We start from the raw sequence: 72089 nt of genomic DNA on the forward strand, positions 1-72089 counted from the left end.
GAACAACGCTTCATGCTCCTCCTATTTTTCGACCGTTTCATGCTCCTCATATTTTGACACATTTTTAAGCTCTTCATATTTTTCACACCTTTTCAGGCTCTTCATGTTTTTGAACACCGCTTCATGCTCCTCCTATTCTTCAGACTGTTTCATGCTCCGCATATTTTTACCACCTTTTGAAGCTTTTCATATTTTTCACACATTTTCTGGCTGTTCAAGTTTTTCAACACCACTGCATGCTCCTCCTTTTTTGCAGACCGTTTCATACTCCCCATATTTTTTACACCTTTTGAAGCTCTTCATGTTTTTCAAGACCGCTTCATGCTCCTCCTATTTTTCAGACCCTTTCATGCTCCTCATATTTTTACACTTTTTGAAGCTCTTCATATTTTTCACACCTTTTCAGGCTCTTCATGTTTTTGAACACCACTACATGCTCCTCCTATTTGTCAGAGAGTTTCATGCTCTTCATGTATTTCACACCTTTTGAAGCTCTTCATATTTTTCACACCTTTTCAGGCTCTTCATGTTTTCACCACCACTTCATGCTTCTCCTATTTTTCAGACCGTTTCATGATCCTCATGAATTTCATGCCTTTGAAGCTCTTCATATTTTTCACACCTTTTCAGGCTCTTCATGTTTCTGATCACCGTTTCATGCTCCTCCTATTTTTCAGACCATTTCATGCTCATCTCATTTTTGACACCTTTTGAAGCTCTTCATATATTTCACACCTTTTGAAGCTCTTCATATTTTTCAACACCGTTTCATGCTGCTTCTGTTTTTCAGACGGTTTCATGCTCCTCATATTTTTCACAGCTTTTAAAGCTCTTCATTTTTTTCACATCTTTTCAGGCTCTTCATGTTTTTAACACAGCTTCATGCTCCTCCTCTTTTTCAGAGAGTTTCATGCTCCTCATGTATTTCACACCTTTTGAAGCTCTTCATATTTTTCACACCTTTTCAGTCTCTTCATGTTTTTCCACACCACTTCATGCTCCTCCTTTTTTTCAGACCGTTTCATGCTCCTCATATTTTTGACACTTTTTGAAGCTCTTCATATTTTCACACCTTTTCAGGCTTTTCATGTTTTTGAACACCGCTTCATGATCCTCCTATTTTTCAGACCGTTTCATGCTCCTCATATTTTTGACACCTTTAGAAGCTCTTCATATTTCTCACACCTTTTCAGGCTCTTCATATTTTTCACACGTTTTCAGGCTTTTCATGTTTTTCAACAACGCTTCATGCTCCTCCTATTTTTCAGACCCTTTCATGCTCCTCATATTTTTGACACTTTTTGAAGCTCTTCATATTTTTCACAACTTTTTAGGCTCTTCATGTTTTTCAACACCGATTCATGCTCCTCCTCTTTTTCAGACCGTTTCATGCTCCTCATATTTTGACACATTTTGAAGCTCTTCATATTTCTCACACCTTTTCAGTCTCTTCATGTTTTTGAACAACGGTTCATGCTCCTCCGATTTTTCAGACCGTTTCATGCTCCGCATATTTTTACCACCTTTTGAAGCTTTTCATATTTTTCACACATTTTCTGGCTGTTCAAGTTTTTCAACACCACTTCATGCTCCTCCTTTTTTGCAGACCGTTTCATGCTCCCCATATTTTTTACACCTTTTAAAGCTCTTCATATTTTTCACACGTTTTCAGGCACTTCATGTTTTTCAAGACCGCTTCATGCTCCTCCTATTTTTCAGACCGTTTCCTGCTCCTCATATTTTTGACACTTTTTGAAGCTCTTCATATATTTCACACCTTTTTAGACTCTTCATGTTTTTGAAAACCGCTTCATGCCCCTCCTATTTTTCAGACCGTTTAATGCTCCTCATGTATTTCACACCTTTTGAAGCTCTTCATATTTTTCACACCTTTTCAGGCTCTTGATGATTTTCAACACCACTTCATTCTCCTCCTGTTTTTCAGACCGTTTCATGCTCATCTCATTTTGACACCATTTTAAGCTCTTCATATTTTTCACACCTTTTGAAGCACTTCATATTTTTCACACCTTTTGAAGCTCTTCATATTTTTCATATTTTTGAAGCTCTTCATATTTTTCACACCTTTTCAGGCTCTTCATGTTTTTGAACACCACTTCATGCTCCTCCTCTTTTTCAGACCGTTTCATGCTCCTCCTATTTTTCAGACCGTTTCATGCTCCTCATATTTTTGACAACTTTTGAAGCTCTTCATATTTTTCACACTTTTTCAGGCTCTTCGTGTTTTTCAACAGCACTTCATGCTCCTCCTATTTTTCAGACCGTTTCATGCTCCTCATAATTTTGACACCTTTTGAAGCTTTTCATGTTTTTCACACCTTTTCAGGCTCTTCATTTTTTTCCACACCACTTCATGCTTCTCCTATTTTTTCAGCCCGTTTCATGCTCCTCATGTATTTCACACCTTTTGAAGCTCTTCATATTTTTCACACCTTTTCAGGCTCTTCATGTTTTTGATCACAGTTTCATGTTCCTCCTATTTTTCAGACCGTTTCATGCTCCTCATATTTTTTACACCTTTTCAGGCTCTTCATGTTTTTGATCACCGTTTCATGTTCCTCCTATTTTTCAGACCGTTTCATGCTCCTCATATTTTTGACACCTTTTCATGCTCCTCATATTTTTCACACCTTTTGATGATCCTCATATTTTTCACACCTTTTCAGTCTCTTCTTTTTTTTCAACACCACTTCATGCTCCTCCTATTTTTCAAACCGTTTCATGCTCATCTCATTTTTGACACCTTTTGAAGTTTTTCATATTTTTCACAACTTTTCAGGCTCTTCATGTTTTTGAACACCGTTTCATGCTCCTCCTATTTTTGAGACCGTTTCATTCTCCTCATATTTTTGACACCTTTTGATGCTCTTCATATTTTTCACACCTTTTCAGACTTTTCTTTTTTTTCAACACCACTTCATTCTCCTCCTATTTTTCAGACCGTTTCATGCTCCTCATATTTTTGACACTTTTTGAAGCTGTTCATATTTTTCACACCTTTTCAGGCTCTTCATGTTTTTCAACACCGTTTCATGCTCCTCATATTTTTGACACCTTTTGAATCTCTTCATATTTTTCACACCTTTTCAGGCTCTTCATGTTTTTCAACACCGCTTCATGCTCCTCATATTTTTCAGACCGTTTTATACTCCTCATATTTTTGACACCTTTTGAAGGTCTTCATATATTTCACACCTTTTCAGGCTCTTCTTTTTTTTAAACTCCACTTCATGATCCTCTTATTTTTCAGACCGTTTCATGCTCATCTCATTTTTGACACATTTGAAGGTCTTCATATTTTTACCACCTTTTGAAGCTTTTCATATTTTTCACACATTTTCTGGCTGTTCAAGTTTTTCAACACCACTTCATGCTCCTCCTTTTTTGCAGACCGTTTCATGCTCCCCATATTTTTTACACCTTTTGAAGCTCTTCATATTTTTCACACGTTTTCAGGCTCTTCATGTTTTTCAAGACCGCTTCATGCTCCTCCTATTTTTCAGACCGTTTCATGCTCCTCATATTTTTGACACTTTTTGAAGCTCTTCATTTTTTTCACACCTTTTCCGACACTTCGTGTTTTTGAACACCACTACATGCTCCTCCTATTTGTCAGAGAGTTTCATGCTCTTCATGTATTTCACACCTTTTGAAGCTCTTCATATTTTTCACACCTTTTCAGGCTCTTCATGTTTTTCCACACCACTTCATGCTCCTCCTTTTTTTCAGACCGTTTCATGCTCCTCATATTTTTGACACTTTTTGAAGCTCTTCATATTTTCACACCTTTTCAGGCTTTTCATGTTTTTGAACACCGCTCATGATCCTCCTATTTTTCAGACCGTTTCATGCTCCTCATATTTTTGACACCTTTTGAAGCTCTTCATATTTCTCACACCTTTTCAGTCTCTTAATATTTTTCAACACCACTTCATGTTCCTCCAATTTTTGAGTCCGTTTCATGCACATCTCATTTTTGACACCTTTTGAAGCTCTTCATATATTTCACACCTTTTCAGGGTCTTCATTTTTTTCAACTCCGCTTCATGCTCCTCCTATTATTCAGACCGTTTCATGCTCATCTCATTTTTGACACCTTTTGAAGCTCTTCATATTTTTCACACCTTTTCAGGCTCTTCATGTTTTTGAAACCGCTTCATGGTTCTCCTATTTTTCAGAACTTTTCATGCTCCTCATATAATTCACACCTTTTGAAGTTCTTGATATTTTTCACACCTTTTCAGGCTCTTCATGTTTTTCAACACCACTTCATGCTCCTCCTATTTTTCACACCCTTTCATGCTAATCTAATTTTTGACACCTTTTGAAGCTCTTCATATTTTTCACACCTTTTGAAGGTCTTCATATTTTTCACACCTTTTCAGGCTGTTCATGTTTTTGAACACCACTTATGCTCGTCCTATTTTTCAGACCGTTTCATGCTCCTCATATTTTTGACACCTTTTGAAGCTCTTCATATTTTTCACAGCTTTTCAGGCTCTTCATGTTTTTCAACACCGCTTCATGATCCTCCTATTTTTCGGACCGTTTCATGCTCCTCATATTTTTGACACCTTTGGAAGCTCTGCATTTTTTTCACACGTTTTCAGCTCTTCATGTTTTTCAACACCGCTTCATGATCCTCCTATTTTTCAGACCGTTTCAAGCTCATCTCATATTTGACAACTTTTGAAGCTTTTCATATTTTCACAACATTTCAGGCTATTCATGTTTTTGAACACCGCTTCATGCTCCTCCTATTTTTCAGAGAGTTTCATGCTCCTCATGTATTTCACACCTTTTGAAGCTCTTCATATTTTTCACACCTTTTCAGGCTCTTCATGTTTTTCCACACCACTTCATGCTTCTCCTATTTTTCAGCCCGTTTCATGCTCCTCATGTATTTCACACCTTTTGAAGCTCTTCATATTTTTCACACCTTTTCAGGCTCTTCATGTTTTCAACACCGCTTCATGCCTTTCCTATTTTTCAGACCGTTTCATGCTCCTCATATTTTTGACAGATTTTGAAGCTTTTCATATTTTTCACACCTTTTCAGGCTCTTCAAGTTTTTCACCATCACTTCATGCTCCTCCTTTTTGCAGACCTTTTCATGCTCCTCATATTTTTCACAACTTTTAATGATCCTCATATTATTCACACCTTTTCAGTCTCTTCTTTTTTTCATCACCACTTCATGCTCCTCCTATTTTTCAAACCGTTTCATGCTCATCTCATTTTTGACACCTTTTGAAGTTTTTCATATTTTTCACAACTTTTCAAGCTCTTCATGTTTTTGAACACCGTTTCATGCTCCTCCTATTTTTGAGACCGTTTCATTCTCCTCATATTTTTGACACCTTTTGATGCTCTTCATATTTTTCACACCTTTTCAGTCTCTTCTTTTTTTTCAACACCACTTCATGCTCCTCCTATTTTTCAGACCGTTTCATGCTCATCTCATTTTTGACACATTTGAAGCTCTTCATATTTTTCACACCTTTTGAAGCTCTTCATATTTTTCACACGTTTTCAGGCTCTTCATGTTTTTCAACACCGCTTCATGCTCCTCCTATTTTTCAGACCGTTTCATGCTCCTCATATTTTTGACACTTTTTGAAGCTGTTCATATTTTTCACACCTTTTCAGGCTCTTCATGTTTTTCAACACCGTTTCATGCTCCTCATATTTTTGACACCTTTTGAATCTCTTCATATTTTTCACACCTTTTCAGGCTCTTCATGTTTTTCAACACCTCTTCATGCTCCTCCTATTTTTCAGCCCGTTTCATACTCCTCATATTTGACACCTTTTGAAGGTCTTCATATATTTCACACCTTTTCAGGCTCTTCTTTTTTTTAAACTCCACTTCATGCTCCTCTTATTTTTCAGACCGTTTCATGCTCATCTCATTTTTGACACATTTGAAGCTCTTCATATTTTTCACACCTTTTGAACCTCTTCATATTTTTCACAACTTTTCAGGCTCTTCATGTTTTTCAACATCGCTTCATGCTCCTCCTATTTTTCAGACCGTTTCATGCTCCTCATATTTTGACACATTTTTAAGCTCTTCATATTTTTCACACCTTTTCAGGCTCTTCATGTTTTTGAACACCGGTTCATGCTCTTTCGATTTTTCAGACTGTTTCATGCTCCGCATATTTTTACCACCTTTTGAAGCTTTTCATATTTTTCACACATTTTTTGGCTGTTCAAGTTTTTCAACACCACTTCATGCTCCTCCTTTTTTGCAGACCGTTTCATGCTCCCCATATTTTTTACACCTTTTGAAGCTCTTCATATTTTTCACACGTTTTCAGGCTCTTCATGTTTTTCAAGACCGCTTCATGCTCCTCCTATTTTTCAGACCGTTTCATGCTCCTCATATTTTTCACAGCTTTTAAAGCTCTTCATTTTTTTCACACCTTTTCAGGCTCTTCATGTTTTTAACACAGCTTCATGATCCTCCTATTTTTCAGAGAGTTTCATGCTCCTCATGTATTTCACACCTTTTGAAGCTCTTCATATTTTTCACACCTTTTCAGTCTCTTCATGTTTTTCCACACCACTTCATGCTCCTCCTTTTTATCAGACCGTTTCATGCTCCTCATATTTTTGACACTTTTTGAAGCTCTTCATATTTTCACACCTTTTCAGGCTTTTCATGTTTTTGAACACCGCTTCATGATCCTCCTATTTTTCAGACCGTTTCTTGCTCCTCATATTTTTGACACCTTTAGAAGCTCTTCATATTTTTCACACCTTTTCAGGCTCTTCATGATTTTCACCACCACTTCATGCTCCTCTTATTTTTCAGACAGTTTCATGCTCTTCTCATTTTTGAAACCTTTAGAATCTCTCCATATTTTTCACACCTTTTCAGCCTCTTCATATTTTTCAACACCGCTTCATGCTCCTCCTATTATTCAGACCGTTTCATTCTCCTCATATTTTTGACACCTTTTGAAGGTCTTCATATATTCACATCTTTTCAGGCTCTTCTTTTTTTTTCAACTCCACTTCATGCTCCTCTTATTTTTCAGACCGTTTCATCCTCATCTCATTTTTGACACATTTGAAGCTCTTCATATTTTTCACACCTTTTGAAGCTCTTCATATTTTTCACACGTTTGCAGGCTCTTCATGTTTTTCAACACCGTTTCATGCTGCTTCTGTTTTTCAGACAGTTTCATGCTCCTCATATTTTTCACAGCTTTTAAAGCTCTTCATATTTTCACACCTTTTCAGGCTCTTCATGTTTTTAACACAGCTTCATGCTCCTCCTATTTTTCAGAGAGTTTCATGCTAATCATGTATTTCACACCTTTTGAAGCTCTTCATATTTTTCACAAGTTTTCAGGCTCTTCATGTTTTTGAACACTGCTTCTTGCTCCTCCTAATTTTCAGAGAGTTTCATGCGCCTCATGTATTTCACACCTTTCGAAGCTCTTCATATTTTTCACAAGTTTTCAGGCTCTTCATGTTTTTGAACACTGCTTCTTGCTCTTCCTAATTTTCAGAGAGTTTCATGCGCCTCATGTATTTCACACCTTTTGAAGACTTTCGTATTTTTCACACCTTTTCAGGCTCTTCATGTTTTTCCACACCACTTCATGGTTCTCCTATTTTTCAGCCCGTTACATGCTCCTCATGTGTTTCACTCCTTTTGAAACTCTTCATATTTTTCACACCTTTTCAGGCTCTTCATGTTTTTGATCACAATTTCATGCTTCTCCTATTTTTCAGACCGTTTCATGCTCCTCATATTTTTGACACCTTTTAAAGCTCCTCATATTTTTCACACCTTTTCAGGCTCTTCATGTTTTTCAACACCGCCTCATGCTGCTCCTATTTTTCAGACCGTTTCATGCTCCTCATATTTTTGACACCTTTAGAAGCTCTTCTTATTTTTCACACCTTTTCAGGCTCTTCATGTTTTCAACACAGCTTCATGCTCCTCCTATTTTTCAGACCGTTTCATTCTCCTCATATTTTTGACACCTTTTGAAGCTCTTCATATTTTTCACACCTTTTCAGGCTAGTCATGTTTTTGAACACCGCTTCATGCGCCTCCTATTTTTCAGACCGTTTCATGCTCCTCATATTTTTGACAGATTTTGAAGCTTTTCATATTTTTCACACCTTTTCAGGCTCTTCAAGTTTTTCACCATCACTTCATGCTCCTCCTTTTTGCAGACCTTTTCATGCTCCTCATATTTTTCACACCTTTTGATGATCCTCATATTTTTCACACCTTTTCAGTCTCTTCTTTTGTTTCAACAGCACTTCATGCTCCTCTTATTTTTCAAACCGTTTCATGCTCATCTCATTTTTGAAACCTTTTGAAGTTTTTCATATTTTTAACAACTTTTCAGGCTCTTCATGTTTTTGAACACCGTTTCATGCTCCTTCTATTTTTGAGACCGTTTCATTCTCCTCATATTTTTGACACCTTTTGATGCTCTTCATATTTTTCACAACTTTTCAGTCTCTTCTTTTTTTTCAACACCACTTCATGCTCCTCCTATTTTTCAGACCGTTTCATGCTCATCTCATTTTTGACTCATTTGAAGCTCTTCATATTTTTCACACCTTTTGAAGCTCTTTATATTTTTCACACGTTTTCAGGCTCTTCATGTTTTTCAACACCGCTTCATGCTCCTCCTATTTTTCAGACCGTTTCATGCTCCTCATATTTTTGACACCTTTTGAAGGTCTTCATATATTTCACACCTTTTCAGGCTCTTCTTTTTTTTAAACTCCACTTCATGCTCCTCTTATTTTTCAGACCGTTTCATGCTCATCTCATGTTTGACACATTTGAAGCTCTTCATATTTTTCACACTTTTTGAAGCTCTTCATATTTTTCACACGTTTTCAGGCTCTTCATGTTTTTCAACACCGCTTCATGCTCCTCCTATTATTCAGAACGTTTCATTCTCCTCATATTTTTGACACCTTTTGAAGGTCTTCATATATTTCACACCTTTTCAGCCTCTTCTTTTTTTCAACACCACTTCATGCTCCTCTTATTTTTCAGACCGTTTCATGCTCATCTCATTTTTGACACATTTGAAGCTCTTCATATTTTTCACACCTTTTGAAGCTCTTCATATTTTTCACAACTTTTCAGTCTCTTCATGTTTTTCAACAACGCTTCATGCTCCTCCTATTTTTCAGACCGTTTCATTCTCCTCATATTTTGACACATTTTTAAGCTCTTCATATTTTTCACACCTTTTCAGGCTCTTCATGTTTTTGAACACCGCTTCATGCTCCTCCTATTTTTCAGACCGTTTCATGCTCTGCATATTTTTACCACCTTTTGAAGCTTTTCATATTTTTCACACATTTTCTGGCTGTTCAAGTTTTTCAACACCACTTCATGCTCCTCCTTTTTTGCAGACCGTTTCATGCTCCCCATATATTTTACACCTTTTGAAGCTCTTCATATTTTTCACACGTTTTCAGGCTCTTCATGTTTTTCAAGACCGCTTCATGCTCCTCCTATTTTTCAGACCGTTTCATGCTCCTCATATTTTTGACACTTTTTGAAACTCTTCATATTTTTCACACCTTTTCAGACTCTTCATGTTTTTGAACACCACTACATGCTCCTCCTATTTGTCAGAGAGTTTCATGCTCCTCATGTATTTCACACCTTTTGAAGCTCTTCATATTTTTCACACCTTTTCAGGCTCTTCATGTTTCCGATCACCGTTTCATGCTCCTCCTATTTTTCAGACCGTTTCATGCTCATCTCATTTTTGACACCTTTTGAAGCTCTTCATATATTTCACACCTTTGAAACTCTTCATATTTTTCACACGTTTGCAGGCTCTTCATGTTTTTCAACACCGTTTCATGCTGCTTCTGTTTTTCAGACGGTTTCATGCTCCTCATATTTTTCACAGCTTTTAAAGCTCTTCATATTTTTCACACCTTTTCAGGCTCTTCATGTTTTTAACACAGCTTCATGCTCCTCCTATTTTTCAGAGAGTTTCATGCTCCTCATGTATTTCATACCTTTTGAAGCTCTTCATATTTTTCACACCTTTTCAGTCTCTTCATGTTTTTCCACACCACTTCATGCTCCTCCTTTTTTTCAGACCGTTTCATGCTCCTCATATTTTTGACACTTTTTGAAGCTCTTCATATTTTCACACCTTTTCAGGCTTTTCATGTTTTTGAACACCGCTTCATGATCCTCCTATTTTTCAGACCGTTTCATGCTCCTCATATTTTTGACACCTTTAGAAGCTCTTCATATTTTTCACACCTTTTCAGGCTCTTCATGATTTTCACCACCACTTCATGATCCTCCTATTTTTCAGACCGTTTCATGCTCCTCATATTTTTGTCACTTTTTGAAGCTCTTCATATTTTTCACAACTTTTTAGGCTCTTCATGTTTTTCAACACCGATTCATGCTCCTCCTCTTTTTCAGACCGTTTCATGCTCCTCATATTTTGACACATTTTGAAACTCTTCATATTTCTCACACCTTTTCAGTCTCTTCATGTTTTTGAACACTGGTTCATGCTCCTCCGATTTTTCAGACCGTTTCATGCTCCGCATATTTTTACCACCTTTTGAAGCTTTTCATATTTTCACACATTTTCTGGCTGTTCAAGTTTTTCAACACCACTTCATGCTTCTCCTTTTTTGCAGACCGTTTCATGCTCCCCATATTTTTTACACCTTTTGAAGCTCTTCATATTTTTCACACGTTTTCAGGCTCTTCATGTTTTTCAAGACCGCTTCATGCTCCTCCTATTTTTCAGACCGTTTCATGCTCCTCATATTTTTGACACTTTTTGAAGCTCTTCATATTTTTCACACCTTTTCAGACTCTTCATGTTTTTGAAAACCGCTTCATGCTCCTCCTATTTTTCAGACCGTTTAATGCTCCTCATGTATTTCACACCTTTTGAAGCTCTTCATATTTTTCACACCTTTTCAGGCTCTTGATGATTTTCAACACCGCTTCATTCTCCTCCTGTTTTTCAGACCGTTTCATGCTCATCTCATTTTGACACCATTTTAAGCTCTTCATATTTTTCACACCTTTTGAAGCACTTCATATTTTTCACACCTTTTGAAGCTCTTCATATTTTTCATATTTTTGAAGCTCTTCATATTTTTCACACCTTTTCAGGCTCTTCATGTTTTTGAACACCACTTCATTCTCCTCCTCTTTTTCAGACCGTTTCATGCTCCTCCTATTTTTCAGACCGTTTCATGCTCCTCATATTTTTGACAACTTTTGAAGCTCTTCATATTTTTCACACTTTTTCAGGCTCTTCGTGTTTTTCAACAGCACATCATGCTCCTCCTATTTTTCAGACCGTTTCATGCTCCTCATAATTTTGACACCTTTTGAAGCTTTTCATGTTTTTCACACCTTTTCAGGCTCTTCATGTTTTTCCACACCACTTCATGCTTCTCCTATTTTTTCATCCCGTTTCATACTCCTCATGTATTTCACACCTTTTGAAGCTCTTCATATTTTTCACACCTTTTCAGGCTCTTCATGTTTTTGATCACCGTTTCATGTTCCTCCTATTTTTCAGACCGTTTCATGCTCCTCATATTTTTGACACCTTTTCAGGCTCTTCATATTTTTCACACCTTTTCAGGCTCTTCATGTTTTTGATTACCGTTTCATGTTCCTCCTATTTTTCAGACCGTTTCATGCTCCTCATATTTTTGACACCTTTTCATGCTCCTCATATTTTTCACACCTTTTGATGATCCTCATATTTTTCACACCTTTTCAGTCTCTTCTTTTTTTTCAACACCACTTCATGCTCCTCCTATTTTTCAAACCGTTTCATGCTCATCTCATTTTTGACACCTTTTGAAGTTTTTCATATTTTTCACAACTTTTCAGGCTCTTCATGTTTTTGAACACCGTTTCATGCTCCTCCTATTTTTGAGACCGTTTCATTCTCCTCATATTTTTGAAACTTTTTGAAGCTGTTCATATTTTTCACACCTTTTCAGGCTCTTCATGTTTTTCAACACCGCTTCATGCTCCTCATATTTTTGACACCTTTTGAATCTCTTCATATTTTTCACACCTTTTCAGGCTCTTCATGTTTTTCAACACCGCTTCATGCTCCTCCTATTTTTCAGACCGTTTCATACTCCTCATATTTTTGACACCTTTTGAAGGTCTTCATATATTTCACACCTTTTCAGGCTCTTCTTTTTTTTAAACTCCACTTCATGATCCTCTTATTTTCCAGACCGTTTCATGCTCATCTCATTTTTGACACATTTGAAGCTCTTCATATTTTTACCACCTTTTGAAGCTTTTCATATTTTTCACACATTTTCTGGCTGTTCAAGTTTTTCAACACCACTTCATGCTCCTCCTTTTTTGCAGACTGTTTCATGCTCCCCATATTTTTACACCTTTTGAAGCTCTTCATATTTTTCACACGTTTTCAGGCTCTTCATGTTTTTCAAGACCGCTTCATGCTCCTCCTATTTTTCAGACCGTTTCATGCTCCTCATATTTTTGACACTTTTTGAAGCTCTTCATTTTTTTCACACCTTTTCGGACTCTTCGTGTTTTTGAACACCACTACATGCTCCTCCTATTTGTCAGAGAGTTTCATGCTCTTCATATATTTCACACCTTTTGAAACTCTTCATATTTTTCACACCTTTTCAGGCTCTTCATGTTTTTCCACACCACTTCATCTTCTCCTATTTTTCAGACGGTTTCATGCTCCTCATGAATTTCATGCCTTTGAAGCTCTTCATATTTTTCACACCTTTTCAGGCTCTTCATGTTTCTGATCACCGTTTCATTCTCCTCCTATTTTTCAGACCGTTTCATGCTCATCTCATTTTTGACACCTTTTGAAGCTCTTCATATATTTCACACCTTTTGAAGCTCTTCATATTTTTCACACGTTTGCAGGCTCTTCATGTTTTTCAACACCGTTTCATGCTGCTTCTGTTTTTCAGACGGTTTCATGCTCCTCATATTTTTCACAGCTTTTAAAGCTTCGTATTTTTCACACCTTTTCAGGCTCTTCATGTTTTTAACACAGCTTCATGCTCCTCCTATTTTTCAGAGAGTTTCATGCTCCTCATGTATTTCACACCTTTTGAAGCTCTTCATATTTTTCACACCTCTTCAGTCTCTTCATATTTTTCCACACCACTTCATGCTCCTCCTTTTTTTCAGACCGTTTCATGCTCCTCATATTTTTGACACTTTTTGAAGCTCTTCATATTTTCACACCTTTTCAGGCTTTTCATGTTTTTGAACACCGCTTCATGATCCTCCTATTTTTCAGACCGTTTCATGCTCTTCATATTTTTGACACCTTTAGAAGCTCTTCATATTTTTCACACCTTTTCAGTCTCTTCATGATTTTCACCACCACTTCATGCTCCTCTTATTTTTCAGACTGTTTCATGCTCTTCTAATTTTTGAAAGCTTTAGAATCTCTCCATATTTTTCACACCTTTTCAGGCTCTTCATGTTTTTCAACACCGTTTCATGCTCCTCCTATTATTCAGACCGTTTCATTCTCCTCATATTTTTGACACCTTTTGAAGGTCTTCATATATTCACATCTTTTCAGGCTCTTCTTTTTTTTTCAACTCCACTTCATGCTCCTCTTATTTTTCAGACCGTTTCATGCTCATCTCATTTTTGACACATTTGAAGCTCTTCATATTTTTCACACCTTTTGAAGCTCTTCATATTTTTCACACGTTTTCAGGCTCTTCATGTTTTTCAACACCGCTTCATGCTCCTCCTATTATTCAAAACGTTTCATTCTCCTCATATTTTTGACACCTTTTGAAGTTCTTCATATATTTCACAACTTTTCAGCCTCTTCTTTTTTTTCAACACCACTTCATGCTCCTCTTATTTTTCAAACATTTTCATGCTCATCTCATTTTTGACACATTTGAAGCTCTTCATATTTTTCACACCTTTTGAAGCTCTTCATATTTTTCACAACTTTTCAGGCTCTTCATGTTTTTCAACAACGCTTCATGCTCCTCCTATTTTTCAGACCGTTTCATGCTCCTCATATTTTTGACACTTTTTGAAGCTCTTCATATTTTTCACAACTTTTTAGGCTCTTCATGTTTTTCAACACCGATTCATGCTCCTCCGATTTTTCAGACCGTTTCATGCTCCGCATATTTTTACCACCGTTTGAAGCTTTTCATATTTTTCACACATTTTCTGGCTGTTCAAGTTTTTCAGCACCACTTCATGCTCCTCCTTTTTTGCAGACCGTTTCATGCTCCCCATATTTTTACACCTTTTGAAGCTCTTCATATTTTTCACACGTTTTCAGGCTCCTCATGTTTTTCAAGACCGCTTCATGCTCTTCCTATTTTTCAGACCGTTTCATGCTCCTCATATTTTTGACACTTTTTGAAGCTCTTCATATTTTTCACACCTTTTCAGACTCTTCATATTTTTGAAAACCGCTTCATGCTCCTCCTTTTTTTCAGACCGTTTAATGCTCCTCATGTATTTCACACCTTTTGAAGCTCTTCATATTTTTCACACCTTTTCAGGCTCTTGATGATTTTCAACACCGCTTCTTTCTCCTCCTGTTTTTCATACCGTTTCATGCTCATCTCATTTTGACACCATTTTAAGCTCTTCATATTTTTCACACCTTTTGAAGCTCTTCATATTTTTCACACCTTTTGAAGATCTTCATATTTTTCATATTTTTGAAGCTCTTCATATTTTTCACACCTTTTCAGGCTCTTCATGTTTTTGAACACCACTTCATGCTCCTCATCTTTTTCAGAACGTTTCATGCTCCTACTATTTTTCAGACCGTTTCATGCTCCTCATATTTTTGACAACTTTTGAAGCTCTTCATATTTTTTACACTTTTTCAGGCTCTTCGTGTTTTTCAACAGCACTTCATGCTCCTCCTATTTTTCAGACCGTTTCATGCTCCTCATAATTTTGACACATTTTGAAGCTTTTCATATTTTTCACACCTTTTCAGGCTCTTCATGTTTTTCCACACCACTTCATGCTTCTCCTATTTTTCAGCCCATTTCATGCTCCTCATGTATTTCACACCTTTTGAAGCTCTTCATATTTTTCACACCTTTTCAGGCTCTTCATGTTTTTGATCACCGTTTCATGTTCCTCCTATTTTTCAGACCGTTTCATGCTCCTCATAATTTTGACACCTTTTGAAGCTTTTTATATGTTTCACACCTTTTCAGGCTCTTCATGTTTTTGAACACCACTTCATGCTCCTCCTTTTTTTCAGACCATTTCATGCTCCTCATATTTTTCACACATTTTGAAGCTCTTCATATTTTTCACACCTTTTCAGGATCTTCATGTTTTCAACACCAGTTCATGCTCCTCATATTTTTCAGATCGTTTCATGCTCCTCATATTTTTGACACCTTTAGAAACTCTTCATATTTTTCACACCTTTTGAAGCTCTTCATATTTGTCACACCTTTTGATGCTCTTCATATTTTTCATATTTTTGAATCTCTTCATATTTTCAAAGCTTTTCAGGCTCTTCATGTTTTTCAACACCGCTTCATGATCCTCCTATTTTTCGGACCGTTTCATGCTCCTCATATTTTTGACACCTTTTGAAGCTCTGCATTTTTTTCACACGTTTTCAGCTCTTCATGTTTTTCAACACCGCTTCATGATCCTCCTATTTTTCAGACCGTTTCAAGCTCATCTCATTTTTGACAACTTTTGAAGCTTTTCATATTTTTCACAACATTTCAGGCTCTTCATGTTTTTGAACACCGCTTCATGCTCCTCCTATTTTTCAGAGAGTTTCATGCTCCTCATGTATTTCACACCTTTTGAAGCTCTTCATATTTTTCACACCTTTTCAGGCTCTTCATGTTTTTCCACACCACTTCATGCTCCTCCTATTTTTCAGACCGTTTCATGCTCCTCATATTTGACACCTTTTGAAGCTCTTCATATTTTTCACACCTTCTCAGGCTCTTCATGTTTTTCAACACCGCTTAATGCTCCTCCTATTTTTCAGATAGCTTCATTCTCCTCATATTTTGACACCTTTTGAAGTTCTTCATATATTTCACACCTTTACAGGCTCTTCTTTTTTTTCAACACCACTTCATCCTCTTCCTATTTTTCAGACCATTTCATGCTCATCTCATTTTTGACACCTTTTGAAGCTCTTCATATTTTTCACAACTTGGAGCTCCTCATATTTTTCACACGTTTTCAGGCTCTTCATGTTTTTCAACAACGATTCATGCGGCTTCTATTTTTCAGACCGTTTCATGCTCCTCGTATTTTTGACACGTTTTGAAGCTATTCATATTTTTCACACCTTTTGAGGCTCTTCACGTTTTTGAACAACGCTTCATGCTCCTCCTATTTTTCAGACCGTTTCTTGCTCCTTATATTTTTGACACCTTTTGAAGCTCCTCATATTTTTCACATCTTTTCAGGCTCTTCATGTTTTTGAACACCACTTCATGCTCCTCCTATTTTTTAGACAGTTTCATGCTCCTCCTGTTTTTCACACCTTTTGAAGCTCTTCATTTTATTCGCACATTTTCAGGCTCTTCATGTATTTGAACACCCTTTCATGCTCCTCCTATTTTTCAGACCGTTTCATGCTCTTCATATATTTCACACTTTTTGAAGCTCTTCATATTTTTCACACCTTTTGAACCTCTTCATATTTTTCACACTTTTGCAGGCTCTTCACGTTTTTGAACACTGTTTCATGCTGCTTCTGTTTTTCAGACGGTTTCATGCTCCTCATATTTTTCACAGCTTTTAAAGCTCTTCATATTTTTCACACCTTTTCAGGCTCTTCATGTTTTTAACACAGCTTCATGCTCCTCCTATTTTTCAGAGAGTTTCATGCTCCTCATGTATTTCACACCTTTTGAAGCTCTTCATATTTTTCACAAGTTTTCAGGCTCTTCATGTTTTTGAACACTGCTTCTTGCCCCTCCTAATTTTCAGAGAGTTTCATGCGCCTCATGTATTTCACACCTTTCGAAGCTCTTCATATTTTTCACACGTTTTCAGGCTCTTCATGTTTTTGAACACTGCTTCTTGCTCCTCCTAATTTTCAGAGAGTTTCATGCGCCTCATGTATTTCACACTTTTCGAAGCTCTTCATATTTTTCACAAGTTTTCAGGCTCTTCATGTTTTTGAACACTGCTTCTTGCTCTTCCTAATTTTCAGAGAGTTTCATGCGCCTCATGTATTTCACACCTTTTGAAGACTTTCGTATTTTTCACACCTTTTCAGGCTCTTCATGTTTTTCCACACCACTTCATGGTTCTCCTATTTTTCAGCCCGTTACATGCTCCTCATGTGTTTCACTCCTTTTGAAACTCTTCATATTTTTCACACCTTTTCAGGCTCTTCATGTTTTTGATCACAATTTCATGCTTCTCCTATTTTTCAGACCGTTTCATGCTCCTCATATTTTTGACACCTTTTAAAGCTCCTCATATTTTTCACACCTTTTCAGGCTCTTCATGTTTTTCAACACCGCCTCATGCTGCTCCTATTTTTCAGACCGTTTCATGCTCCTCATATTTTTGACACCTTTAGAAGCTCTTCATATTTTTCACACCTTTTCAGGCTCTTCATGTTTCCGATCACCGTTTCATGCTCCTCCTATTTTTCAGACCGTTTCATGCTCATCTCATTTTTGACACCTTTTGAAGCTCTTCATATATTTCACACCTTTTGAACCTCTTCATATTTTTCACACGTTTGCAGGCTCTTCATGTTTTTCAACACCGTTTCATGCTGCTTCTGTTTTTCAGACGGTTTCATGCTCCTTATATTTTTCACAGCTTTTAAAGCTCTTCATATTTTTCACACCTTTTCAGGCTCTTCATGTTTTTAACACAGCTTCATGCTCCTCCTATTTTTCAGAGAGTTTCATGCTCCTCATGTATTTCACACCTTTTGAAGCTCTTCATATTTTTCACACCTTTTCAGTCTCTTCATGTTTTTCCACACCACTTCATGCTCCTCCTTTTTTTCAGACCGTTTCATGCTCCTCATATTTTTGACACTTTTTGAAGCTCTTCATATTTTCACACCTTTTCAGGCTTTTCATGTTTTTGAACACCGCTTCATGATCCTCCTATTTTTCAGACCGTTTCATGCTCCTCATATTTTTGACACCTTTAGAAGCTCTTCATATTTTTCACACCTTTTCAGGCTCTTCATGATTTTCACCACCACTTCATGATCCTCCTATTTTTCAGACCGTTTCATGCTCCTCATATTTTTGTCACTTTTTGAAGCTCTTCATATTTTTCACAACTTTTTAGGCTCTTCATGTTTTTCAACACCGATTCATGCTCCTCCTCTTTTTCAGACCGTTTCATGCTCCTCATATTTTGACACATTTTGAAACTCTTCATATTTCTCACACCTTTTCAGTCTCTTCATGTTTTTGAACACTGGTTCATGCTCCTCCGATTTTTCAGACCGTTTCATGCTCCGCATATTTTTACCACCTTTTGAAGCTTTTCATATTTTCACACATTTTCTGGCTGTTCAAGTTTTTCAACACCACTTCATGCTTCTCCTTTTTTGCAGACCGTTTCATGCTCCCCATATTTTTTACACCTTTTGAAGCTCTTCATATTTTTCACACGTTTTCAGGCTCTTCATGTTTTTCAAGACCGCTTCATGCTCCTCCTATTTTTCAGACCGTTTCATGCTCCTCATATTTTTGACACTTTTTGAAGCTCTTCATATTTTTCACACCTTTTCAGACTCTTCATGTTTTTGAAAACCGCTTCATGCTCCTCCTATTTTTCAGACCGTTTAATGCTCCTCATGTATTTCACACCTTTTGAAGCTCTTCATATTTTTCACACCTTTTCAGGCTCTTGATGATTTTCAACACCGCTTCATTCTCCTCCTGTTTTTCAGACCGTTTCATGCTCATCTCATTTTGACACCATTTTAAGCTCTTCATATTTTTCACACCTTTTGAAGCACTTCATATTTTTCACACCTTTTGAAGCTCTTCATATTTTTCATATTTTTGAAGCTCTTCATATTTTTCACACCTTTTCAGGCTCTTCATGTTTTTGAACACCACTTCATTCTCCTCCTCTTTTTCAGACCGTTTCATGCTCCTCCTATTTTTCTGACCGTTTCATGCTTTTCATATTTTTGACAACTTTTGAAGCTCTTCATATTTTTCACACTTTTTCAGGCTCTTCGTGTTTTTCAACAGCACATCATGCTCCTCCTATTTTTCAGACCGTTTCATGCTCCTCATAATTTTGACACCTTTTGAAGCTTTTCATGTTTTTCACACCTTTTCAGGCTCTTCATGTTTTTCCACACCACTTCATGCTTCTCCTATTTTTTCATCCCGTTTCATGCTCCTCATGTATTTCACACCTTTTGAAGCTCTTCATATTTTTCACACCTTTTCAGGCTCTTCATGTTTTTGATCACCGTTTCATGTTCCTCCTATTTTTCAGACCGTTTCATGCTCCTCATATTTTTGACACCTTTTCAGGCTCTTCATATTTTTCACACCTTTTCAGGCTCTTCATGTTTTTGATTACCGTTTCATGTTCCTCCTATTTTTCAGACCGTTTCATGCTCCTCATATTTTTGACACCTTTTCATGCTCCTCATATTTTTCACACCTTTTGATGATCCTCATATTTTTCACACCTTTTCAGTCTCTTCTTTTTTTTCAACACCACTTCATGCTCCTCCTATTTTTCAAACCGTTTCATGCTCATCTCATTTTTGACACCTTTTGAAGTTTTTCATATTTTTCACAACTTTTCAGGCTCTTCATGTTTTTGAACACCGTTTCATGCTCCTCCTATTTTTGAGACCGTTTCATTCTCCTCATATTTTTGAAACTTTTTGAAGCTGTTCATATTTTTCACACCTTTTCAGGCTCTTCATGTTTTTCAACACCGCTTCATGCTCCTCATATTTTTGACACCTTTTGAATCTCTTCATATTTTTCACACCTTTTCAGGCTCTTCATGTTTTTCAACACCGCTTCATGCTCCTCCTATTTTTCAGACCGTTTCATACTCCTCATATTTTTGACACCTTTTGAAGGTCTTCATATATTTCACACCTTTTCAGGCTCTTCTTTTTTTTAAACTCCACTTCATGATCCTCTTATTTTCCAGACCGTTTCATGCTCATCTCATTTTTGACACATTTGAAGCTCTTCATATTTTTACCACCTTTTGAAGCTTTTCATATTTTTCACACATTTTCTGGCTGTTCAAGTTTTTCAACACCACTTCATGCTCCTCCTTTTTTGCAGACTGTTTCATGCTCCCCATATTTTTACACCTTTTGAAGCTCTTCATATTTTTCACACGTTTTCAGGCTCTTCATGTTTTTCAAGACCGCTTCATGCTCCTCCTATTTTTCAGACCGTTTCATGCTCCTCATATTTTTGACACTTTTTGAAGCTCTTCATTTTTTTCACACCTTTTCGGACTCTTCGTGTTTTTGAACACCACTACATGCTCCTCCTATTTGTCAGAGAGTTTCATGCTCTTCATATATTTCACACCTTTTGAAACTCTTCATATTTTTCACACCTTTTCAGGCTCTTCATGTTTTTCCACACCACTTCATCTTCTCCTATTTTTCAGACGGTTTCATGCTCCTCATGAATTTCATGCCTTTGAAGCTCTTCATATTTTTCACACCTTTTCAGGCTCTTCATGTTTCTGATCACCGTTTCATTCTCCTCCTATTTTTCAGACCGTTTCATGCTCATCTCATTTTTGACACCTTTTGAAGCTCTTCATATATTTCACACCTTTTGAAGCTCTTCATATTTTTCACACGTTTGCAGGCTCTTCATGTTTTTCAACACCGTTTCATGCTGCTTCTGTTTTTCAGACGGTTTCATGCTCCTCATATTTTTCACAGCTTTTAAAGCTCTTCGTATTTTTCACACATTTTCAGGCTCTTCATGTTTTTAACACAGCTTCATGCTCCTCCTATTTTTCAGAGAGTTTCATGCTCCTCATGTATTTCACACCTTTTGAAGCTCTTCATATTTTTCACACCTCTTCAGTCTCTTCATGTTTTTCCACACCACTTCATGCTCCTCCTTTTTTTCAGACCGTTTCATGCTCCTCATATTTTTGACACTTTTTGAAGCTCTTCATATTTTCACACCTTTTCAGGCTTTTAATGTTTTTGAACACCGCTTCATGATCCTCCTATTTTTCAGACCGTTTCATGCTCTTCATATTTTTGACACCTTTAGAAGCTCTTCATATTTTTCACACCTTTTCAGTCTCTTCATGATTTTCACCACCACTTCATGCTCCTCTTATTTTTCAGACCGTTTCATGCTCTTCTAATTTTTGAAAGCTTTAGAATCTCTCCATATTTTTCACACCTTTTCAGGCTCTTCATGTTTTTCAACACCGCTTCATGCTCCTCCTATTATTCAAAACGTTTCATTCTCCTCATATTTTTGACACCTTTTGAAGTTCTTCATATATTTCACAACTTTTCAGCCTCTTCTTTTTTTTCAACACCACTTCATGCTCCTCTTATTTTTCAAACATTTTCATGCTCATCTCATTTTTGACACATTTGAAGCTCTTCATATTTTTCACACCTTTTGAAGCTCTTCATATTTTTCACAACTTTTCAGGCTCTTCATGTTTTTCAACAACGCTTCATGCTCCTCCTATTTTTCAGACCGTTTCATGCTCCTCATATTTTTGACACTTTTTGAAGCTCTTCATATTTTTCACAACTTTTTAGGCTCTTCATGTTTTTCAACACCGATTCATGCTCCTCCGATTTTTCAGACCGTTTCATGCTCCTCATATTTTTGACACTTTTTGAAGCTCTTCATATTTTTCACACCTTTTCAGACTCTTCATATTTTTGAAAACCGCTTCATGCTCCTCCTTTTTTTCAGACCGTTTAATGCTCCTCATGTATTTCACACCTTTTGAAGCTCTTCATATTTTTCACACCTTTTCAGGCTCTTGATGATTTTCAACACCGCTTCTTTCTCCTCCTGTTTTTCATACCGTTTCATGCTCATCTCATTTTGACACCATTTTAAGCTCTTCATATTTTTCACACCTTTTGAAGCTCTTCATATTTTTCACACCTTTTGAAGATCTTCATATTTTTCATATTTTTGAAGCTCTTCATATTTTTCACACCTTTTCAGGCTCTTCATGTTTTTGAACACCACTTCATGCTCCTCATCTTTTTCAGAACGTTTCATGCTCCTACTATTTTTCAGACCGTTTCATGCTCCTCATATTTTTGACAACTTTTGAAGCTCTTCATATTTTTTACACTTTTTCAGGCTCTTCGTGTTTTTCAACAGCACTTCATGCTCCTCCTATTTTTCAGACCGTTTCATGCTCCTCATAATTTTGACACATTTGGAAGCTTTTCATATTTTTCACACCTTTTCAGGCTCTTCATGTTTTTGATCACCGTTTCATGTTCCTCCTATTTTTCAGACCGTTTCATGCTCCTCATAATTTTGACACCTTTTGAAGCTTTTTATATGTTTCACACCTTTTCAGGCTCTTCATGTTTTTGAACACCACTTCATGCTCCTCCTTTTTTTCAGACCATTTCATGCTCCTCATATTTTTCACACATTTTGAAGCTCTTCATATTTTTCACACCTTTTCAGGATCTTCATGTTTTCAACACCAGTTCATGCTCCTCATATTTTTCAGATTGTTTCATGCTCCTCATATTTTTGACACCTTTAGAAACTCTTCATATTTTTCACACCTTTTGAAGCTCTTCATATTTGTCACACCTTTTGATGCTCTTCATATTTTTCATATTTTTGAATCTCTTCATATTTTCAAAGCTTTTCAGGCTCTTCATGTTTTTCAACACCGCTTCATGATCCTCCTATTTTTCGGACCGTTTCATGCTCCTCATATTTTTGACACCTTTTGAAGCTCTGCTTTTTTTTCACACGTTTTCAGCTCTTCATGTTTTTCAACACCGCTTCATGATCCTCCTATTTTTCAGACCGTTTCAAGCTCATCTCATTTTTGACAACTTTTGAAGCTTTTCATATTTTTCACAACATTTCAGGCTCTTCATGTTTTTGAACACCGCTTCATGCTCCTCCTATTTTTCAGAGAGTTTCATGCTCCTCATGTATTTCACACCTTTTGAAGCTCTTCATATTTTTCACACCTTTTCAGGCTCTTCATGTTTTTCCACACCACTTCATGCTCCTCCTATTTTTCAGACCGTTTCATGCTCCTCATATTTGACACCTTTTGAAGCTCTTCATATTTTTCACACCTTCTCAGGCTCTTCATGTTTTTCAACACCGCTTAATGCTCCTCCTATTTTTCAGATAGCTTCATTCTCCTCATATTTTGACACCTTTTGAAGTTCTTCATATATTTCACACCTTTACAGGCTCTTCTTTTTTTTCAACACCACTTCATCCTCTTCCTATTTTTCAGACCATTTCATGCTCATCTCATTTTTGACACCTTTTGAAGCTCTTCATATTTTTCACAACTTGGAGCTCCTCATATTTTTCACACGTTTTCAGGCTCTTCATGTTTTTCAACAACGATTCATGCGGCTTCTATTTTTCAGACCGTTTCATGCTCCTCGTATTTTTGACACGTTTTGAAGCTATTCATATTTTTCACACCTTTTGAGGCTCTTCACGTTTTTGAACAACGCTTCATGCTCCTCCTATTTTTCAGACCGTTTCATGCTCCTTATATTTTTGACACCTTTTCAAGCTCCTCATATTTTTCACATCTTTTCAGGCTCTTCATGTTTTTGAACACCACTTCATGCTCCTCCTATTTTTTAGACAGTTTCATGCTCCTCCTGTTTTTCACACCTTTTGAAGCTCTTCATTTTATTCGCACATTTTCAGGCTCTTCATGTATTTGAACACCCTTTCATGCTCCTCCTATTTTTCAGACCGTTTCATGCTCTTCATATATTTCACACTTTTTGAAGCTCTTCATATTTTTCACACCTTTTGAACCTCTTCATATTTTTCACACTTTTGCAGGCTCTTCACGTTTTTGAACACTGTTTCATGCTGCTTCTGTTTTTCAGACGGTTTCATGCTCCTCATATTTTTCACAGCTTTTAAAGCTCTTCATATTTTTCACACCTTTTCAGGCTCTTCATGTTTTTAACACAGCTTCATGCTCCTCCTATTTTTCAGAGAGTTTCATGCTCCTCATGTATTTCACACCTTTTGAAGCTCTTCATATTTTTCACAAGTTTTCAGGCTCTTCATGTTTTTGAACACTGCTTCTTGCCCCTCCTAATTTTCAGAGAGTTTCATGCGCCTCATGTATTTCACACCTTTCGAAGCTCTTCATATTTTTCACACGTTTTCAGGCTCTTCATGTTTTTGAACACTGCTTCTTGCTCCTCCTAATTTTCAGAGAGTTTCATGCGCCTCATGTATTTCACACCTTTTGAAGCCTTTCATATTTTTCACACCTTTTCAGGCTCTTCATGTTTTTCCACACCGCTTCATCCTCCTCCTATTTTTCAGACCGTTTCATGCTCCTCATATTTTTGACACCTTTTAAAGCTCCTCATATTTTTCACACCTTTTCAGGCTCTTCATATTTTCCAACACTGCCTCATGCTGCTCCTATTTTTCAGACCGTTTCATGCTCCTCATATTTTTGACACCTTTAGAAGCTCTTCTTATTTTTCACACATTTTCAGGCTCTTCATGTATTCAACACAGCTTCATGCTTCTCCTATTTTTCAGACCGTTTCATTCTCCTCATATTTTTGACACCTTTTGAAGCTCTTCATATTTTTCACACCTTTTCAGGCTCGTCATGTTTTTGAACACCGTGTCATGCTCCTCCTATTTTTCAGGCCCTTTCATGCTCCTCATATTTTTGACCCCTTTTGAAGCTCTTCGTATAATTCCCACCTTTTCAGGCTCTTCATTTTTTTCAACACCACTTCATGCTCCTCCTATTTTTCAGACCGTTTCATGCAGATCTCATTTTTGACACCTTTTGAAGCTCTTCATATTTTTCACACGTTTTCAGGCTCCATGTTTTTCAACACCGCTTCATGCTCCTCCTATTTTTCAGACCGTTTCATGCTCCTCATGTATTTCACACCTTTTGAAGCTGTTCATATTTTTCACACCTTTTCAGGCTCTTCATGTTTTTGAAACCCGGTTCAGGCTCCTCATATTTTTCTGAAAGTTTCATGCTCCTCATATTTTTCACAGCTTTTGAAGCTCTTCATATTTTTCACATCTTTTCAGGCTCTTCATGTTTTTGAACACCGCTTCATGCTCCTCCTATTTTTCAGAATATTTCATGAACCTCATATTTTTGACACCTTTTAAAGCTCTTCATATTTTTCACACCTTTTCAGGCTCTTCATGTTTTTCAACACCGCTTCATGGTCCTCATATGTTTCAGAACGTTTCATGCTCCTCATGTATTTCACACCTTTTGAAACTCTTCATATTTTTTACACCTTTTCAAGCTCTTCATGATTTGAACACCGTTTCATGCTCCTATTTTTCAGACCGTTTCATGCTCCTCATATTTTTGACACCTTTTAAAGCTCTTCATATTTTGAACACCTTTTCAGTCTCTTAATATTTTTCAACACCACTTCATGCTCCTCCAATTTTTCAGTCCGTTTCATGCACATCTCATTTTTGACACCTTTTGAAGCTCTTCATATATTTCACACCTTTTCAGGCTCTTCATTTTTTTCAACACCGCTTCATGCTCCTCCTATTATTCAGACCGTTTCATGCTTATCTCATTTTTGACACCTTTTGAAGCTCTTCATATTTTTCACACCTTTTCAGGCTCTTCATGTTTTTGAACACCGCTTCATGGTTCTCCTATTTTTCAGAACTTTTCATGCTCCTCATATAATTCACACGTTTTGAAACTCTTCATATTTTTCACACCTTTTCAGGCTCTTCATGTTTTTCAACACCGTTTCATGCTCCTCCTATTTTTCAGACCGTTTCATTCTCCTCATATTTTTGACACCTTTTGAAGCTCTTCATATTTTTCACACATTTTCAGGCTCGTCATGTTTTCAACACCGCTTCATGCGTTTCCTATTTTTCAGACCGTTTCATGCTCCTCATATTTTTGACAGATTTTGAAGCTTTTCATATTTTTCACACGTTTTCAGGCTCTTCAAGTTTTTCACCATCACTTCATGCTCCTCCTTTTTGCAGACCTTTTCATGCTCCTCATATTTTTCACAACTTTTGATGATCCTCATATTATTCACACCTTTTCAGTCTCTTCTTTTTTTTCAACACCACTTCATGCTCCTCCTATTTTTCAAACCGTTTCATGCTCATCTCATTTTTGACACCTTTTGAAGTTTTTCATATTTTTCACAAATTTTCAGGCTCTTCATGTTTTTGAACACCGTTTCATGCTCCTCCTATTTTTGAGACCGTTTCATTCTCCTCATATTTTTGACACCTTTTGATGCTCTTCATATTTTTCACACCTTTTCAGTCTCTTCTTTTTTTTCAACACCACTTCATGCTCCTCCTATTTTTCAGACCGTTTCATGCTCATCTCATTTTTGACACATTTGAAGCTCTTCATATTTTTCACACCTTTTGAAGCTCTTCATATTTTTCACACGTTTTCAGGCTCTTCATGTTTTTCAACACCGCTTCATGCTCCTCCTATTTTTCAGACCGTTTCATGCTCCTCATATTTTTGACACTTTTTGAAGCTGTTCATATTTTTCACACCTTTTCAGGCTCTTCATGTTTTTCAACACCGTTTCATGCTCCTCATATTTTTGACACCTTTTGAATCTCTTCATATTTTTCACACCTTTTCAGGCTCTTCATGTTTTTCAACACCTCTTCATGCTCCTCCTATTTTTCAGCCCGTTTCGTACTCCTCATATTTGACACCTTTTGAAGGTCTTCATATATTTCACACCTTTTCAGGCTCTTCTTTTTTTTAAACTCCACTTCATGCTCCTCTTATTTTTCAGACCGTTTCGTGCTCATCTCATTTTTGACACATTTGAAGCTCTTCATATTTTTCACACCTTTTGAAGCTCTTCATATTTTTCACAACTTTTCAGGCTCTTCATGTTTTTCAAGACCGCTTCATGCTCCTCCTATTTTTCAGACCGTTTCATGCTCCTCATATTTTTGACACTTTTTGAAGCTCTTCATATTTTTCACACCTTTTCAGACTCTTCATGTTTTTGAACACCACTACATGCTCCTCCTATTTGTCAGAGAGTTTCATGCTCTTCATGTATTTCACACTTTTTGAAGCTCTTCATATTTTTCACACCTTTTCAGGCTCTTCATGTTTTCCACACCACTTCATGCTTCTCCTATTTTTCAGACCGTTTCATGATCCTCATGAATTTCATGCCTTTGAAGCTCTTCATATTTTTCACACCTTTTCAGGCTCTTCATGTTTCTGATCACCGTTTCATGCTCCTCCTATTTTTCAGACCGTTTCATGCTCATCTCATTTTTGACACCTTTTGAAGCTCTTCATATATTTCACACCTTTTGAAGCTCTTCATATTTTTCACACGTTTGCAGGCTCTTCATGTTTTTCAACACCGTTTCATGCTGCTTCTGTTTTTCAGACAGTTTCATGCTCCTCATATTTTTCACAGCTTTTAAAGCTCTTCATATTTTTCACACCTTTTCAGGCTCTTCATGTTTTTAACACAGCTCATGCTCCTCCTATTTTTCAGACCGTTTCATGCTCCTCATGTATTTCACACCTTTTGAAGCTCTTCATATTTTTCACACCTTTTCAGGCTCTTCATGTTTTTGAACACCGGTTCATGCTCTTCCGATTTTTCAGACCGTTTCATGCTCCGCATATTTTTACCACCTTTTGAAGCTTTTCATATTTTTCACACATTTTTTGGCTGTTCAAGTTTTTCAACACCACTTCATGCTCCTCCTTTTTTGCAGACCGTTTCATGCTCCCCATATTTTTTACACCTTTTGAAGCTCTTCATATTTTTCACACGTTTTCAGGCTCTTCATGTTTTTCAAGACCGCTTCATGCTCCTCCTATTTTTCAGACCGTTTCATGCTCCTCATATTTTTGACACTTTTTGAAGCTCTTCATATTTTTCACACCTTTTCAGACTCTTCATGTTTTTGAAAACCGCTTCATGCTCCTCCTTTTTTTCAGACCGTTTAATGCTCCTCATGTATTTCACACCTTTTGAAGCTCTTCATATTTTTCACACCTTTTCAGGCTCTTGATGATTTTCAGCACCGCTTCATTCTCCTCCTGTTCCTCAGACCGTTTCATGCTCATCTCATTTTGACACCATTTTAAGCTCTTCATATTTTTCACACCTTTTGAAGCTCTTCATATTTTTCACACCTTTTGAAGCTCTTCATATTTTTCATATTTTTGAAGCTCTTCATATTTTTCACACCTTTTCAGGCTCTTCATGTTTTTGAACACCACTTCATGCTCCTCCTCTTTTTCTGACCATTTCATGCTCCTCCTATTTTTCAGACCATTTCATGCTCCTCATATTTTTGACAACTTTTGAAGCTTTTCATATTTTTCACACCTTTTCAGGCTCTTCATGTTTTTCCACACCACTTCATGCTTCTCCTATTTTTCAGCCCGTTTCATGCTCCTCATGTATTTCACACCTTTTGAGGCTCTTCATATTTTTCACACCTTTTCCGGCTCTTCATGTTTTTGATCACCGTTTCATGTTCCTCCTATTTTTCAGACCGTTTCATGCTCCTCATAATTTTGACACATTTTGAAGCTTTTTATATTTTTCACACCTTTTCAGGCTATTCATGTTTTTGAACACCGCTTCATGCTCCTCCTATTTTTCAGACCGTTTCATGCTCCTCTTATTTTTCACACATTTTGAAGCTCTTCATATTTTTCACACCTTTTCAGGCTCTTCATGTTTTTCAACACCAGTTCATGCTCCTCATATTTTTCAGACCGTTTCATGCTCCTCATATTTTTGACACCTTTTGAAGCTCTTCATATTTTTCACACCTTTTGAAGCTGTTCATATATTTCACACCTTTTCAGGCTCTTCCTGTTTTTCAACACCGCTTCATGATCCTCCTATTTTTGGACCGTTTCATGCTCCTCATATTTTTGACACCTTTTGAAGCTCTTCATATTTTTCACACCTTTTCAGGCTCTTCATGTTTTTCAACAACACTTCATGCTCCTCGTATTTTTCAGACGGTTTCATTCTCCTCATATTTTTGACGCTTTTTGAAGCTCTGCATATATTTCCCACCTTTTCAGGCTCTTCATGATTTTCAACACCACTTCATGCTCCTCCTATTTTTCAGACCGTTTCATGCTCATCTCATTTTTGACATCTTTTGAAGCTCTTCATATTTTTCACAACTTTTCAGGCTCTTCATGTTTTTGAACACCGTTTCATGCTCCTCCTATTTTTCAGGCTGTTTCATGCTCTTCTCATTTTTGACACCTTTTGAAGCTCTTCATATATTTCTCACCTTTTCATGATTTTCATGTTTTTTAACACCACTTCATTCTCCTTGTATTTTTCAGACCGTTACATACTCCTCATATTTTTGACACCTTTTGACGCTCTTCATAATTCTCACACCTTTTCAGGTTCTTCATGTTTTTCAACACCGCTTCATGCTCCTCCTATTTTTCAGACGGTTTCATGCTCATCTCATTTTTATAATTTTTGAAGCTCTTCATATTTTTCACATCTTTTGAAGCCATTCATATTTTTCACACTTTTTCACGCTCTTCATGTTTTTCAACAACCTTTTTTGCTCCTCCTATTTTTCAGACCGTTTCATGCTCCTCATATTTTTGACACCTTTTGATGCTCTTCATATTTTTCACATCTTTTCAGGCTCTTCATGTTTTTGAACACCGTTTCATAATCCTCCTATTTTTCAAACCGTTTCATGCTCCTCATATTTTTGAAACCTTTTGAAGGTATTCATTTTTTTAACAACTTTTCAGGCTCTTCCTGTTTTTGAACAGTGCTTCATGCTACTCCTATTTTTCAGAGCGTTTAATGCTCCTCATATTTTTGACACCTTTTGAAGCTCTTCATATTTTTCACACCTTTTCAGCCTTTTCATTTTTTTCAACACTACTTCATGTTCCTCCTATTTTTCAGACCGTTTCATGCTCATCTCTTTTTGACACCTTTTGAAGCTCTTCATGTTTTTCACACCTTTTGAAGCTCTTCATATTTCTCACACCTTTTCAGGCTCTTCATGTTTTTCAACAACGCTTCATGCTCCTCCGATTTTTCAGACCGTTTCATGCTCCTCATATTTTTGACAACTTTTGAAGCTCTTCATATTTTTCACACCTTTTCAGGCTCTTCATGGTTTTGAACACCGCTTCATGGTCCTCCTATTTTTCAGACCGTTTCATGCTCATCTCATTTTTGACACCTTTTGAAGCTTTTCATATTTTTCACATATTTTCAGGCTCTTCATGTTTTTGAACACCGTGTCATGCTCCTCCTATTTTTCAGGCCCTTTCATGCTCCTCATATTTTTGACCCTTTTTGAAGCTCTTCGTATAATTCCCACCTTTTCAGGCTCTTCATTTTTTTCAACACCACTTCATGCTTCTCCAATTTTTCAGACCTTTTCATGCAGATCTCATTTTTGACACCTTTTGAAGCTCTTCATATTTTTCACATGTTTTCAGGCTCCATGTTTTTCAACACCGCTTCATGCTCCTCCTATTTTTCAGACCGTTTCATGCTCCTCATGTGTTTCACACCTTTTGAAGCTCTTCATATTTTTCACACCTTTTCAGGCTTTTCATGTTTTTGAACACCGCTTCATGGTCCTCCTATTTTTCAGACCTTTTCATGCTCCTCATATTTTTGACACCTTTTGAAGCTCTTCATATTTTTCACACCTTTTCAGGCTCTTCTTGTTTTTCAACACCGCTTCATGCACCTCCTATTTTTCAGAACGTTTTATGCTCATCTCATTTTTGACACCTTTTGAAGCTTTTCATATTTTTCACAACTTTTCAGGCTCTTCATGTTTTGAACACCGCTTCATTGTAATCCTATTTTTGAAACCTTATCATGCTCCTCATATTTTTCACACATTTTGAAGCTCTTCATATTTTTCACACCTTTTCAGGCTCTTCATGTTTTTGAACACCACTTCATGCTCCTTCTATATTTCAGAGAGTTTCATGCTCCTCATGTATTTCACACCTTTTGAAGTCTTCATATTTTTCACACCTTTTCAGGCTCTTCATGTTTTTGAACACCGTTTCATGGTCCTCCTATTTTTCCGACGGTTTCATGCTCCTCATATTTTGACACCTTTTGTAGCTCTTCATATTTTTCACACTTTTTCAAGATCTTCATGTTTTTCAACATCACTTCATGCTCCTCCTATTTTTCAGACCGTTTCATGTTCCTCATATTTTTGACACATTTAGAAACTTTTCATATTTTTCATACGTGTTCAGGCTCTTCATGTTTTACAACACCGCTTCATGCTCCTCCTATTTTTCAGACCGTTTCATTTTCCTCATAAATTTGACACATTTTAAAGCTCTTCATATATTTCACACCTTTTCAGGCTCTTCATGTTTTTCAACACCGCTTCATGCTCCTCCTATTTTTCAGACCGTTTCATACTCATCTCATTTTGACACCTTTTGAAGCTCTTCATGTTTTTCACATCTTTTGAAGCTCTTCATATTTTTCACACCTTTTCAGACTCTTCATGTTCTTCAACACCGCTTCATGCTCCCCCTATTTTTCAAACCTTATCATGCTCCTCATATTTTTCACACCTTTTGAAGCTCTTCATATTTTTCAAACCTTTTCAGGCTCTTCATGTTTTTGAACACTACTTCATGCTCCTTCTATTTTTCAGAGAGTTTCATGCTCCTCATGTATTTCACAACTTTTGACGCTCTTCATGTTTTTGAACACCGTTTCATGCTCCTTCTATTTTTCAGACGGTTTCATGCTCCTCATATTTTGACACCTTTTGAATCTCTTCTTATTTTTCACACCTTTTCAGCCTCTTCATGTTTTTGAACACCGTTTCATGCTCCTCCTATTTTTCAGGCCGTTTCATGCTCTTCTCATTTTTGACACCTTTTGAAGCTCTTCATATATTTCTCACCTTTTCAGACTCTTCATGTTTTTCAACACTGCTTCATGCTCCTCCTATTTTTCAGACCGTTTCATGCTCCTCCTATTTTTCAGACCGTTTCATGCTTCTCATATTTTGACACCTTTTGAAGCTCTTTATATTTTTCAAAGCTTTTCAGGCTCTTCATGTTTTTGAACACCGTTTCATGCTCCCCCTATTTTTCAGACCGTTTCATGCTCTTCATATTTTTGACACTTTTTGAAGCTCTTCATATTTTTGACACCTTTTGAAGCTCTTCATATATTTCACACCTTTTCAGGCTCTTCATGTTTTTCAACACCTCTTCATGCTCCTCCTATTTTTCAGACCGTTTCATGCTCATCTAATTTTTGACACATTTTGAAGCTCTTCATATATTTCACACCTTTTGAAGCTCTTCATATTTTCCACATTTTTGAAACTCTTCATATTTTTCACACTTTTTCAGGCTCTTCATGTTTTTGAACACCGCTTCATGCTCCTGCTATTTTTCACACCGTTTCATACTCCTCATATTTTTGAAACGTTTTGATGCTCTTCATATATTTCACACCTTTTGAAGCTCTTCATATTTTTCACACCTTTTCAGGCTCTTCATGTTTTTGAACACCGCTGCATGCTCCTCCTATTTTTCAGACCCTTTCATGCTAATCTAATTTTTGACACCTTTTGAAGTTCTTCATATTTTTCACACCTTTTGAAGCTCTTCATATTTTTCACACCTTTTCAGGCTCTTCATGTTTTTGAACACCGCTTCATGCTCCTCCTATTTTTCAGACCGTTCCATGCTCCTCATATTTTTGACACCTTTTGAAGCTTTTCATATTTTTCACAACTTTTCAGGCTCTTCATGTTTTTAAACACCGCTTCATGCTCCTCGTATTTTTCAGACCGTATCATGCTCCTCATAGGTTTCACACCTTTTGAACCTCCTCAAATTTTTCACACGTTTTCAGCCTCTTCATGTTTTTCAACACCACTTCATGCTCCTCCTATATTTCAGAGAGGTTCATGCTCCTCATGTATTTCACACCTTTTGAAGCTCTTCATATTTTTCACACCTTTTCAGGCTCTTCATGTTTTTCAACACAACTTCATGCTCCTCCTATTTTTCTGACCGTTTCATGCTCATCTCATTTTTGATACCTTTTGAAGCACTTCATATTTTTCACAGCTTTTGAAGCTCTTCATATTTCTCACACGTTTTCAGGCTGTTCTAGTTTTTCAACACCACTTCTTGCCCCTCCTAATTTTCAGACCGTTTCATGCTCCTCATATTTTTGACACGTTTTGAAGCTCTTCATATTTTTCACACCTTTTCAGGATCTTCATGTTTTTGAACACCGTTTCATGCTACTCCTATTTTTCAGACCGTTTAATGCTCCTCATATTTTTGACATTTTTTGAAGCTCTTCATATTTTTCACACCTTTTCAGGCTCTTCATGTTTTTGAACACTGCTTCATGTTCCTCCTATTTTTCAGACCGTTTCATGCTCCTCATGTATTTCACACGTTTTGAAGCTCTTCATATTTTTCACACCTTTTCAGCCTCTTCATGATTTTGAACACCGCTTCATGATCCTCCTATTTTTCAGAATGTTTCATGCTCCTCATATTGTTGACAACTTTTGAAGTTTTTCATATTTTTCACAACTTTTCAGGCTCTTCATGTTTTTGAACAGAGCTTCATGCTCCTCTTATTTTTCAGACCGTATCATACTCGTCATATTTTTCACACCTTTTGAACCTCTTCATATTTTTCACTCCTTTTCAGTCTCTTCATGTATTTCAACTCAACTTCATGCTCATCCTATTTTCCAGACCGTTTCATGTTCCTCATGTATTTTAGACCTTTTGAAGCTCTTCATATTTTTCACACCTTTTCAGGCTCTTCATGCATTTGAACACATTTTCATGCTCCTCCTATTTTTCAGACCGTTTCATGCTCCTCATAGATTTGACACCTTTTGAAGCTCTTCATATTTTTCACACCTTTTCAGGCTCTTCATGTTTTGAACACCGCTTCATGGTCCTCCTATTTTTCAGAACTTTACATGCTCCTCATATAATTCACACCTTTTGAAGCTCTTCATATTTTTCACACCTTTTCAGGCTCTTCATGTTTTTCAACACCGTTTCATGCTCCTCCTATTTTACAGACCGTTTCATGCTCCTCATATTTTTGACACCTTTTGAAGCTCTTCATATTTCTCACACCTTTTCAGGCTCTTCATGTTCTTCAACACCGCTTCATGCTCCTCCTATTTTTCAGACCGTTTCATGCTCATCTCTTTGTTCACACCTTTTGAAGCTCTTCATATTTTTCACACGATTTCAGACTCTTCATGTTTTACAACACCGGTTCATGCTCCTGCTATTTATCATACCGTTTCATACTTCTCATATTTTTGACACGTTTTGAGGCTCTTCATATTTTTCACACCTTTTCAGGCTCTTCATGTTTTTGAACAGAGCTTCATGCTCCTCTTATTTTTCAGACCGTTTCATGCTCCTCATAGATTTGACACCTTTTGAAGCTCTTCATATTTTTCACACCTTTTCAGGTTCTTAATGTTTTTCAAAACCGCTTCATGCTCCTCCTATTTTTCAGACCGTTTCATGCTCCTCATATTTTTGACACCTTTGAAGCTCTTAATATATTTCACACCTTTTCAGACTCTTCATGATTTCCAACACCGCTTCATGCTCCTCATATTTTTCAGACCGTTTCATGCTCATCTCATTTTTATCACCTTTTGAAGCTCTTCATATTTTTCACACCTTTTGAAGCTCTTCATATTTTTCACACCTTTTCAGGCTCTTCATGTTTTTCAACACCGCTTCATGCTCCTCCTCTTTTTCAGACCGTTTCATGCTCCTCATATTTTTGACACCTTTTGATGCTCTTCATATTTTTCACACCTTTACAGACTCTTCATGATTTTCAAAACGGCTTCATGCTCCTCATATTTTCACTCCATTTCATGCTCATCTCATTTTTGACACCTTTTGAAGCTCCTCTACTTTTGACCCCTTTAGAAGCTCTTCATATTTTTGACAACTTTTCAGGCTCTTCATGTTTTTCAACACCGCTTCATGCTCCCCCTAATTTTCAGACCGTTTCATGACACTCATATTTTTGACACCTTTTGAAGCTCCTCGTATATTTCATACCTTTTCAGACTCTTCATGATTTCCAACACCGCTTCATGCTCCTCATTTATTTCACACCGTTTAATGCTCATCTCATTTTTGACACCTTTTGAAGCTCTTCATATTTTTGACACCTTTAGAAGCTCTTCATATTTTTTACACCTTTTCAGGCTCTTCATATTTTTCAACACCGCTTATTGCTCCTCCTATTTTTCAGACCGTTTCATGCTCCTCATATTTTTGACACCTTTGAAGCTCTTCATATTTTTCACACCTTTTCAGACTCTTCATGTTTTTCAACACTGCTTCATGCTCCTCCTATTTTTCAGACCGTTTCATGCTCCTCCTATTTTTCAGACCATTTCATGCTTCTCATATTTTGACACCTTTTGAAGCTCTTCATATTTTTCACAACTTTTCAGGCTCTTCATGTTTTTCAACACCGCTTCATGCTCCTCTACTTTGTCAGACCGTTTCATGCTCCTCATATTTTTGGCACCTTTTGAAGCTCTTCATATTTTTCACACCTTTTCAGGTCTTCATGTTTTTGAACACCATTTCATGCTCCTCCTATTTTTCAGACCGTTTCATGCTCTTCATATTTTTGGCACCTTTTGAAGCTCTTCATATTTTTCACACCTTTTCAGGCTCTTCATGTTTTTCAATGCCACTTCATGCTTCTCCTATTTTTCAGACTGTTTCAGGCTCCTCTCATTTCTGACACCTTTTGAAGCTCTTCATATATTTCACACATTTTCAGGCTCTTCATGTTTTTCAACACCGCTTCATGCTCCTCCTATTTTTCAGATCGTTTCATGCTCCTCCTGCATTTCACACGTTTTGAAGCTCTTCATATTTTTCACACCTTTTGAAGCTCTTCATATTTTTCACACCTTTTGAAGCTCTTCATATTTTTCATATTTTTGAAGCTCTTCATATTTTTCACACCTTTTCAGGCTCTTCATGTTTTTGAACACCACTTCATGCTCCTCCTCTTTTTCTGACCATTTCATGCTCCTCCTATTTTTCAGACCATTTCATGCTCCTCATATTTTTGACAACTTTTGAAGCTTTTCATATTTTTCACACCTTTTCAGGCTCTTCATGTTTTTCCACACCACTTCATGCTTCTCCTATTTTTCAGCCCGTTTCATGCTCCTCATGTATTTCACACCTTTTGAGGCTCTTCATATTTTTCACACCTTTTCCGGCTCTTCATGTTTTTGATCACCGTTTCATGTTCCTCCTATTTTTCAGACCGTTTCATGCTCCTCATAATTTTGACACATTTTGAAGCTTTTTATATTTTTCACACCTTTTCAGGCTATTCATGTTTTTGAACACCGCTTCATGCTCCTCCTATTTTTCAGACCGTTTCATGCTCCTCTTATTTTTCACACATTTTGAAGCTCTTCATATTTTTCACACCTTTTCAGGCTCTTCATGTTTTTCAACACCAGTTCATGCTCCTCATATTTTTCAGACCGTTTCATGCTCCTCATATTTTTGACACCTTTTGAAGCTCTTCATATTTTTCACACCTTTTGAAGCTGTTCATATATTTCACACCTTTTCAGGCTCTTCCTGTTTTTCAACACCGCTTCATGATCCTCCTATTTTTGGACCGTTTCATGCTCCTCATATTTTTGACACCTTTTGAAGCTCTTCATATTTTTCACACCTTTTCAGGCTCTTCATGTTTTTCAACAACACTTCATGCTCCTCGTATTTTTCAGACGGTTTCATTCTCCTCATATTTTTGACACTTTTTGAAGCTCTGCATATATTTCCCACCTTTTCAGGCTCTTCATGATTTTCAACACCACTTCATGCTCCTCCTATTTTTCAGACCGTTTCATGCTCATCTCATTTTTGACATCTTTTGAAGCTCTTCATATTTTTCACACCTTTTCAGGCTCTTCATGTTTTTGAACACCGTTTCATGCTCCTCCTATTTTTCAGGCTGTTTCATGCTCTTCTCATTTTTGACACCTTTTGAAGCTCTTCATATATTTCTCACCTTTTCATGATTTTCATGTTTTTTAACACCACTTCATTCTCCTTGTATTTTTCAGACCGTTACATACTCCTCATATTTTTGACACCTTTTGACGCTCTTCATAATTCTCACACCTTTTCAGGTTCTTCATGTTTTTCAACACCGCTTCATGCTCCTCCTATTTTTCAGACGGTTTCATGCTCATCTCATTTTTATAATTTTTGAAGCTCTTCATATTTTTCACATCTTTTGAAGCCATTCATATTTTTCACACTTTTTCACGCTCTTCATGTTTTTCAACAACCTTTTTTGCTCCTCCTATTTTTCAGACCGTTTCATGCTCCTCATATTTTTGACACCTTTTGATGCTCTTCATATTTTTCACATCTTTTCAGGCTCTTCATGTTTTTGAACACCGTTTCATAATCCTCCTATTTTTCAAACCGTTTCATGCTCCTCATATTTTTGAAACCTTTTGAAGGTATTCATTTTTTTAACAACTTTTCAGGCTCTTCCTGTTTTTGAACAGTGCTTCATGCTACTCCTATTTTTCAGAGCGTTTAATGCTCCTCATATTTTTGACACCTTTTGAAGCTCTTCATATTTTTCACACCTTTTCAGCCTTTTCATTTTTTTCAACACTACTTCATGTTCCTCCTATTTTTCAGACCGTTTCATGCTCATCTCTTTTTGACACCTTTTGAAGCTCTTCATGTTTTTCACACCTTTTGAAGCTCTTCATATTTCTCACACCTTTTCAGGCTCTTCATGTTTTTCAACAACGCTTCATGCTCCTCCGATTTTTCAGACCGTTTCATGCTCCTCATATTTTTGACAACTTTTGAAGCTCTTCATATTTTTCACACCTTTTCAGGCTCTTCATGGTTTTGAACACCGCTTCATGGTCCTCCTATTTTTCAGAACTTTACATGCTCCTCATATAATTCACACCTTTTGAAGCTCTTCATATTTTTCACACCTTTTCAGGCTCTTCATGTTTTTCAACACCGTTTCATGCTCCTCCTATTTTACAGACCGTTTCATGCTCCTCATATTTTTGACACCTTTTGAAGCTCTTCATATTTCTCACACCTTTTCAGGCTCTTCATGTTCTTCAACACCGCTTCATGCTCCTCCTATTTTTCAGACCGTTTCATGCTCATCTCTTTGTTCACACCTTTTGAAGCTCTTCATATTTTTCACACGATTTCAGACTCTTCATGTTTTACAACACCGGTTCATGCTCCTGCTATTTATCATACCGTTTCATACTTCTCATATTTTTGACACGTTTTGAGGCTCTTCATATTTTTCACACCTTTTCAGGCTCTTCATGTTTTTGAACAGAGCTTCATGCTCCTCTTATTTTTCAGACCGTTTCATGCTCCTCATAGATTTGACACCTTTTGAAGCTCTTCATATTTTTCACACCTTTTCAGGTTCTTAATGTTTTTCAAAACCGCTTCATGCTCCTCCTATTTTTCAGACCGTTTCATGCTCCTCATATTTTTGACACCTTTGAAGCTCTTAATATATTTCACACCTTTTCAGACTCTTCATGATTTCCAACACCGCTTCATGCTCCTCATATTTTTCAGACCGTTTCATGCTCATCTCATTTTTATCACCTTTTGAAGCTCTTCATATTTTTCACACCTTTTGAAGCTCTTCATATTTTTCACACCTTTTCAGGCTCTTCATGTTTTTCAACACCGCTTCATGCTCCTCCTCTTTTTCAGACCGTTTCATGCTCCTCATATTTTTGACACCTTTTGATGCTCTTCATATTTTTCACACCTTTACAGACTCTTCATGATTTTCAAAACGGCTTCATGCTCCTCATATTTTCACTCCATTTCATGCTCATCTCATTTTTGACACCTTTTGAAGCTCCTCTACTTTTGACCCCTTTAGAAGCTCTTCATATTTTTGACAACTTTTCAGGCTCTTCATGTTTTTCAACACCGCTTCATGCTCCCCCTAATTTTCAGACCGTTTCATGACACTCATATTTTTGACACCTTTTGAAGCTCCTCGTATATTTCATACCTTTTCAGACTCTTCATGATTTCCAACACCGCTTCATGCTCCTCATTTATTTCACACCGTTTAATGCTCATCTCATTTTTGACACCTTTTGAAGCTCTTCATATTTTTGACACCTTTAGAAGCTCTTCATATTTTTTACACCTTTTCAGGCTCTTCATATTTTTCAACACCGCTTATTGCTCCTCCTATTTTTCAGACCGTTTCATGCTCCTCATATTTTTGACACCTTTGAAGCTCTTCATATTTTTCACACCTTTTCAGACTCTTCATGTTTTTCAACACTGCTTCATGCTCCTCCTATTTTTCAGACCGTTTCATGCTCCTCCTATTTTTCAGACCATTTCATGCTTCTCATATTTTGACACCTTTTGAAGCTCTTCATATTTTTCACAACTTTTCAGGCTCTTCATGTTTTTCAACACCGCTTCATGCTCCTCTACTTTGTCAGACCGTTTCATGCTCCTCATATTTTTGGCACCTTTTGAAGCTCTTCATATTTTTCACACCTTTTCAGGTCTTCATGTTTTTGAACACCATTTCATGCTCCTCCTATTTTTCAGACCGTTTCATGCTCTTCATATTTTTGGCACCTTTTGAAGCTCTTCATATTTTTCACACCTTTTCAGGCTCTTCATGTTTTTCAATGCCACTTCATGCTTCTCCTATTTTTCAGACTGTTTCAGGCTCCTCTCATTTCTGACACCTTTTGAAGCTCTTCATATATTTCACACATTTTCAGGCTCTTCATGTTTTTCAACACCGCTTCATGCTCCTCCTATTTTTCAGATCGTTTCATGCTCCTCCTGCATTTCACACGTTTTGAAGCTCTTCATATTTTTCACACCTTTTGAAGCTCTTCATATTTTTCACACCTTTTGAAGCTCTTCATATTTTTCATATTTTTGAAGCTCTTCATATTTTTCACACCTTTTCAGGCTCTTCATGTTTTTGAACACCACTTCATGCTCCTCCTCTTTTTCTGACCATTTCATGCTCCTCCTATTTTTCAGACCATTTCATGCTCCTCATATTTTTGACAACTTTTGAAGCTTTTCATATTTTTCACACCTTTTCAGGCTCTTCATGTTTTTCCACACCACTTCATGCTTCTCCTATTTTTCAGCCCGTTTCATGCTCCTCATGTATTTCACACCTTTTGAGGCTCTTCATATTTTTCACACCTTTTCCGGCTCTTCATGTTTTTGATCACCGTTTCATGTTCCTCCTATTTTTCAGACCGTTTCATGCTCCTCATAATTTTGACACATTTTGAAGCTTTTTATATTTTTCACACCTTTTCAGGCTATTCATGTTTTTGAACACCGCTTCATGCTCCTCCTATTTTTCAGACCGTTTCATGCTCCTCTTATTTTTCACACATTTTGAAGCTCTTCATATTTTTCACACCTTTTCAGGCTCTTCATGTTTTTCAACACCAGTTCATGCTCCTCATATTTTTCAGACCGTTTCATGCTCCTCATATTTTTGACACCTTTTGAAGCTCTTCATATTTTTCACACCTTTTGAAGCTGTTCATATATTTCACACCTTTTCAGGCTCTTCCTGTTTTTCAACACCGCTTCATGATCCTCCTATTTTTGGACCGTTTCATGCTCCTCATATTTTTGACACCTTTTGAAGCTCTTCATATTTTTCACACCTTTTCAGGCTCTTCATGTTTTTCAACAACACTTCATGCTCCTCGTATTTTTCAGACGGTTTCATTCTCCTCATATTTTTGACACTTTTTGAAGCTCTGCATATATTTCCCACCTTTTCAGGCTCTTCATGATTTTCAACACCACTTCATGCTCCTCCTATTTTTCAGACCGTTTCATGCTCATCTCATTTTTGACATCTTTTGAAGCTCTTCATATTTTTCACACCTTTTCAGGCTCTTCATGTTTTTGAACACCGTTTCATGCTCCTCCTATTTTTCAGGCTGTTTCATGCTCTTCTCATTTTTGACACCTTTTGAAGCTCTTCATATATTTCTCACCTTTTCATGATTTTCATGTTTTTTAACACCACTTCATTCTCCTTGTATTTTTCAGACCGTTACATACTCCTCATATTTTTGACACCTTTTGACGCTCTTCATAATTCTCACACCTTTTCAGGTTCTTCATGTTTTTCAACACCGCTTCATGCTCCTCCTATTTTTCAGACGGTTTCATGCTCATCTCATTTTTATAATTTTTGAAGCTCTTCATATTTTTCACATCTTTTGAAGCCATTCATATTTTTCACACTTTTTCACGCTCTTCATGTTTTTCAACAACCTTTTTTGCTCCTCCTATTTTTCAGACCGTTTCATGCTCCTCATATTTTTGACACCTTTTGATGCTCTTCATATTTTTCACATCTTTTCAGGCTCTTCATGTTTTTGAACACCGTTTCATAATCCTCCTATTTTTCAAACCGTTTCATGCTCCTCATATTTTTGACCCTTTTTGAAGCTCTTCGTATAATTCCCACCTTTTCAGGCTCTTCATTTTTTTCAACACCACTTCATGCTTCTCCAATTTTTCAGACCTTTTCATGCAGATCTCATTTTTGACACCTTTTGAAGCTCTTCATATTTTTCACATGTTTTCAGGCTCCATGTTTTTCAACACCGCTTCATGCTCCTCCTATTTTTCAGACCGTTTCATGCTCCTCATGTGTTTCACACCTTTTGAAGCTCTTCATATTTTTCACACCTTTTCAGGCTTTTCATGTTTTTGAACACCGCTTCATGGTCCTCCTATTTTTCAGACCTTTTCATGCTCCTCATATTTTTGACACCTTTTGAAGCTCTTCATATTTTTCACACCTTTTCAGGCTCTTCTTGTTTTTCAACACCGCTTCATGCACCTCCTATTTTTCAGAACGTTTTATGCTCATCTCATTTTTGACACCTTTTGAAGCTTTTCATATTTTTCACAACTTTTCAGGCTCTTCATGTTTTGAACACCGCTTCATTGTAATCCTATTTTTGAAACCTTATCATGCTCCTCATATTTTTCACACATTTTGAAGCTCTTCATATTTTTCACACCTTTTCAGGCTCTTCATGTTTTTGAACACCACTTCATGCTCCTTCTATATTTCAGAGAGTTTCATGCTCCTCATGTATTTCACACCTTTTGAAGTCTTCATATTTTTCACACCTTTTCAGGCTCTTCATGTTTTTGAACACCGTTTCATGGTCCTCCTATTTTTCCGACGGTTTCATGCTCCTCATATTTTGACACCTTTTGTAGCTCTTCATATTTTTCACACTTTTTCAAGATCTTCATGTTTTTCAACATCACTTCATGCTCCTCCTATTTTTCAGACCGTTTCATGTTCCTCATATTTTTGACACATTTAGAAACTTTTCATATTTTTCATACGTGTTCAGGCTCTTCATGTTTTACAACACCGCTTCATGCTCCTCCTATTTTTCAGACCGTTTCATTTTCCTCATAAATTTGACACATTTTAAAGCTCTTCATATATTTCACACCTTTTCAGGCTCTTCATGTTTTTCAACACCGCTTCATGCTCCTCCTATTTTTCAGACCGTTTCATACTCATCTCATTTTGACACCTTTTGAAGCTCTTCATGTTTTTCACATCTTTTGAAGCTCTTCATATTTTTCACACCTTTTCAGACTCTTCATGTTCTTCAACACCGCTTCATGCTCCCCCTATTTTTCAAACCTTATCATGCTCCTCATATTTTTCACACCTTTTGAAGCTCTTCATATTTTTCAAACCTTTTCAGGCTCTTCATGTTTTTGAACACTACTTCATGCTCCTTCTATTTTTCAGAGAGTTTCATGCTCCTCATGTATTTCACAACTTTTGACGCTCTTCATGTTTTTGAACACCGTTTCATGCTCCTTCTATTTTTCAGACGGTTTCATGCTCCTCATATTTTGACACCTTTTGAATCTCTTCTTATTTTTCACACCTTTTCAGCCTCTTCATGTTTTTGAACACCGTTTCATGCTCCTCCTATTTTTCAGGCCGTTTCATGCTCTTCTCATTTTTGACACCTTTTGAAGCTCTTCATATATTTCTCACCTTTTCAGACTCTTCATGTTTTTCAACACTGCTTCATGCTCCTCCTATTTTTCAGACCGTTTCATGCTCCTCCTATTTTTCAGACCGTTTCATGCTTCTCATATTTTGACACCTTTTGAAGCTCTTTATATTTTTCAAAGCTTTTCAGGCTCTTCATGTTTTTGAACACCGTTTCATGCTCCCCCTATTTTTCAGACCGTTTCATGCTCTTCATATTTTTGACACTTTTTGAAGCTCTTCATATTTTTGACACCTTTTGAAGCTCTTCATATATTTCACACCTTTTCAGGCTCTTCATGTTTTTCAACACCTCTTCATGCTCCTCCTATTTTTCAGACCGTTTCATGCTCATCTAATTTTTGACACATTTTGAAGCTCTTCATATATTTCACACCTTTTGAAGCTCTTCATATTTTCCACATTTTTGAAACTCTTCATATTTTTCACACTTTTTCAGGCTCTTCATGTTTTTGAACACCGCTTCATGCTCCTGCTATTTTTCACACCGTTTCATACTCCTCATATTTTTGAAACGTTTTGATGCTCTTCATATATTTCACACCTTTTGAAGCTCTTCATATTTTTCACACCTTTTCAGGCTCTTCATGTTTTTGAACACCGCTGCATGCTCCTCCTATTTTTCAGACCCTTTCATGCTAATCTAATTTTTGACACCTTTTGAAGTTCTTCATATTTTTCACACCTTTTGAAGCTCTTCATATTTTTCACACCTTTTCAGGCTCTTCATGTTTTTGAACACCGCTTCATGCTCCTCCTATTTTTCAGACCGTTCCATGCTCCTCATATTTTTGACACCTTTTGAAGCTTTTCATATTTTTCACAACTTTTCAGGCTCTTCATGTTTTTAAACACCGCTTCATGCTCCTCGTATTTTTCAGACCGTATCATGCTCCTCATAGGTTTCACACCTTTTGAACCTCCTCAAATTTTTCACACGTTTTCAGCCTCTTCATGTTTTTCAACACCACTTCATGCTCCTCCTATATTTCAGAGAGGTTCATGCTCCTCATGTATTTCACACCTTTTGAAGCTCTTCATATTTTTCACACCTTTTCAGGCTCTTCATGTTTTTCAACACAACTTCATGCTCCTCCTATTTTTCTGACCGTTTCATGCTCATCTCATTTTTGATACCTTTTGAAGCACTTCATATTTTTCACAGCTTTTGAAGCTCTTCATATTTCTCACACGTTTTCAGGCTGTTCTAGTTTTTCAACACCACTTCTTGCCCCTCCTAATTTTCAGACCGTTTCATGCTCCTCATATTTTTGACACGTTTTGAAGCTCTTCATATTTTTCACACCTTTTCAGGATCTTCATGTTTTTGAACACCGTTTCATGCTACTCCTATTTTTCAGACCGTTTAATGCTCCTCATATTTTTGACATTTTTTGAAGCTCTTCATATTTTTCACACCTTTTCAGGCTCTTCATGTTTTTGAACACTGCTTCATGTTCCTCCTATTTTTCAGACCGTTTCATGCTCCTCATGTATTTCACACGTTTTGAAGCTCTTCATATTTTTCACACCTTTTCAGCCTCTTCATGATTTTGAACACCGCTTCATGATCCTCCTATTTTTCAGAATGTTTCATGCTCCTCATATTGTTGACAACTTTTGAAGTTTTTCATATTTTTCACAACTTTTCAGGCTCTTCATGTTTTTGAACAGAGCTTCATGCTCCTCTTATTTTTCAGACCGTATCATACTCGTCATATTTTTCACACCTTTTGAACCTCTTCATATTTTTCACTCCTTTTCAGTCTCTTCATGTATTTCAACTCAACTTCATGCTCATCCTATTTTCCAGACCGTTTCATGTTCCTCATGTATTTTAGACCTTTTGAAGCTCTTCATATTTTTCACACCTTTTCAGGCTCTTCATGCATTTGAACACATTTTCATGCTCCTCCTATTTTTCAGACCGTTTCATGCTCCTCATAGATTTGACACCTTTTGAAGCTCTTCATATTTTTCACACCTTTTCAGGCTCTTCATGTTTTGAACACCGCTTCATGGTCCTCCTATTTTTCAGAACTTTACATGCTCCTCATATAATTCACACCTTTTGAAGCTCTTCATATTTTTCACACCTTTTCAGGCTCTTCATGTTTTTCAACACCGTTTCATGCTCCTCCTATTTTACAGACCGTTTCATGCTCCTCATATTTTTGACACCTTTTGAAGCTCTTCATATTTCTCACACCTTTTCAGGCTCTTCATGTTCTTCAACACCGCTTCATGCTCCTCCTATTTTTCAGACCGTTTCATGCTCATCTCTTTGTTCACACCTTTTGAAGCTCTTCATATTTTTCACACGATTTCAGACTCTTCATGTTTTACAACACCGGTTCATGCTCCTGCTATTTATCATACCGTTTCATACTTCTCATATTTTTGACACGTTTTGAGGCTCTTCATATTTTTCACACCTTTTCAGGCTCTTCATGTTTTTGAACAGAGCTTCATGCTCCTCTTATTTTTCAGACCGTTTCATGCTCCTCATAGATTTGACACCTTTTGAAGCTCTTCATATTTTTCACACCTTTTCAGGTTCTTAATGTTTTTCAAAACCGCTTCATGCTCCTCCTATTTTTCAGACCGTTTCATGCTCCTCATATTTTTGACACCTTTGAAGCTCTTAATATATTTCACACCTTTTCAGACTCTTCATGATTTCCAACACCGCTTCATGCTCCTCATATTTTTCAGACCGTTTCATGCTCATCTCATTTTTATCACCTTTTGAAGCTCTTCATATTTTTCACACCTTTTGAAGCTCTTCATATTTTTCACACCTTTTCAGGCTCTTCATGTTTTTCAACACCGCTTCATGCTCCTCCTCTTTTTCAGACCGTTTCATGCTCCTCATATTTTTGACATCTTTTGATGCTCTTCATATTTTTCACACCTTTACAGACTCTTCATGATTTTCAAAACGGCTTCATGCTCCTCATATTTTCACTCCATTTCATGCTCATCTCATTTTTGACACCTTTTGAAGCTCCTCTACTTTTGACCCCTTTAGAAGCTCTTCATATTTTTGACAACTTTTCAGGCTCTTCATGTTTTTCAACACCGCTTCATGCTCCCCCTAATTTTCAGACCGTTTCATGACACTCATATTTTTGACACCTTTTGAAGCTCCTCGTATATTTCATACCTTTTCAGACTCTTCATGATTTCCAACACCGCTTCATGCTCCTCATTTATTTCACACCGTTTAATGCTCATCTCATTTTTGACACCTTTTGAAGCTCTTCATATTTTTGACACCTTTAGAAGCTCTTCATATTTTTTACACCTTTTCAGGCTCTTCATATTTTTCAACACCGCTTATTGCTCCTCCTATTTTTCAGACCGTTTCATGCTCCTCATATTTTTGACACCTTTGAAGCTCTTCATATTTTTCACACCTTTTCAGACTCTTCATGTTTTTCAACACTGCTTCATGCTCCTCCTATTTTTCAGACCGTTTCATGCTCCTCCTATTTTTCAGACCATTTCATGCTTCTCATATTTTGACACCTTTTGAAGCTCTTCATATTTTTCACAACTTTTCAGGCTCTTCATGTTTTTCAACACCGCTTCATGCTCCTCTACTTTGTCAGACCGTTTCATGCTCCTCATATTTTTGGCACCTTTTGAAGCTCTTCATATTTTTCACACCTTTTCAGGTCTTCATGTTTTTGAACACCATTTCATGCTCCTCCTATTTTTCAGACCGTTTCATGCTCTTCATATTTTTGGCACCTTTTGAAGCTCTTCATATTTTTCACACCTTTTCAGGCTCTTCATGTTTTTCAATGCCACTTCATGCTTCTCCTATTTTTCAGACTGTTTCAGGCTCCTCTCATTTCTGACACCTTTTGAAGCTCTTCATATATTTCACACATTTTCAGGCTCTTCATGTTTTTCAACACCGCTTCATGCTCCTCCTATTTTTCAGATCGTTTCATGCTCCTCCTGCATTTCACACGTTTTGAAGCTCTTCATATTTTTCACACCTTTTGAAGCTCTTCATATTTTTCACACCTTTTGAAGCTCTTCATATTTTTCATATTTTTGAAGCTCTTCATATTTTTCACACCTTTTCAGGCTCTTCATGTTTTTGAACACCACTTCATGCTCCTCCTCTTTTTCTGACCATTTCATGCTCCTCCTATTTTTCAGACCATTTCATGCTCCTCATATTTTTGACAACTTTTGAAGCTTTTCATATTTTTCACACCTTTTCAGGCTCTTCATGTTTTTCCACACCACTTCATGCTTCTCCTATTTTTCAGCCCGTTTCATGCTCCTCATGTATTTCACACCTTTTGAGGCTCTTCATATTTTTCACACCTTTTCCGGCTCTTCATGTTTTTGATCACCGTTTCATGTTCCTCCTATTTTTCAGACCGTTTCATGCTCCTCATAATTTTGACACATTTTGAAGCTTTTTATATTTTTCACACCTTTTCAGGCTATTCATGTTTTTGAACACCGCTTCATGCTCCTCCTATTTTTCAGACCGTTTCATGCTCCTCTTATTTTTCACACATTTTGAAGCTCTTCATATTTTTCACACCTTTTCAGGCTCTTCATGTTTTTCAACACCAGTTCATGCTCCTCATATTTTTCAGACCGTTTCATGCTCCTCATATTTTTGACACCTTTTGAAGCTCTTCATATTTTTCACACCTTTTGAAGCTGTTCATATATTTCACACCTTTTCAGGCTCTTCCTGTTTTTCAACACCGCTTCATGATCCTCCTATTTTTGGACCGTTTCATGCTCCTCATATTTTTGACACCTTTTGAAGCTCTTCATATTTTTCACACCTTTTCAGGCTCTTCATGTTTTTCAACAACACTTCATGCTCCTCGTATTTTTCAGACGGTTTCATTCTCCTCATATTTTTGACACTTTTTGAAGCTCTGCATATATTTCCCACCTTTTCAGGCTCTTCATGATTTTCAACACCACTTCATGCTCCTCCTATTTTTCAGACCGTTTCATGCTCCTCTTATTTTTCACACATTTTGAAGCTCTTCATATTTTTCACACCTTTTCAGGCTCTTCATGTTTTTCAACACCAGTTCATGCTCCTCATATTTTTCAGACCGTTTCATGCTCCTCATATTTTTGACACCTTTTGAAGCTCTTCATATTTTTCACACCTTTTGAAGCTGTTCATATATTTCACACCTTTTCAGGCTCTTCCTGTTTTTCAACACCGCTTCATGATCCTCCTATTTTTGGACCGTTTCATGCTCCTCATATTTTTGACACCTTTTGAAGCTCTTCATATTTTTCACACCTTTTCAGGCTCTTCATGTTTTTCAACAACACTTCATGCTCCTCGTATTTTTCAGACGGTTTCATTCTCCTCATATTTTTGACACTTTTTGAAGCTCTGCATATATTTCCCACCTTTTCAGGCTCTTCATGATTTTCAACACCACTTCATGCTCCTCCTATTTTTCAGACCGTTTCATGCTCATCTCATTTTTGACATCTTTTGAAGCTCTTCATATTTTTCACACCTTTTCAGGCTCTTCATGTTTTTGAACACCGTTTCATGCTCCTCCTATTTTTCAGGCTGTTTCATGCTCTTCTCATTTTTGACACCTTTTGAAGCTCTTCATATATTTCTCACCTTTTCATGATTTTCATGTTTTTTAACACCACTTCATTCTCCTTGTATTTTTCAGACCGTTACATACTCCTCATATTTTTGACACCTTTTGACGCTCTTCATAATTCTCACACCTTTTCAGGTTCTTCATGTTTTTCAACACCGCTTCATGCTCCTCCTATTTTTCAGACGGTTTCATGCTCATCTCATTTTTATAATTTTTGAAGCTCTTCATATTTTTCACATCTTTTGAAGCCATTCATATTTTTCACACTTTTTCACGCTCTTCATGTTTTTCAACAACCTTTTTTGCTCCTCCTATTTTTCAGACCGTTTCATGCTCCTCATATTTTTGACACCTTTTGATGCTCTTCATATTTTTCACATCTTTTCAGGCTCTTCATGTTTTTGAACACCGTTTCATAATCCTCCTATTTTTCAAACCGTTTCATGCTCCTCATATTTTTGAAACCTTTTGAAGGTATTCATTTTTTTAACAACTTTTCAGGCTCTTCCTGTTTTTGAACAGTGCTTCATGCTACTCCTATTTTTCAGAGCGTTTAATGCTCCTCATATTTTTGACACCTTTTGAAGCTCTTCATATTTTTCACACCTTTTCAGCCTTTTCATTTTTTTCAACACTACTTCATGTTCCTCCTATTTTTCAGACCGTTTCATGCTCATCTCTTTTTGACACCTTTTGAAGCTCTTCATGTTTTTCACACCTTTTGAAGCTCTTCATATTTCTCACACCTTTTCAGGCTCTTCATGTTTTTCAACAACGCTTCATGCTCCTCCGATTTTTCAGACCGTTTCATGCTCCTCATATTTTTGACAACTTTTGAAGCTCTTCATATTTTTCACACCTTTTCAGGCTCTTCATGGTTTTGAACACCGCTTCATGGTCCTCCTATTTTTCAGAACTTTACATGCTCCTCATATAATTCACACCTTTTGAAGCTCTTCATATTTTTCACACCTTTTCAGGCTCTTCATGTTTTTCAACACCGTTTCATGCTCCTCCTATTTTACAGACCGTTTCATGCTCCTCATATTTTTGACACCTTTTGAAGCTCTTCATATTTCTCACACCTTTTCAGGCTCTTCATGTTCTTCAACACCGCTTCATGCTCCTCCTATTTTTCAGACCGTTTCATGCTCATCTCTTTGTTCACACCTTTTGAAGCTCTTCATATTTTTCACACGATTTCAGACTCTTCATGTTTTACAACACCGGTTCATGCTCCTGCTATTTATCATACCGTTTCATACTTCTCATATTTTTGACACGTTTTGAGGCTCTTCATATTTTTCACACCTTTTCAGGCTCTTCATGTTTTTGAACAGAGCTTCATGCTCCTCTTATTTTTCAGACCGTTTCATGCTCCTCATAGATTTGACACCTTTTGAAGCTCTTCATATTTTTCACACCTTTTCAGGTTCTTAATGTTTTTCAAAACCGCTTCATGCTCCTCCTATTTTTCAGACCGTTTCATGCTCCTCATATTTTTGACACCTTTGAAGCTCTTAATATATTTCACACCTTTTCAGACTCTTCATGATTTCCAACACCGCTTCATGCTCCTCATATTTTTCAGACCGTTTCATGCTCATCTCATTTTTATCACCTTTTGAAGCTCTTCATATTTTTCACACCTTTTGAAGCTCTTCATATTTTTCACACCTTTTCAGGCTCTTCATGTTTTTCAACACCGCTTCATGCTCCTCCTCTTTTTCAGACCGTTTCATGCTCCTCATATTTTTGACACCTTTTGATGCTCTTCATATTTTTCACACCTTTACAGACTCTTCATGATTTTCAAAACGGCTTCATGCTCCTCATATTTTCACTCCATTTCATGCTCATCTCATTTTTGACACCTTTTGAAGCTCCTCTACTTTTGACCCCTTTAGAAGCTCTTCATATTTTTGACAACTTTTCAGGCTCTTCATGTTTTTCAACACCGCTTCATGCTCCCCCTAATTTTCAGACCGTTTCATGACACTCATATTTTTGACACCTTTTGAAGCTCCTCGTATATTTCATACCTTTTCAGACTCTTCATGATTTCCAACACCGCTTCATGCTCCTCATTTATTTCACACCGTTTAATGCTCATCTCATTTTTGACACCTTTTGAAGCTCTTCATATTTTTGACACCTTTAGAAGCTCTTCATATTTTTTACACCTTTTCAGGCTCTTCATATTTTTCAACACCGCTTATTGCTCCTCCTATTTTTCAGACCGTTTCATGCTCCTCATATTTTTGACACCTTTGAAGCTCTTCATATTTTTCACACCTTTTCAGACTCTTCATGTTTTTCAACACTGCTTCATGCTCCTCCTATTTTTCAGACCGTTTCATGCTCCTCCTATTTTTCAGACCATTTCATGCTTCTCATATTTTGACACCTTTTGAAGCTCTTCATATTTTTCACAACTTTTCAGGCTCTTCATGTTTTTCAACACCGCTTCATGCTCCTCTACTTTGTCAGACCGTTTCATGCTCCTCATATTTTTGGCACCTTTTGAAGCTCTTCATATTTTTCACACCTTTTCAGGTCTTCATGTTTTTGAACACCATTTCATGCTCCTCCTATTTTTCAGACCGTTTCATGCTCTTCATATTTTTGGCACCTTTTGAAGCTCTTCATATTTTTCACACCTTTTCAGGCTCTTCATGTTTTTCAATGCCACTTCATGCTTCTCCTATTTTTCAGACTGTTTCAGGCTCCTCTCATTTCTGACACCTTTTGAAGCTCTTCATATATTTCACACATTTTCAGGCTCTTCATGTTTTTCAACACCGCTTCATGCTCCTCCTATTTTTCAGATCGTTTCATGCTCCTCCTGCATTTCACACGTTTTGAAGCTCTTCATATTTTTCACACCTTTTGAAGCTCTTCATATTTTTCACACCTTTTGAAGCTCTTCATATTTTTCATATTTTTGAAGCTCTTCATATTTTTCACACCTTTTCAGGCTCTTCATGTTTTTGAACACCACTTCATGCTCCTCCTCTTTTTCTGACCATTTCATGCTCCTCCTATTTTTCAGACCATTTCATGCTCCTCATATTTTTGACAACTTTTGAAGCTTTTCATATTTTTCACACCTTTTCAGGCTCTTCATGTTTTTCCACACCACTTCATGCTTCTCCTATTTTTCAGCCCGTTTCATGCTCCTCATGTATTTCACACCTTTTGAGGCTCTTCATATTTTTCACACCTTTTCCGGCTCTTCATGTTTTTGATCACCGTTTCATGTTCCTCCTATTTTTCAGACCGTTTCATGCTCCTCATAATTTTGACACATTTTGAAGCTTTTTATATTTTTCACACCTTTTCAGGCTATTCATGTTTTTGAACACCGCTTCATGCTCCTCCTATTTTTCAGACCGTTTCATGCTCCTCTTATTTTTCACACATTTTGAAGCTCTTCATATTTTTCACACCTTTTCAGGCTCTTCATGTTTTTCAACACCAGTTCATGCTCCTCATATTTTTCAGACCGTTTCATGCTCCTCATATTTTTGACACCTTTTGAAGCTCTTCATATTTTTCACACCTTTTGAAGCTGTTCATATATTTCACACCTTTTCAGGCTCTTCCTGTTTTTCAACACCGCTTCATGATCCTCCTATTTTTGGACCGTTTCATGCTCCTCATATTTTTGACACCTTTTGAAGCTCTTCATATTTTTCACACCTTTTCAGGCTCTTCATGTTTTTCAACAACACTTCATGCTCCTCGTATTTTTCAGACGGTTTCATTCTCCTCATATTTTTGACACTTTTTGAAGCTCTGCATATATTTCCCACCTTTTCAGGCTCTTCATGATTTTCAACACCACTTCATGCTCCTCCTATTTTTCAGACCGTTTCATGCTCATCTCATTTTTGACATCTTTTGAAGCTCTTCATATTTTTCACACCTTTTCAGGCTCTTCATGTTTTTGAACACCGTTTCATGCTCCTCCTATTTTTCAGGCTGTTTCATGCTCTTCTCATTTTTGACACCTTTTGAAGCTCTTCATATATTTCTCACCTTTTCATGATTTTCATGTTTTTTAACACCACTTCATTCTCCTTGTATTTTTCAGACCGTTACATACTCCTCATATTTTTGACACCTTTTGACGCTCTTCATAATTCTCACACCTTTTCAGGTTCTTCATGTTTTTCAACACCGCTTCATGCTCCTCCTATTTTTCAGACGGTTTCATGCTCATCTCATTTTTATAATTTTTGAAGCTCTTCATATTTTTCACATCTTTTGAAGCCATTCATATTTTTCACACTTTTTCACGCTCTTCATGTTTTTCAACAACCTTTTTTGCTCCTCCTATTTTTCAGACCGTTTCATGCTCCTCATATTTTTGACACCTTTTGATGCTCTTCATATTTTTCACATCTTTTCAGGCTCTTCATGTTTTTGAACACCGTTTCATAATCCTCCTATTTTTCAAACCGTTTCATGCTCCTCATATTTTTGAAACCTTTTGAAGGTATTCATTTTTTTAACAACTTTTCAGGCTCTTCCTGTTTTTGAACAGTGCTTCATGCTACTCCTATTTTTCAGAGCGTTTAATGCTCCTCATATTTTTGACACCTTTTGAAGCTCTTCATATTTTTCACACCTTTTCAGCCTTTTCATTTTTTTCAACACTACTTCATGTTCCTCCTATTTTTCAGACCGTTTCATGCTCATCTCTTTTTGACACCTTTTGAAGCTCTTCATGTTTTTCACACCTTTTGAAGCTCTTCATATTTCTCACACCTTTTCAGGCTCTTCATGTTTTTCAACAACGCTTCATGCTCCTCCGATTTTTCAGACCGTTTCATGCTCCTCATATTTTTGACAACTTTTGAAGCTCTTCATATTTTTCACACCTTTTCAGGCTCTTCATGGTTTTGAACACCGCTTCATGGTCCTCCTATTTTTCAGACCGTTTCATGCTCATCTCATTTTTGACACCTTTTGAAGCTTTTCATATTTTTCACATATTTTCAGGCTCTTCATGTTTTTGAACACCGTGTCATGCTCCTCCTATTTTTCAGGCCCTTTCATGCTCCTCATATTTTTGACCCTTTTTGAAGCTCTTCGTATAATTCCCACCATTTCAGGCTCTTCATTTTTTTCAACACCACTTCATGCTTCTCCAATTTTTCAGACCTTTTCATGCAGATCTCATTTTTGACACCTTTTGAAGCTCTTCATATTTTTCACATGTTTTCAGGCTCCATGTTTTTCAACACCGCTTCATGCTCCTCCTATTTTTCAGACCGTTTCATGCTCCTCATGTATTTCACACCTTTTGAAGCTCTTCATATTTTCCACACCTTTTCAGGCTTTTCATGTTTTTGAACACCGCTTCATGGTCCTCCTATTTTTCAGACCTTTTCATGCTCCTCATATTTTTGACACCTTTTGAAGCTCTTCATATTTTTCACACCTTTTCAGGCTCTTCTTGTTTTTCAACACCGCTTCATGCACCTCCTATTTTTCAGAACGTTTTATGCTCATCTCATTTTTGACACCTTTTGAAGCTTTTCATATTTTTCACAACTTTTCAGGCTCTTCATGTTTTGAACACCGCTTCATTGTAATCCTATTTTTGAAACCTTATCATGCTCCTCATATTTTTCACACATTTTGAAGCTCTTCATATTTTTCACACCTTTTCAGGCTCTTCATGTTTTTGAACACCACTTCATGCTCCTTCTATATTTCAGAGAGTTTCATGCTCCTCATGTATTTCACACCTTTTGAAGTCTTCATATTTTTCACACCTTTTCAGGCTCTTCATGTTTTTGAACACCGTTTCATGGTCCTCCTATTTTTCCGACGGTTTCATGCTCCTCATATTTTGACACCTTTTGTAGCTCTTCATATTTTTCACACTTTTTCAAGATCTTCATGTTTTTCAACATCACTTCATGCTCCTCCTATTTTTCAGACCGTTTCATGTTCCTCATATTTTTGACACATTTAGAAACTTTTCATATTTTTCATACGTGTTCAGGCTCTTCATGTTTTACAACACCGCTTCATGCTCCTCCTATTTTTCAGACCGTTTCATTTTCCTCATAAATTTGACACATTTTAAAGCTCTTCATATATTTCACACCTTTTCAGGCTCTTCATGTTTTTCAACACCGCTTCATGCTCCTCCTATTTTTCAGACCGTTTCATACTCATCTCATTTTGACACCTTTTGAAGCTCTTCATGTTTTTCACATCTTTTGAAGCTCTTCATATTTTTCACACCTTTTCAGACTCTTCATGTTCTTCAACACCGCTTCATGCTCCCCCTATTTTTCAAACCTTATCATGCTCCTCATATTTTTCACACCTTTTGAAGCTCTTCATATTTTTCAAACCTTTTCAGGCTCTTCATGTTTTTGAACACTACTTCATGCTCCTTCTATTTTTCAGAGAGTTTCATGCTCCTCATGTATTTCACAACTTTTGACGCTCTTCATGTTTTTGAACACCGTTTCATGCTCCTTCTATTTTTCAGACGGTTTCATGCTCCTCATATTTTGACACCTTTTGAATCTCTTCTTATTTTTCACACCTTTTCAGCCTCTTCATGTTTTTGAACACCGTTTCATGCTCCTCCTATTTTTCAGGCCGTTTCATGCTCTTCTCATTTTTGACACCTTTTGAAGCTCTTCATATATTTCTCACCTTTTCAGACTCTTCATGTTTTTCAACACTGCTTCATGCTCCTCCTATTTTTCAGACCGTTTCATGCTCCTCCTATTTTTCAGACCGTTTCATGCTTCTCATATTTTGACACCTTTTGAAGCTCTTTATATTTTTCAAAGCTTTTCAGGCTCTTCATGTTTTTGAACACCGTTTCATGCTCCCCCTATTTTTCAGACCGTTTCATGCTCTTCATATTTTTGACACTTTTTGAAGCTCTTCATATTTTTGACACCTTTTGAAGCTCTTCATATATTTCACACCTTTTCAGGCTCTTCATGTTTTTCAACACCTCTTCATGCTCCTCCTATTTTTCAGACCGTTTCATGCTCATCTAATTTTTGACACATTTTGAAGCTCTTCATATATTTCACACCTTTTGAAGCTCTTCATATTTTCCACATTTTTGAAACTCTTCATATTTTTCACACTTTTTCAGGCTCTTCATGTTTTTGAACACCGCTTCATGCTCCTGCTATTTTTCACACCGTTTCATACTCCTCATATTTTTGAAACGTTTTGATGCTCTTCATATATTTCACACCTTTTGAAGCTCTTCATATTTTTCACACCTTTTCAGGCTCTTCATGTTTTTGAACACCGCTTCATGCTCCTCCTATTTTTCAGACCCTTTCATGCTAATCTAATTTTTGACACCTTTTGAAGTTCTTCATATTTTTCACACCTTTTGAAGCTCTTCATATTTTTCACACCTTTTCAGGCTCTTCATGTTTTTGAACACCGCTTCATGCTCCTCCTATTTTTCAGACCGTTCCATGCTCCTCATATTTTTGACACCTTTTGAAGCTTTTCATATTTTTCACAACTTTTCAGGCTCTTCATGTTTTTAAACACCGCTTCATGCTCCTCGTATTTTTCAGACCGTATCATGCTCCTCATAGGTTTCACACCTTTTGAACCTCCTCAAATTTTTCACACGTTTTCAGCCTCTTCATGTTTTTCAACACCACTTCATGCTCCTCCTATATTTCAGAGAGGTTCATGCTCCTCATGTATTTCACACCTTTTGAAGCTCTTCATATTTTTCACACCTTTTCAGGCTCTTCATGTTTTTCAACACAACTTCATGCTCCTCCTATTTTTCTGACCGTTTCATGCTCATCTCATTTTTGATACCTTTTGAAGCACTTCATATTTTTCACAGCTTTTGAAGCTCTTCATATTTCTCACACGTTTTCAGGCTGTTCTAGTTTTTCAACACCACTTCTTGCCCCTCCTAATTTTCAGACCGTTTCATGCTCCTCATATTTTTGACACGTTTTGAAGCTCTTCATATTTTTCACACCTTTTCAGGATCTTCATGTTTTTGAACACCGTTTCATGCTACTCCTATTTTTCAGACCGTTTAATGCTCCTCATATTTTTGACATTTTTTGAAGCTCTTCATATTTTTCACACCTTTTCAGGCTCTTCATGTTTTTGAACACTGCTTCATGTTCCTCCTATTTTTCAGACCGTTTCATGCTCCTCATGTATTTCACACGTTTTGAAGCTCTTCATATTTTTCACACCTTTTCAGCCTCTTCATGATTTTGAACACCGCTTCATGATCCTCCTATTTTTCAGAATGTTTCATGCTCCTCATATTGTTGACAACTTTTGAAGTTTTTCATATTTTTCACAACTTTTCAGGCTCTTCATGTTTTTGAACAGAGCTTCATGCTCCTCTTATTTTTCAGACCGTATCATACTCGTCATATTTTTCACACCTTTTGAACCTCTTCATATTTTTCACTCCTTTTCAGTCTCTTCATGTATTTCAACTCAACTTCATGCTCATCCTATTTTCCAGACCGTTTCATGTTCCTCATGTATTTTAGACCTTTTGAAGCTCTTCATATTTTTCACACCTTTTCAGGCTCTTCATGCATTTGAACACATTTTCATGCTCCTCCTATTTTTCAGACCGTTTCATGCTCCTCATAGATTTGACACCTTTTGAAGCTCTTCATATTTTTCACACCTTTTCAGGCTCTTCATGTTTTGAACACCGCTTCATGGTCCTCCTATTTTTCAGAACTTTACATGCTCCTCATATAATTCACACCTTTTGAAGCTCTTCATATTTTTCACACCTTTTCAGGCTCTTCATGTTTTTCAACACCGTTTCATGCTCCTCCTATTTTACAGACCGTTTCATGCTCCTCATATTTTTGACACCTTTTGAAGCTCTTCATATTTCTCACACCTTTTCAGGCTCTTCATGTTCTTCAACACCGCTTCATGCTCCTCCTATTTTTCAGACCGTTTCATGCTCATCTCTTTGTTCACACCTTTTGAAGCTCTTCATATTTTTCACACGATTTCAGACTCTTCATGTTTTACAACACCGGTTCATGCTCCTGCTATTTATCATACCGTTTCATACTTCTCATATTTTTGACACGTTTTGAGGCTCTTCATATTTTTCACACCTTTTCAGGCTCTTCATGTTTTTGAACAGAGCTTCATGCTCCTCTTATTTTTCAGACCGTTTCATGCTCCTCATAGATTTGACACCTTTTGAAGCTCTTCATATTTTTCACACCTTTTCAGGTTCTTAATGTTTTTCAAAACCGCTTCATGCTCCTCCTATTTTTCAGACCGTTTCATGCTCCTCATATTTTTGACACCTTTGAAGCTCTTAATATATTTCACACCTTTTCAGACTCTTCATGATTTCCAACACCGCTTCATGCTCCTCATATTTTTCAGACCGTTTCATGCTCATCTCATTTTTATCACCTTTTGAAGCTCTTCATATTTTTCACACCTTTTGAAGCTCTTCATATTTTTCACACCTTTTCAGGCTCTTCATGTTTTTCAACACCGCTTCATGCTCCTCCTCTTTTTCAGACCGTTTCATGCTCCTCAAATTTTTGACACCTTTTGATGCTCTTCATATTTTTCACACCTTTACAGACTCTTCATGATTTTCAAAACGGCTTCATGCTCCTCATATTTTCACTCCATTTCATGCTCATCTCATTTTGACACCTTTTGAAGCTCCTCTACTTTTGACCCCTTTAGAAGCTCTTCATATTTTTGACAACTTTTCAGGCTCTTCATGTTTTTCAACACCGCTTCATGCTCCCCCTAATTTTCAGACCGTTTCATGACACTCATATTTTTGACACCTTTTGAAGCTCCTCGTATATTTCATACCTTTTCAGACTCTTCATGATTTCCAACACCGCTTCATGCTCCTCATTTATTTCACACCGTTTAATGCTCATCTCATTTTTGACACCTTTTGAAGCTCTTCATATTTTTGACACCTTTAGAAGCTCTTCATATTTTTTACACCTTTTCAGGCTCTTCATATTTTTCAACACTGCTTCATGCTCCTCCTATTTTTCAGACCGTTTCATGCTCCTCATATTTTTGACACCTTTGAAGCTCTTCATATTTTTCACACCTTTTCAGACTCTTCATGTTTTTCAACACTGCTTCATGCTCCTCCTATTTTTCAGACCGTTTCATGCTCCTCCTATTTTTCAGACCATTTCATGCTTCTCATATTTTGACACCTTTTGAAGCTCTTCATATTTTTCACAACTTTTCAGGCTCTTCATGTTTTTCAACACCGCTTCATGCTCCTCTACTTTGTCAGACCGTTTCATGCTCCTCATATTTTTGGCACCTTTTGAAGCTCTTCATATTTTTCACACCTTTTCAGGTCTTCATGTTTTTGAACACCATTTCATGCTCCTCCTATTTTTCAGACCGTTTCATGCTCTTCATATTTTTGGCACCTTTTGAAGCTCTTCATATTTTTCACACCTTTTCAGGCTCTTCATGTTTTTCAACACCGCTTCATGCTCCTCCTGTGTTTCAGACCGTTTTATGCTCCTCATATATTTGACACCTTTTGAAGCTCTTCATAATTTCCACACCTTTTCAGGCTCTTCATGTTTTTGAACACCATTTCATGCTCCTCTTATTTTTTTTTTTTTATTGTTATTTTTTTTTAATTTTTTTTAATTTTTTTTTTCCCAGTCGGTTTTGTCATACATTGATAAGAATCAGCCATGGATTTCCATGTATTCCCAATCCCAATCCCCCCTCCCACCTCCCTCTACACCCGATTCCTCTCGGTCTTCCCAGGGCACCAAGCCGGAGCACTTGTCTCGTGCATCCTACCTGGTCTGGTGATCTGTTTCACCATAGATAGCATACATGCTGTTCTTTTGAAATATCCCAACCTCGCATTCTCCCACAAAGTTCAAAAGTCTGTTCTGTATTTCTGTGTCTCTTTTTCTGTTCTGCATATAGGGTTATCGTTATCACCTTTCTAAATTCCATATACATGTGTCAGCATGCTCTAATGTTCTTTATCTTTCTGGCTTACTTCACTCTGTATAATGGGCTCCAGCTTCATCCATCTCATTAGGACTGATTCAAATGAATTCTTTTTAATGGCTGAGTAATATTCCATGGTGTATATGTACCACAGCTTTCTTATCCATTCATCTGCTGACGGGCATCTAGGTTGCTTCCATGTCCTGGCTATTATAAACAGTGCTGCGATGAACATTGGGGTGCACGTGTCTCTTTCAGACGAACCTATGGACACCTTATCTTTGACAAAGGAGGCAAGGATATACAATGGAAAAAAGACAACCTCTTTAACAAGTGGTGCTGGGAAAACTGGTCAACCACTTGTAAAAGAATGAAAATAGAACACTTTCTAACACCATACACAAAAATAAACTCAAAATGGATTAAAGATCTAAATGTAAGACCAGAAACTATAAAACTCCTAGAGGAGAACATAGGCAAAACACTCTCCGACATAAATCAAAGCAAGATCCTCTATGACCCACCTCCCAGAATATTGGAAATAAAAGCAAAACTAAACAAATGGGACCTAATGAAACTTAAAAGCTTTTGCACTACAAAGGAAACTATAAGTAAGGTGAAAAGACAGCCCTCAAATTGGGAGAAAATAATAGCAAATGAAGAAACAGACAAAGGATTAATCTCAAAAATATACAAGCAAATCCTGCAGCTCAATTCCAGAAAAATAAATGACCCAATAAAAAATGAGCCAAAGAACTAAACAGACATTTCTCCAAAGAAGACATACAGATGGATAACAAACACATGAAAAGATGCTCAACATCACTCATTATTAGATAAATGCAAATCAAAACCACAATGAGGTACCATTACATGCCAGTCAGGATGGCTGCTATCCAAAAGTCTACAAGCAATAAATGCTGGAGATGGTGTGGAGAAAAGGGAACCCTCTTACACTGTTGGTGGCAATGCACACTAGTACAGCCGCTATGGAAAACAGTGTGGAGATTTCTTAAAAAACTGGAAATAGAACTGCCATATGACCCAGCAATCCCACTTCTGGGCATACACACTGAGGAAACCAGATCCTCTTATTTTTCAGACCGTTTCAAGCTCCTCATATTTTTTACACCTTTTGAAGCTCTTCATATATTTCACACCTTTTCAGGCTCTTCATGCTTTTCAAATCCGCTTCATGCTCCTCCTATTTTTCAGACTGTTTCATGCTCCTCATATTTTTGACACCTTTTGAAGCTCTTCATATTTTTCACACGTATTCAAGCTCTTCATCTTTTTCAACACCGCTTCATGCTCCTCCTATTTTTCAGACCGTTTCATGCTTCTCATATTTTTGACACCTTTTGAATCTCTTCATATTTTTCACACCTTTTCAGGTTCTTCATGTTTTTGAACACCGCTTCATGCTCCTCCCATTTTTCAGACCGTTTCATACTCCTCATATATTTGACACCTTTTGAAGCTCTTCATATTTTTCACAACTTTTCAGGTTCTTCATGTTTTCAACACCACTTCATGCTCCTCCTATATTTCTGACCGTGTCATGCTCCTCATATTTTTGACATCTTTTGAAGCTCTTCATATTTTTCACGCCTTTTCAGACTCTTCATGTTTTTCTACACCGCTTCATGCTCCTCCTATTTTTGACATCTTTTGAAGCTCTTCATATATTTCACACCTTTTCAGGGTTTTCATGTTTTTGAACACCGTTTCATGCTCCTCATATTTTTCAGACCGTTTCATGCTCCTCATAATTTTGACACCTTTTGAAGCTCTTCATATTTTTCACACCTTTTCAGGCTCTTCATGTTTTCAACACCGTTTCATGCTCCTCCTATTTTTCAGACCGTTTCATGCTCCTCATATTTTGACACCTTTTGAAGCTCTTCATATTTTTCATACCTTTTCAGGCTCTTCATATTTTTCAACAAGGTTTCATGCTCCTCCTATTTTTCAGACAGTTTCATGCCCCTCATATTTTTGACACCTTTTCAAGCTCTTCACCTTTTTCAAACCTTTTCAGGCTGTTCATGTTTTTGAACACCACTTCATGCTTCTCCTATTTTTCAGACCGTTTCATGCTCCTCATATTTTGACTCCTTTTGAAGCTCTTCATATTTTTCACACCTTTTCAGGCTCTTCATGTTTTTGAACACCACTTCATGCTTCTCCTATTTTTCAGACCGTTTCATGATCCTCATGAATTTCACACATTTTGAAGCTCTTCATATTTTTCACATCTTTTCAGGCTCCTCATGTTTTTGCTCACGGTTTCATGCTCCTCCTATTTATCAGAATGTTTCATGCTCCTCATATTTTTGCCACCTTTTGAAGCTCTTCATATTTTTCACAGGTTTTCAGGCTCTTCATGATTTTAAACACTGCTTTATGCTCCTCCTATCTTTCAGACCGTTTCATGCTTCTCATATTTTTGACACCATTTGAAGCTCTTCATGTTGTTCACACCTTTTCAGGCTCTTCATGTTTTTGAACACCGCTCATGATCCTCCAAATTTTCAGACCGTTTCATGCTCGTCATATTTTTAACACCTTTTGAAGCTCATCATATTTTTCAAACCTTTTCAGGCTCTTCATGTTTTTCCACACCACTTCATGCTTCTCATATTTTTCAGACCGTTTCATGCTCCTCATGATTTCACACTTTTGAAGCTCTTCATATTTTTCACCACTTTTCAGGCTTCTCATGTTTTTGATCCCCGTTTCATGCTCCTCCTATTTTTCAGACTGTTTCATGCTCGTCATATTTTTGACACATTTTGAAGCTCTTCTTATTTTTCACACCTTTTCAGGCTCTTCATGTTTTCCACACCGTTTCATGCTACTTCTATTTTTCAGGCCGATTCATGCTCCTCATAATTTTCACACCTTTTGAAGCTCTTTATATTTTTCAAACCTTTTCAGGCTCTTCATGTTTTTGAACACCGTTTCATCCTCCCCCTATTTTTCAGACCGTTTCATGCTCTTCATATTTTTGACAACTTTTGAAGCTCTTCAGATTTTTCACAACTTTTCAGGCTCTTCATGTTTTTGAACACCGCTTCATGCTCCTCCTATTTTTCAGACCGTTTCATGCTCCTCATATTTTTGACACCTTTTGAAGCTCTTCATATATTTCACACCTTTTCAGGCTCTTCATGTTTTTCAACACCACTTCATGCTCCTCCTATTTTTCAGACCGTTTCATGCTCATCTAATTTTTGACACCTTTTGAAGCTCTTCATATATTTCACACCTTTTGAAGCTCTTCATATTTTTCACATTTTTGCAGCTCTTCATATTTTTCACACCTTTTCAGGCTCTTCATGGTTTTCAACACCGCTCATGCTCCTCCTATTTTTCAGACCGTTTCATTCTCCTCATATTTTTGACACCTTTTGAAGCTCTTCATGTTTTTCACACCTTTTCAGGCTCTTCTTTTTTTTCAACACCACTTCGTGCTCGTCCTATTTTTCAGACCGTTTCATGCTCGTCTCATTTTTGACACCTTTTGAAGCTCTTCATATTTTTCACACTTTTTCAGGCTCTTCATGTTCTCTAACACCGCTTCATGCTCCTCCTATTTTTCTGAACGTTTCGTGCTCCTCCTATTCTTGACAGCTTTTGAAGCTTTTCATATTTTTCACACTTTTCAGGCTCCTCATGTTTTTCAACACCATTTCATGCTCCTCCTATTTTTCAGACCGTTTCATGCTCCTCATATTTCTGACACTTTTTGAAGCTCCTCATATTTTTCACACATTGTGAAGCTCTTCATATATTTCACACCATTTCAGGATCTTCATGTTTTTCAACACCACTTCATGCTCCTCCTATTTTTCAGACCGTTTCATGCTCATCTAATTTTTGACACCTTTTGAAGCTGTTAATATATTTCACACCTTTGAAGCTCTTCATATTTTTCACATTTTTGAAACTCTTCATATTTTTCACACTTTTTCAGGCTCTTCATGTTTTTGAACACAGCTTCATGCTCCTCGTATTTTTCAGACCGTTTCATGCTCCTCATATTTTTGACAACTTTTGAAGCTCTTCAGATTTTTCACAACTTTTCAGGCTCTTCATGTTTTTGAACACCGCTTCATGCTCCTCCTATTTTTCAGACCGTTTCATGCTCCTCATATTTTTGACACCTTTTGAAGCTCTTCATATATTTCACACCTTTTCAGGCTCTTCATGATTTCCAACACCGCTTCATGCTCCTCATATTTTCACACCGTTTAATGCTCATCTCATTTTTGACACCTTTTGAAGCTCTTTATATTTTTGACACCTTTAGAAGCTCTTCTTATTTTTTACACCTTTTCAGGCTCTTCATATTTTTCAACACCGCTTATTGCTCCTATTTTTCAGACCGTTTCATGCTCATCTCATTTTTGACAACTTTTGAAGCTCTTCATATTTTTCACATATTTTGAAGCTCTTCATATTTTACACACCTTTTCAGGCTCTTCATGTTTTTCAACACCGCTTCATGCTCCTCCTATTTTTCAGACCGTTTCATGCTCCTCATATTTTTGACACCTTTGAAGCTCTTCATATTTTTCACACCTTTTCAGACTCTTCATGTTTTTCAACACTGCTTCATGCTCCTCCTATTTTTCAGACCGTTTCCTGCTCCTCCTATTTTTCAGACCGTTTCATGCTCTTCATATTTTTGGCACCTTTTGAAGCTCTTCATATTTTTCACACCTTTTCAGGCTCTTCATGTTTTTCAACACCGCTTCATGCTCCTCCTATGTTTCAGACCCTTTTATGCTCCTCATATATTTGACACCTTTTGAAGCTCTTCATAATTACAACACCTTTTCAGGCTCTTCATGTTTTTGAACACCATTTCATGCTCCTCTTATTTTTTTTTATTGTTATTTTTTTAAATTTTTTTTATTATTTTTATTTTTTTTTCCCAGTCGGTTTTGTCATACATTGATATGAATCAGCCATGGATTTACATGTATTCCCAATCCCAATCCCCCCTCCCACCTCCCTCTCCACCCGATTCCTCTCGGTCTTCCCAGTGCACCAAGCCGGAACACTTTTCTCGTGCATCCTACCTGGGCTGGTGATCTGTTTCACCATAGATAGCATACATGCTGTTCTTTTGAAATATCCCAACCTCGCATTCTCCCACAAAGTTCAAAAGTCTGTTCTGTATTTCTGTGTCTCTTTTTCTGTTCTGCATATAGGGTTATCATTATCACCTTTCTAAATTCCATATACATGTGTCAGCATGCTCTAATATTCTTTATCTTTCTGGCTTACTTCACTCTGTATAATGGGCTCCAGCTTCATCCATCTCATTAGGACTGATTCAAATGAATTCTTTTTAATGGCTGAGTAATATTCCATGGTGTATATGTACCACAGCTTTCTTATCCATTCATCTGCTGACGGGCATCTAGGTTGCTTCCATGTCCTGGCTATTATAAATAGTGCTGCGATGAACATTGGGGTGCATGTGTCTCTTTCAGACGAACCTATGGACACCTTATCTTTGACAAAGGAGGCAAGGATATACAATGGAAAAAAGACAACCTCTTTAACAAGTGGTGCTGGGAAAACTGGTCAACCACTTGTAAAAGAATGAAAATAGAACACTTTCTAACACCATACACAAAAATAAACTCAAAATGGATTAAAGATCTAAATGTAAGACCAGAAACTATAAAACTCCTAGAGGAGAACATAGGCAAAACACTCTCCGACATAAATCAAAGCAAGATCCTCTATGACCCACCTCCCAGAATATTGGAAATAAAAGCAAAACTAAACAAATGGGACCTAATGAAACTTAAAAGCTTTTGCACTACAAAGGAAACTATAAGTAAGGTGAAAAGACAGCCCTCAAATTGGGAGAAAATAATAGCAAATGAAGAAACAGACAAAGGATTAATCTCAAAAATATACAAGCAAATCCTGCAGCTCAATTCCAGAAAAATAAATGACCCAATAAAAAATGAGCCAAAGAACAAAACAGACATTTCTCCAAAGAAGACATACAGATGGATAACAAACACATGAAAAGATGCTCAACATCACTCATTATTAGATAAATGCAAATCAAAACCACAATGAGGTACCATTACATGCCAGTCAGGATGGCTGCTATCCAAAAGTCTACAAGCAATAAATGCTGGAGATGGTGTGGAGAAAAGGGAACCCTCTTACACTGTTGGTGGGAATGCACACTAGTACAGCCGCTATGGAAAACAGTGTGGAGATTTCTTAAAAAACTGGAAATAGAACTGCCATATGACCCAGCAATCCCACTTCTGGGCATACACACTGAGGAAACCAGATCCTCTTATCTTTCAGACCGTTTCAAGCTCCTCATATTTTTTACACCTTTTGAAGCTCTTTATATATTTCACACCTTTTCAGGCTCTTCATGCTTTTCAAATCCGCGTCATGCTCCTCCTATTTTTCAGACCGTTTCATGCTCCTCATATTTTTGACACCTTTTGAAGCTCTTCATATTTTTCACACGTATTCAAGCTCTTCATCTTTTTCATCACCGCTTCATGCTCCTCCTATTTTTCAGACCGTTTCATGCTTCTCATATTTTTGACACCTTTTGAATCTCTTCATATTTTTCACACGTATTCAAGCTCTTCATGTTTTTGCACACCGCTTCATGCTCCTCCCATTTTTCAGACCGTTTCATACTCCACATATATTTGACACCTTTTGAAGCTCTTCATATTTTTCACAACTTTTCAGGCTCTTCATGTTTTTCTACACCGCTTCATGCTCCTCCTATTTTTGACATCTTTTGAAGCTCTTCATATATTTCACACCTTTTCAGGGTTTTCATGTTTTTGAACACCGTTTCATTTTCCTCATATTTTTCAGACCGTTTCATGCTCCTCCTATTTTTGACACCTTTTGAAGCTCTTCATATTTTTCACACCTTTTCAGGCTCTTCATGTTTTCAACACCGTTTCATGCTCCTCCTATTTTTCAGACCGTTTCGTGCTCCTCATATTTTGACACCTTTTGAAGCTCTTCATATTTTTCACACCTTTTCAGGCTCTTCATATTTTTCAACAAGGTTTCATGCTCCTCCTATTTTTCATACAGTTTCATGCCCGTCATATTTTTGACACCGTTTCAAGCTCTTCACATTTTTCAAACCTTTTCAAGCTGTTCATGTTTTTGATCACCGTTTCTTGCACCTCCTATTTTTCAGACCGTTTCATGCTCCTCATATTTTGACTCCTTTTGAAGCTCTTCATATTTTTCACACCTTTTCAGGCTCTTCATGTTTTTCAACACCGCTTCTTGCTCATCCTCTTTTTCAGACAGTTTCATGGCCCTCATATTTTTGACACCTTTTCAAGCTCTTCACATTTTTCAAACCTTTTCAGGCTCTTCATGTTTTTGAACAACGTTTCATTCTCCTCCTATTTTTCAGACAGTTTCATGCCCCTCATATTTTTGACACCTTTTCAAGCTCTTCACATTTTTCAAAGCTTTTCAGGCTCTCATGTTTTGAATACCGTTTCATGCTGCTTCTATTTTTCAGACAGTTTCATTCTCCTCATATTTTTCACACCTTTTGAAGCTCTTCATATTTTTCACACCTTTTCAGGCTCTTCATATTTTTGAACACAGCTTCATGCTCCTCCTATTTTTCAGTCCGTTTCATGCTCCTCATATTTTTGACACCTTTTGAAACTCTTCATATTTTTCACACCTTTTCAGGCTCTTCATGTTTTTCAACACCGTTTCATGATCCTCCTATTTTTCAGACCGTTTCATGCTCATCTCATTTTTGACACCTTTTGAAGCTTTTCATATTTTTCACAACTTTTTAGGCTCTTCATGTTTTTGAACACCGCTTCAGGCTCCTCCTATTTTTCAGAGAGTGTCATGCTCCTAATATATTTCACTCCTTTTGAAGCTCTTCATATTTTTCACACCTTTTCAGTCTCTTCATGTTTTCCACACCACTTCATGCTTCTATTTTTCAGCCCGTTTCATGGTCCTCATGTATTTCACACCTTTTGAAGCACTTCATATTTTTCACACCTTTTCAGGCTCTTCATGTTTTTCAACACCATTTAATGCCGCATCTATTTTTCAGACCGTTTCATTCTTCTCATATTTTTCACACCATTTGAAGCTCTTCATATTTCTCACACCTTTTCAGGCTCTTCATGTTTTTCCACACCACTTCATGCTTCTCATAGTTTTCAGATCGTTTAATGCTCCTCAGGAATTTCACACCTTTTGAAGCTCTTCATATTTTTCACACCTTTTCAGGCTCTTGATGTTATTCAACACCACTTCATGCTACTCCTGTTTTTCAGACCGTTTCATGCTCCTCATATTTTTGACACCTTGAGAAGCTCTTCATATTTTTAACACCTTTTCAGGCTCGTCATGTTTTTGAACACCGCTTCATGCTCCTCATATTTTTCAGCCCATATCATGCTCCTCATATTTTTCACACCTTTTGAAGCTCTTCATATTTCTCACAGCTTTTCATGCTCTTCGTGTTTTTGAACACCATTTCATGCTCCTCCTATTTTGCAGACCGTTTCTTTCTCCTCATGTTTTTGACACCTTTTGAAGCTCTTCATATATTTCACACCTTTTCAGGCTTTTCATTTTTTTCAACACCACTTCATGCTCCTCCTATTTTTGAGACAGTTTCATGCTCATCTCATTTTGACATCTTTTGATGCTCTTCATATTTTTCACATCTTTTGAAGCTCTTCATATTTTTCACGCCTTTTCAGGCTTTTCATGATTTTCAACACACCTTCATGCTCCTCGTATTTTTCAGACCGATTCATGCTCATCTCATTTTTGACACCTTTTGAAGCTCTTCATATTTTTCACATCTTTGGAAGCTCTTCATATTTTTCACACTTTTTCAGTCTCTTCATGTTTTTCAACACCCTTTCTTGCTCTTCTTTTTTCAGACAGTTTCATGCTCCTCATATTTTTGACAAGTTTTGAATCTCTTCATATTTTTCACACCATTTCAGGCTCTTCATGTTTTTGAACACCGCTTCATGCTCCTCCTATTTTTCAGACCGTTTCATGCTCCTCACATTTTTGACACCTTTTGAAGCTCTTCATATTTTTCACACCTTTTCAGGCTCTTCATGTTTTTGAAGACCGTTTCATGCTCCTTCTATTTTTCAGAACATTTCTTGCTCCTCATATTTTTGACACCTTTTGAAGCTCTTCATATTTTTCACACCTTTTCAGGCTCTTCATATTTTTGAACACAGCTTCATGCTCGTCCTATTTTCAGACCGTTTCATGCTCCTCATATTTTTGACACCTTTTGAAACTCTTCATGTTTTTCACACCTTTTCAGGCTCTTCATGTTTTTCAACACCGTTTCATGATCCTCCTATTTTTCAGACCGTTTCATGCTCATCTCATTTTTGACACCTTTTGAAGCTTTTCATATTTTTCACAACTTTTTAGGCTCTTCATGTTTTTGAACACTGCTTCATGCTCCTCCTATTTTTCAGAGAGTTTCATGCTCCTAATGTATTTCACTCCTTTTGAAGCTCTTCTTATTTTTCACACCTTTTCAGGCTCTTCATGTTTTTCCACACGACTTCATGCTTCTATTTTTCAGCCCATTTCATACTCCTCATGTATTTCACACCTTTTGAAGCTCTTCATATTATTCACACCTTTTCAGGCTCTTCATGTTTGTCAAAACCATTTCATGCCGCATCTATTTTTTAAGACCGTTTCATGCTCCTCATATTTTTCACACCTTTTGAAGCTCTTCATATTTTTCACAACTTTTCAGGCTCTTCATGTTTTTGAACACCACTTCATGCTCCTCCTGTTTTTCAGACCGTTTCATGCTCATGTCATTTTGACACCTTTTGAAGCTCTTCATATTTATCACATCTTTTGAAGCTCTTCATATTTTTCACACCTTTTCAGGCTCTTCATGTTTTTCAACACCGCTTCATGCTCCTCCTCTTTTTCAGACCGTTTCATGCTCCTTATATTTTTGACACCTGTGAAAGCTCGTCATATTTCTCACACCTTTTCAGGTTCTTCATGTTTTTCAACACCGCTTCATGCTCCTCCTATATTTCAGACCGTTTCATGCTCATCTCATTTTTGACACCTTTTGAAACTCTTCATATTTTTCACATCTTTTGAAGCTCTTCATATTTTTCACACGTTTTCAGGCTCTTCATGTTTTTCTACACCGCTTCTTGCTCCTTCTATTTTTCAGACCGTTTCATGCTCCTCATATTTTTGACACGTTTTGAAGCTCTTCATACTTTTCACGCCTTTTCAGGCTGTTCATGTTTTTGAACACGGCTTCATGCTCCTCCTATTTTTCAGACCGTTTCATGCTCCTCATATTTTTGACACCATTAGAAGCTCTTCATATTTTTAACACCTTTTCAGGCTCTTCATTATTTTCAACACCAGTTCATGTTCCTCCTATTTTTCAGACCGTTTCATGCTCCTCATTAATTTCACACCTTTTGAAGCTCTTCATATTTTTCAAACGTTTTCAGGCTGTTCATTTTTTTCAACACCGCTTCTTTCTCCTCCTATTTTTCAGACCGTTTCATGCTCCTCATATTTTTGACACGTTTTGAAGCTCTTCATATTTTTCACACCTTTTCAGGCTCATCATATTTTTCAACATCGTTTCATGCTGCTTCTATTTTTCAGGCCATTTCATGCTCCTCATATTTTTCATACCTTTTGAAACTCTTCATATTTTTCACACCTTTTCAGGCTCTTCATATTTTTGAACACAGCTTCATGCTCGTCCTATTTTTCAGACCGTTTCATGCTCCTCATATTTTTGACACCTTTTGAAACTCTTCATATTTTTCACACCTTTTCAGGCTCTTCATGTTTTTCAACACCGTTTCATGATCCTCCTATTTTTCAGACCGTTTCATGCTCATCTCATTTTTGACACCTTTTGAAGCTTTTCATATTTTTCACAACTTTTTAGGCTCTTCATGTTTTTGAACACCGCTTCATGCTCCTCCTATTTTTCAGAGAGTTTCATGCTCCTAATGTATTTCACTCCTTTTGAAGCTCTTCTTATTTTTCACACCTTTTCAGGCTCTTCATGTTTTTCCACACGACTTCATGCTTCTATTTTTCAGCCAATTTCATACTCCTCATGTATTTCACACCTTTTGAAGCTCTTCATATTATTCACACCTTTTCAGGCTCTTCATGTTTGTCAACACCATTTCATGCCGCATCTATTTTTCAGACCGTTTCATGCTCCTCATATTTTTCACACCTTTTGAAGCTCTTCATATTTTTCACAACTTTTCAGGCTCTTCATGTTTTTGAACATCACTTCATGCTCCTCCTATTTTTCAGAGAGTTTCATCCTCGTCATGTATTTCACACCTTTTGAAGCTCTTCATATTTTTCACACCTTTCAGGCTCTTCATGTTTTTCCACACCACTTCATGCTTCTCCTATTTTTCAGACCGTTTCATGCTCCTCATATTTTTGACACCTTTTGAAGCTCTTCATATTTTTCACAACTTTTCAGGCTCTTCATGTTTCTGATCACCGTTTCATGCTCCTCCTATCTTTCAGACCGTTTCATGCTTCTCATATTTTTGACACGATTTGAAACTCTTCATATTTATAACACCTTTCCAGGCTCCTCATGTTTTTGATCACCGTTTCATGCTCCTCCTATTTTTCAGGACGTTACATGCTCCTCATATATTTGACACCATTTGAAGCTCTTCATATTTTTCACACCTTTTCAGGCTCTTCATGTTTTCCCACACCGTTTCATGCCGCTTCTATTTTTCAGAACTTTTCATGTTTCTATCATTTCTGACAACTTTTGAAGCTCTTCATATATTTCACACATTTTCAGTCTCTTCATGTTTTTCAGCACCCCTATGCTCCTCCTATTTTTCAG

Source organism: Dama dama, unplaced genomic scaffold (assembly GCF_033118175.1).
Source record: "Dama dama isolate Ldn47 unplaced genomic scaffold, ASM3311817v1 ptg000109l, whole genome shotgun sequence".
NCBI classification, from domain to species: Eukaryota; Metazoa; Chordata; class Mammalia; order Artiodactyla; family Cervidae; genus Dama; species Dama dama.